This window comes from Phoenix dactylifera, chromosome 7, assembly GCF_051530095.1.
Source record: "Phoenix dactylifera cultivar Ajwa chromosome 7, Ajwa_hap1_PhDact_Kaust_v1.1, whole genome shotgun sequence".
Taxonomy (NCBI): domain Eukaryota; kingdom Viridiplantae; phylum Streptophyta; class Magnoliopsida; order Arecales; family Arecaceae; genus Phoenix; species Phoenix dactylifera.
In genome coordinates, this window is record NC_143196.1 from 20,258,367 (window position 1) to 20,330,455 (window position 72,089).

At 43.1% G+C, this 72,089-nt stretch overlaps 1 long non-coding RNA gene across 1 annotated transcript; it reads left to right on the top strand.

Moving 5' to 3' along the window:
- Positions 1-30,722: 30,722 nt before the first annotated feature.
- LOC120108077 (uncharacterized) lies at positions 30,723-50,812 on the top strand. The gene is made up of 2 exons (XR_005509588.3): positions 30,723-30,824; positions 48,949-50,812. It is a non-coding gene; the product is annotated as an uncharacterized LOC120108077 (long non-coding RNA).
- Positions 50,813-72,089: the final 21,277 nt, after the last annotated feature.

Sequence of the window (72,089 nt, forward strand, 5' to 3'; positions counted from 1 at the left end):
AGTTCTACCAAATTAAACTTGATTCTTGATAGCCAAAAAGCTGTATATGATAAGGCCGGTTTAGGGTATAGAACAAATAGGAAACAAAAACTCTTAAAGAATATTTTTGTAAAAGCTAAAAGGGAAAATATTACTTGTTATTGTTGTAATAAGATAGGACATAGAGCATATGAATGTAATTTTAGAAAGTCTAGTCAAAACAGATCAAGTAATAATCAAAAGATAAAATTCAAGAAAGTTTGGGTTCCAAAAGGAACATGGAGTACTAACCCTAAAGGACCCAACTTAGCTTGGGTACCTAAAGGTTCTTCTTGATCTTAATTGCAGGTGTGTCTTGCAGCTGATAAAATGGAAAAATGATGGTATCTAGATAGTGGCTGTTCAAGACACATGACCGGTGACGAAGATCAATTTGTCACCTTAGAACCAAAGAAAGGTGGAGTAGTGACCTATGGAGACAATGGTAAAGGGTATATCATTGGAAAGGGTAAAATTTTCATTGCTCCATCTATTTTTATAGAAAATGTTTTATTAGTTAAGGGTTTGAAACATAACCTTCTTAGCATAAGTCAATTTTGTGATAAAGGATTTAAAGTTACATTTGAAGCATCTGTATGCATAATCACAAATCCTAAAGATAATAGCATTGTACTTGTAGGACAAAGGCAAAGAAATATTTACTTAGTAGATCTTCATGAGTTAGGCAAGAAAAATGGTTTATGCTTAATTACTAATGAAGAAAAGAAAATTGAAACTAGTTGGCTTTGGCATCGAAGATTAGGACATGCTAGTATGGAATTAATATCAAAACTAGTTAAGAAGGAATTAATAAAGGATGTGCCAAATTTGATTTTTGAAAAGGACAAAATATGTGGACCATGTTCATTGGGAAAACAAACTAAGTCATCTTTCAAATCGAAAAACGTAGTATCAACAACTAGACCATTTGAACTCATACACATGGATTTATTTGGACCTACTAGAACTACAAGTCTAGGAGGAAAGAAATATGGACTAGTTATTGTTGATGATTTTTCAAGGTATACATGGGTTTCATTTTTGGCACATAAGAATGAAGCATTTTCAGAATTTTTGAAACTATATAATAAAATCATAAATGAAAAGAAACTCACCTTAGTAGCCATTCGAAGTGATCATGGTACTGAATTTGAAAATCAACACTTCGAGAAATTTTGCACTAAAAATGGAATATCACATCAATTTTCAGCACCTAGAACGCCTCAACAAAATGGGATTGTTGAAAGAAAAAATAGGACATTGGCAGAAATGGCACGCACAATGTTGTGCGAGTCAAATCTTCCAAAGTACTTTTGGGCTGAAGCTATAAACACCTCTTGCCATATTCTAAATCGAGTTTTAATACGACCTATAACTAAGAAAACTCCTTATGAACTTTGGAAGAATAAGAAACCAACTGCAAAATATTTTAAAGTGTTTGGATGTAGATGTTTTATCTTAAATAATGGCAAGGAGGACTTAAGTAAATTTGATGCCAAGTCAGATGAAGGTATCTTCTTAGGATACTCCACATCTAGCAAGGCATACAGAGTATTCAACAAAAAAACCTTAGTAGTAGAAGAGTCAGTCAATATTATATTTGATGAGTCTGATAGTGAGTCTGCTAGGAAAGAAAATACTATTGATGATGATACAGGAATTATCGACTTTGAAAAGTTGAAAATTGATGACGTGCCAAATCAAGATAAGGGAGATGATTGCGTGCCACCACAACCCCAAGACGTGCCAAAAGAATGGAGGTATGCACATGGACATCCTAAAGATTTAATCATTGGTGATCCATCTCAAGGGGTAAGAACTCGATCATCTCTTAGAAATTTAAATGATTATCTTGCTTTTGTTTCACAATTAGAACCTAAAACTTATGAAGAGGCTGAAAAAGATACTAACTGGATAAATGCCATGCAAGAGGAATTAAATCAATTTAAAAGAAGTAATGTATGGACATTAACTGAAAGACCAAAGCATAATTCAGTAATTGGAACAAAATGGGTATTTAAAAATAAATTAGATGAAAATGGATTAGTTATAAGGAATAAGGCTAGACTTGTAGCTAAGGGATACAATCAAGAAGAAGGAATAGATTTTGATGAGACATTTGCTCCTGTAGCTAGATTAGAGGCTATTAGATTGCTTCTGGCATTTGCACGTTTCATGGATTTTAAATTATATCAAATGGATGTGAAGAGTGCATTCTTAAATGGTATTATTGAGGAGGAAGTATATGTAGAACAACCTCCAGGATTTGAAAATCATGAATTGCCAAATCATGTGTTTAAACTACATAAGGCATTATATGGATTAAAGCAAGCACCTAGGGCTTGGTATAATCGACTAAGTAAATTTCTGCTTGAAAATGATTTTTGTAGAGGAAATGTAGATAAAACTTTATTCATCAAAAGAAAGGACAAAAATCTATTAGTGGTGCAAATATATGTAGATGACATAATCTTTGGTGCCACTAATGATACTCTATGCAAAGAATTCGCTGATTTAATGCATGGAGAATTTGAGATGAGTTTGATGGGAGAACTAAGCTTCTTTCTAGGATTACAAATCAAACAAACCAAAGAAGGCATTTTCATTCATCAAACTAAGTATACAAAGGAAATACTGAAGAAGTTTGGGAATGAAAATCATAAGGGAATTGGCACTCCAATGAATCCTACTAGTAAGCTAGACAAAGATGAAAAAGGGAAAAGTGTTGATATTAAGCTCTATAGAGGACTAATTGGATCCTTGCTCTATCTTACTGCTAGTAGACCCGACATTGTATTTAGTGTAGGGATATGTGCTAGATACCAATCGGATCCTAAGGAGTCACATTTAAGTGCTGTTAAGAGAATCCTTAGATACTTAAGAGGAACTACCACCATTGGATTATGGTACTCGAGAGACTCCTGTCTAGATTTGCTTGCATATTCAGATGCTGACTTTGCTGGATGCAAGTTAGATAGGAAGAGCACAAGTGGCACATGTCAATTCTTAGGAAATAACTTAGTATCATGGTTTAGTAAGAAGCAGAACTCAGTGGCACTGTCCACAGCTGAAGCTGAATACATAGCTGCTGGTAGTTGTTGTGCTCAAGTATTATGGCTCAAGCAACAACTAGAGGACTATGGAGTCAAACTAGATAATATTCCTATTAAGTGTGATAATACTAGTGCTATCAATCTCACTAAAAATTCAGTTCAGCACTCTAAAGCCAAACACATAGAAATAAGGTACCATTTTATTAGGGATCATGTGCAAAATGGAAATGTATGTATTGAGCATATATGCACGGAAAAACAATTGGCCGACATATTTACCAAACCATTGAGTGAAGATAGATTCTGTATGCTCAGGAGGGAATTAGGCATATGTGATCCTTTTTATTAAAGAAATATAAAAGGGAGATAGTAGTCTTATGATACATTCCTCTAATTTCAAAAATCCCATGAAACATGAGTCAAATTTGTTATCTATAGATTTCTTACTCATGTATCATTGTTCCATAAAGAGTTTATAAGGATTGGAAGCAAGAAAAACTTTTTAGAAGCAAAAAGGAAGAGAAAAGAAAATTTTTGCACTTGGGTCGACCCAACCCAGAACATGGGTCGACCCAACGTTGAGTCGACCCAAGAAAAATCTTGAGTCGACCCAACGTCGGGACCCCACTGTTAAAAGGGGGCCCGAGAGCACATCTAGGGCACTGTTTGCCCTTTGTCTTCTTCCGAAAAGACTAGCCCCCACTCTCCAATCTCCACTAAACTCCTCCAAACAGTAGATTTCCTAAGGATCTTGGAGAAATGGGACCCAAACGAGCCGTAGCCAAGAGATCCGGAAGAGTGACCCGGGTCCAACAAGAGGAAAGGCACCCTACCGAGCCTTCTCCCGTGTCTCCAAGACGTGAGGCACGTGCAGAGGTCCCTCCTCCTCCTTCCCCCTCAGTGATCCTTGCAAGATTTGCGGGAAGGCCGGTTACTACCGGGAGAAGGATCCATTCGGAGTTTTTCAATCAAGAAGGGTTTCGGATTTGGGAATGGATCCAAAGACAAGGTTGGGAGTATCTTTGCTCCCTAGATGTGGTCATCTACCCCGGGTTGGTACAAGAGTTCTATGCCTTCCTCAAGACTGGTATGGGAGGGCTTGTGTCGGAAGTTCGAGGGGTTCGGATCCGTGTATCCGAGGAGAGCTTGAGTGAGTTACTACACCTACCCTGCATAGGAGCCACTCCGGAGAGGCCAGAAGACAAAATGAGAGCTCTGCAATTGATCATGGAAAACGAGAACTTCGATTTTTCTCAGAAGGTAATAGCTAGTTCTCTTTCCGCTGAGATGAGGTTATTGCTCAATATGATAAATAGGATTTTATTTCCGAAGACCGGGAGATTTGATCTCATCTCAGAGCGAGATCTAGCAGTTATGGAGTGTATGATTCGGGGGACTCCTCTAAATCTTCCGGCTATGATATTAAGGCAGATGAGGAAGGTGATGTGCAGCAACAGGGTATCACTACCTTATGGTATGATACTTACATTGATCTTCCGTCAGCATGGTTTACCTCTTGAGGAGGAGGCATCCAAGAGTCTGCATCACACGGACACGTACACTGCACGGACACTCATACGCATGGGATATGCGAAAGTGAACGGGCAGTGGATTCACACCGGTGCTGGCATTCAGGGTGAGGCACCAGAGGGAGAGGCACCAGAGGATGAGGATGAGGAGCCTATGGATCATCCTACTGTACCCTCAGAGGCTGGACCATCGTCATCCGCTCCTCCGACAGATACGGATGACTTCTGGAGCAGGATGACAGAGCTCATGACAGCTCAGGTGAGGACTATTACTGACGGGCTCACGAGCCGATTGGATGCCCGGTTGGATGTCATGTCTGCTGAGATCAGTGATCTGAGGCAGCAGATAGGAGCACTCCGGAGAGAGAGAGAGAGACACATGGACCGTCTGTGCCACAGGCTGCTGAGTCAGAAATATCGGCACAGAGTCATCCCGCTCGTCGTGCTCCACGCCAGACACAGTCTCACCAGGCTCGACCTCCCCTCGCCACGTATGCTAGGAGGATGAGGACTAAATCCCAGCCATTAGATTCCCCCTAGGCTGATCTTAGCGTCTATGTTTAGAGCCTAGGCTAGATATCTAGTTCTCACATGTATCTTGCTTTTCTCCTATGTATCTTGTTTTTATCTTATGTATCTTTAAATCTTGATTAAGGAACATTGTATCTGTCTTTGTTTTTGACATGAATGTATGAAAATGTTCCTATTTTGATCAATGAAGTTTAAAGTTTATTATTTATTGCATCTTTTCCCATATATATATTTTTGATGATAACAAAAAGGGGGAGAAGAAAAGAAAGAGTATTTAAGAAAAGAAAGAGTATTAAGAAAAGAAAGAGTATTCAATTTAAGTAAAGAAAGAGTATTTTATTTAAGAAGTAAAGAAAGAGTATTAATTTTGGGAGAAGTAAAGAAATATAACAAAAAGGGGAGAAATAAAGATAAAAGTTATGTAAAGAAAAGAGAAATAAATGGACAAACAAATTGAAAATCATATAAGAAAGCTTATACATCTAAGGGGGAGCAATTTGTAACAATGAAATTGACTAAATCAAAAATTTCCATCAAAGTTCAGAATTTGGCACATATAAATTCAGAATTTGGCACGCACCTCTCGCACCCCGATACATAACCTGAAACTCAGAGTTTATCTCCAATTTTTGAAGTTTCATTGCTAATGAATTATAAATGAAAGGGGGAGCAATTCAAAAAGTCAAATTGGCAACATTTGAATGATATAGGGGGAGATTTCACAAGTATATATGAAAAGCTGAAATTCGCAATTTAATCCCTTTTATAAACTGATTTTAAAGACAAGTATCAATAGACTTATACTCTTTATTTTGTAATCATCAAAAAGGGGGAGATTGAGGATGATAGTGTTATTTTGATGATTAACAAGCAATTATCTAGAGTATGCTATAAGTTAAATTGATACTTCATTTATAAGTTCATTACTCTCAGTATATTTGGTTAATTGAAAATAGATACATGACCTTGTTCATTTGAATGAATCTAACCTTGAGAATGCAGCAAAGTGTGGATTGAGTCGACCCAAAGGTTGATTGGGTCAACCCCGGCACATCAAGAAATCATTTGGCACACTCCTGCAAAAATGGCACAAATGAACAGTGAGTTGGGTCGACCCAAGGTAAGCATGAGTCGACCCAACTTTGAAGAACCTCAAAAACACAACTGAAGAATGCTCTCTGGATTTACTGAGAGGGTCGACCCAAACAGTGGTTGAGTCGACCCAAGCTTGAGTCGACCCAAACCCTGAGAGGGTCGATCCAAAGGCAAGACAGAAAGACAGACAGAAATTGGTTCTCTGGAATTACTGAGAGGGTCGACCCAAGAAGAAGTTGAGTCGACCCAAGTGGACTTTGAGTCGACCCAAAGAATGGTTGGGTCGACCCATGGGAAGGAAGGCTGAAATTGAAGTTTCTGTGGTTTCTGAGAGGGTCGACCCAAGGAATGTTTGAGTCGACCCAAGGCAAAGTTGGGTCGACCCAAGGACAGGTTGAGCCGACCCAAACACGGGCTGAACAGTAACGGCTAGTTCTGCAACTGTACTTTTTGTCCTTCCCAAGGTGAGTAACGGCTAGTTTTTCAAATCTAACCATTGGGACTTGTCCTAAGAAGGTGGGAAGCTATTTAAAGGGGCACTATTCATCAGAGAGAACAACTTTTGAGTTGAATATCAAAGAGTACCCAAGAATACAAAAGTGCCCTAATCTTCTTCATCAAGAGCTTCATTCAAGAATCAAAGAAAGGGATTGAGTAGATTCAAAGAGGCATCAAGAGCTCCATCCCCTTTAAAGAGTGAAGCATCCTTGACAAAGAAGAGCAAAGCGACTTCAAAGCGATAAATACTTTCTAACTCTTCCTTGTAGCTTATATTGTTTCATATGCTCATTTAGGAGTTTGAATCCTTCCTTTTGTTAATTAAACACTTTGTAAAGGTTCGTTGGTGAGCCCGCAAAACCAACAAAGGTTTTTGGTGAACCCGGAAAACCAAAGTGTAAAGGTTAGTTGGTGAGCCCGCAAAACCAACAAAGGTTTTTGGTGAACCCGGAAAACCAAAGTATATAGGTTCGTTGGTGAGCCCGTAAAACCAACAAAGGTTTTTGGTGAACCCGGAAAACCAAAGTGTATAGGTTCGTTGGTGAGCCCGTAAAACCAACAAAGGTTTTTGGATTGTGAGCCCGGAAAACAATCCAACTGTAATCCGCGAGATTATAGTGAATTCCCAAGGGGACGCTTGGGGAGTGGACGTAGGTGCTAAGGAGAGCACCGAACCACTATATATTGTTGTGTTTGTGTTGTGCTTGTGTTTTCATTTACTCTTGCATCATCTTCTACTCTTGCGTTAGTTTAACTCACTCAAATAGCTTAAGAAAGCATCCACCGCACTTAATTAAGAAAACGTTTAAAGCATCAAAATTTAGAAGAAACCAATTCACCCCCCCCCCCCTCTTGGCTTGTCACCTTGGGCAACAGCAAACGACAGGCGCGTGGCCAACGAGCGGAATTTCCCGAGGCTCAGTCCTCGGATGCCAGGCTAACCCGATGATCATCCCGGGAGCAGACTAGCCTGAAGCCCCAACCGGTCGCCTCGGCTTGCGCCAGCCTTGGCCGACCAACGAGCGGAATTCCCCGAGGCTCGGCCCTCGGATGCCAGGCTAACCCGATGATCATCCCGGGAGCAGACTAGCCTGAAGCCCCGACCGGTCGCCTCGGCTGGCGCCAGCCTTGGCCGACCAACGAGCGGAATTCTCCGAGGCTCGGCCCTCGGATGCCAGGCTAACCCGATGATCATCCCGGGAGCAGACTAGCCTGAAGCCCCGACCGGTCGCCTCGGCTTGCGCCAGCCTTGGCCGACCAACGAGCGGAATTCCCCGAGGCTCGGCCCTCGGATGCCAGGCTAACCCGATGATCATTCCGGGAGCAGACTAGCCTGAAGCCCCGACCGGTCGCCTCGGCTTGCGCCAGCCTTGGCCGACCAACGAGCGGAATTCCCCGAGGCTCCGCCCTCGGATGCCAGGCTAACCCGATGATCATCCCGGGAGCAGACTAGCCTGAAGCCCCGACCGGTCGCCTCGGCTTGCGCCAGCCTTGGCCGACCAACGAGCGGAATTCCCCGAGGCTCGGCCCTCGGATGCCAGGCTAACCCGATGATCATCCCGGGAGCAGACTAGCCTGAAGCCCCGACCGGTCGCCTCGGCTTGCGCCAGCCTTGGCCGACCAACGAGCGGAATTCCCCGAGGCTCAGTCCTCGGATGCCAGGCTAACCCGATGATCATCCCGGGAGCAGACTAGCCTGAAGCCCCGACCGGTCGCCTCGGCTTGCGCCAGCCTTGGCCGACCAACGAGCGGAATTTTTCGAGGCTCAGTCCTCGGATGCCAGACTAACCCGATGATCATCCCGGGAGCAGACTAGCCTGAAGCCCCGACCGGTCGCCTCGGCTTGCGCCAGCCTTGGCCGACCAATGAGCGGAATTCCCCGAGGCTCGGCCCTCGGATGCCAGGCTAACCCGATGATCATCCCGGGAGCAGACTAGCCTGAAGCCCCGACCGGTCGCCTCGGCTTGCGCCAGCCTTGGCCAACCAACGAGCGGAATTCCCCGAAGCTCGGCCCTCGGATGCCAGGCTAACCCGATGATCATCCCGGGAGCAGACTAGCCTGAAGCCCCGACCGGTCGCCTCGGCTTGCGCCAGCCTTGGCCGACCAACGAGCGGAATTTTCCAAGGCTCAGTCCTCAGATGCCTGGCCTAGCGCCGGAATAATTTTCTGAGGCCTAACCCTCGGATGCCTGGCCTAGCGCCGGAAGAATTTCCTGAGGCCTAACCCTCGGATGCCTGGCCTAGCGCCGAAAGAATTTCCTAAGGCCAAACCCTCGGATGCCTGGCCTAGCGCCGGAAGAATTTTCTGAGGCCTAACCCTCGGATGCCTGGCCTAGCGCCGGATGAATTTTCTGAGGCCTAACCCTCGGATGCCTGGCCTAGCGCCGGAGGAACTTCAAGAGTCAGGAGTCGGCGAGGCGCTACCGAGAGTTAAAAAGAGGAAGGATGTCCGCCGAAATCCGCAGACCGCCAGATCAGCGACAACTGCCATACGCCATAAAGAAGGCGGGAAGCTCGGAGCGCGCGCGCCTTTCCGAGGGATGGCGGCAATCTCGAAGCATCACTCCCTTCATCCGTTCCCCTCCTGGTTCCAGGCTCGGGAGTGGGGGGCTACTGTTACGGGGGAACTTAGCCACCATGCCCCACGTGACCGGCACGCGCGCCCAGGAAGACTACGGCTGCCCCTTGATCCAGCAATCCGACCTCAGGTCGGATATCTTCGGCTCCACAGCCCGACCCCGAGTCGGCTGCCCCTTGATCCAGCAATCCGACCTCGGGTCGGATATCTTCGGCTCCGCAGCCCGACCCCGAGTCGGCTGCCCCTTGATCCAGCAATCCGACCTCGGGTCGGATATATTCGGCTCCACAGCCCGACCCCGAGTCGGCTGCCCCTTGATCCAGCAATCCGACCCCGAGTCGGCAATCTCTCGACAACAACAGACTGTTCCTCTGAGGCACGCCGCGGCCCCCTGCTCCACTACTCCCTGCAACGGCCGTATCCGGCGCTGCCCCACGATTCCCTGTAACAGCCGTACAAAGCGGAGCTCCACTATGCCCTGCCATGGCCGTACCCAGCGCTGCCCCACGACGCCCTATAACGGCCATGTCAGTGGCAGCCCCATCGTGCCACACAATGACGAATCCCCGGAAAAACCCCCCAGCCTGATATATATGAGGCTGGGGGGGAAGGGGGAGGGTAAGATATATCTTCCAGAGTATCATCTCACCTGCTACCTTCTCCTTCTCCTTCTCCTTCGATCTCCTCTGACTTGATCGTCGGAGGGCCCCCACTACCCCAGTGGTGGTGCGAGGCTTGCTTGCAGGTTTCACGGCGGAGGGCGGAGCGCAACCAAAGCAACTCAAAGGGAACCCCGTTCACACCGCTGTGCCAATCGTTCTCGGTTTGGACCACCAGCAACATATATGAGAACTAGATACCTATCCTAGGCTCTAAACAGAAATACTAATATCAGCCTAGGGAGTATCTAATGGCTGGGATCTAGTCCTCATCCTCCTAGTGTACGTGGCAAGGGGAGGTCGAGCCTGATGAGACTGAGTCTGGCGTGGAGCACGATGAGCTGGATGACTCTGTGCCGAAATCTTTAACTCAGCTGCCTGTGGCACAGATGGTCGATGAACCTCTCTCTCTCTCCGTAGAGCTCCTATCTGCTCTCTCAGATCACTGATCTCAGCAGTCATAACATCGAGTCTGCTCGTCAGCCTATCAGAGAAAATCCTCGTCTGAGCTGATATAAGCTCAGTCATCCTACTCCAATACTCATCTATGTCTCCCGCAGGAACAGATGACGAAGGTCCAGCCTCTGAAGGTGCAGTAGGATGATCCATATGCTCCTCATCCTCAGGGATAGAGTCTCCAATATCTGGTGCATCACCCTCTGGTGCATCACCCTGAATCCCTGCTCCTGTATGAACCCACTGCCCGTTCACTTTCTCATAGCCCATGCGTATAAGTGATCGTGCAGTGTATGTATCAGTATGAAGTAGCTGCCTGGAGATCTCCCCCTCGACAGATATGTCGTGCTGTCGGAAGATCAAGGTGAGTATCATACCATAAGGCAGAGATACTCTGGAGTTGCAGATCACCTTCCTCATCTGTCTCAGGATCATGGCCGGGAGATTCAGGGGAATACCCTGAATAATATGCTCCATCACTACTAGATCTCGCTCTGTGATGAGATCGAATCTCCCGCTCTTCGGAAGTAAAATCCTATTTATGATACTGAGCAATAACCTCATTTCAGCAGAAAGAGAGCTAGCTATTACCTTCTCGGAAAAGTCGAAGTTTTCATTTTCCATTGTCAACTGTAGGGCTCTCATCTTATTTTCAAGCTTTTCTGGAGTGGCTCCTTCACATGGAAGATGAAGGAGCTCACTCAAACTCTCCTCGGAAACTCGAACCCTAACTCCTCGAACTTCCGAAATAAGTCCTCCCATTCTAGTTTTGAGGAAGGCATAGAACTCCCAAACTAATCCGGGGTAGATCATCACATCTAGGGGGCAAAGATACTCCCAACCTTGCCTTTGGATCCATTCCCTCAAACGGAACCCTTCTTGATCAAAGAACTCGGAATGGATCCTTCTCCCCATTGTAACTGGTCTCCCCGCAAATCTTGCAAGTATTACTGAGAGGGAAGGAGGAGGAGGTGGCTCTGCACGTGCCTCACGTTGTGGAGACACTGTAGATGGCTCCGTAGCATGTCTTTCCTCACGTTGGATCCGTGAGACTCTTCCGGATCTCTTGGCTACAGCACTTTTGGGTCCCATTTCTCCAAGATCTTAAAGTAATCTACTGTTTGGAGATGATTGGAGGAGTTTGGAGAGTGAAGAATAGGGTTTTCAGAAGAGGACAAGGGCAAACAGTGCCCTAAAAGAGCTCTCGGGTCCCCCTTTTAACAGTGGGGTCCCGACGTTGGGTCGACTCAAGAATTTTCTTGGGTCGACTCAACGTTGGGTCGACCCTATTCTGGGTTGGATCGACCCAAGTTCAGAAAATTTTTTTTATTCCTTTTTGCTTCTAAAAATTTTCTTGCTTCCAATCCTTATAAATTCTTTCTGGGACAATGATACATGAGTAGGGAATCTATCCTAAAAAAATCTTTTTTTGATCTTCTTTCTTGACAAGTTTGACTCATGTTTCATGAGTTTTTAGAAATGGGAGGAATGTATCATGAGATAGCTTGCTCCCTTTTATATCTCTTCAATAAAAAGGTGTTGGGAACCCGCCCATGCCGCTGATATTTCAAAAAATTTTCAGATGGCAGCGGAATCGGCATGCACGGGTTCGACGTTCATCGCATGAACGTTGTTTCGAGACCTTTCGTAATTAGGTAAGAATTAAGACTTTTAAAACTATTAGGAAGATCAGATCTTCACCTTGCGCGGGTAGATGATCACCGCAAATCTGAATTCGTGGTTTTGGAAGAGGGTTCGCTTGAAGCCGTTCAAACGTCCGGCCTCTACGGGTATCCACACGAAGCAGGATCCGATCCAAGCTCTCTATCTCACCGGGGTGCTAGCTCCCTTGCAGAGATAGCTTTGATGGCTGATGTCCTCCCTCTCAATCAACTCTTGATTGTGCTTGGAAGGAGGAAGAAGAAGGATGAAGAAGAGGATGAAGATGAGCCCCTACGCAGCCTTCTGCTGTTCCTTGCGTTGGATGAAGGAAGGGAAGGGAAAGGAAGCCGCCAACTCTTGGCTTTTCTTCTCCCTTTGCTTGCGGCTGAACCAAGAGGAGGAGAGGGGGCTTCCACGACTTGAAGAGGAGGAAAAAAGATTCCACTAGGGCGCCGGCCCTAGTCCTCCTTTAATAAGGATGAAGGGCTCCTACAAGTTAGGAGCCCTTGACAACTTTCCAAGAGGGGGCGCCGGCCCCCTCTCTCTTCATGTCGCACCTAATCAAGTGGAGAGGGGCTGATGCCCCTCTTACTTGGTTAGCCTAATCCTCTTCCAAAGAGGATTAGGTCCCTCTTTCATGGTTTAATCCTAATCTAATTAGGATTGGCCAAATTGGGTTCAATCTGTGCTAGTCCTAATCCAATTAGGACTTGAATGAACCATGACTCAATTGAACTCTTCAATCCTAATCCAATTAGGAGTCATGTTGATTCATTAGATTAATAATTAATTTAGACTTAAGGAATCTTAATCCAATTAGGATTTGTTTAATTTTAGTCCTAATCCAATTAGGACTCTATTTGAATCCGAAGTCCTAATCCAATTAGGATTTCTAGGAATCCTACTCCAAGTAGGAATCCAATTTTAATTCAAAATTCCTAATCTCATTAGGATTGTAGGAATCCTATTCCAAGTAGGAATCCCAGTCCTACTCCAACTAGGATTTCCAATCCTAATCCAATTAGGACTCTAGGAATCCTACCCGAAGTAGGACTCTTGTTTCAAGTCCAATTAATTAATCCCCTTTGTTCCTTCTTCAACTTCTTATCAATCAAATTGATTACTCGTGATTCATAATCACTTTTCAACCATCGGATCGGTCAATACTTCTAGTGTGTGTGACCCCATAGGTTCTATTCTGACTGGTAGTGAGATATATTGTGATCTCTATCACTATATCATTGAAAACTCCTTTCAATGGGTTGGAACGATTCCAACTCAACTCATTAGGGTCTATCGATCATCAAGATAATCTCTATGAGTCCCACCATCCACCAGTGACACCTAGCAGCATGTAGTGGCTACCCAGCAGAATGGAATGATGAACCTCTAGGTGCAGTTAACATGTGATACAATCCTACTATCGTGGATCCCTACAGGACGGAGGTCATGGACAACTCGTCAAACCCCATTGTCTGTCATATGTCAAGATTTATTCGACTTGAGTTCGATAGTGGAAAACTCTTTCTCCACTTTATATTACTGCCCTGGCCAAGGTCTTAGAACTCAGTCTAACAAATCACATAGGATCACTCCTCTTCTATCAAGGTCGATAGATTCCTTGTAGGTGCATACCCTACTCCTACAGTGAACCTACTACAGCCAATCTATACTGCATGGACCCATATGGCTAGAGACCATGTATGTGTGCAGTCAAACTACAATAACCTCACTGTGAGTAGCCGAAGCACCGCAGGTCAAAGGACCAGTCACACTACTGCAACATCAAGCAAGTCACTGACGAGTGGATAGACATCCAAGTGACTTCTTGTCTTGGTCACGCTCAGTACCCTTGTTCTCTAACAAGCACCTGCACTATCACTTCAGTGTCCCTACACTGTGGACTCAAGTCTCGTCCATCCAGAAGGAAAGTGATCTGTGCACTGATCGGATCGATCACCGTCCTCGTGATGATCCATTGATCAGGAGCATTTAGAAATTAATCACCAATGATACATGGCTCAAATTCTCAACTCTTGAGAATATGTATCATCATCTTATTAATTCCTTGGACGATTCATAGACACATAAATAATATGAATGAAAAGATGCCTTTTATTTATTCAATAATAAACAGTCAAGTACAAAATTATGTCCCTAGAATCAACAATGTGTCAGCCAAATTGGCTTCTAGGGCATACATCTAACAATCTCCCACTTGCACTAAAGCCAATTGGTCATATATCTTAGGCCCATCTTCTCAAGGTGGGCTTCAGTCTTTTGCTGACTCAGCTGCTTAGTGAACGGGTCTGCCACGTTATCCGCGGAGTCTACTCTCTGCACCTCTACATCATAGTCGCGTATGAAATGGAAGCGCCGCTTTATGTGCTTGGACTTCTGATGAGACCATGGCTCCATAGCTAGTGCTATGGTGCCAATGTTATCGCAGTAAAGTGTTATGGCATCTAATGATATTATACCTAACTCTGCAATTAACTTTTAATCAGAAGGTTTCCACTGCACCCTTAGATACGGCTTAACATTCAGCTTCTAAGGTAGAATCTATAATGATCGGTTGTTTGGAACTCTTCCAATTTACTGAACCACAATTGCACATATTCTGATGTAGACTTTCTATCATCAATATGTGTGCATCCTTCTACCTTCAACTCTGATCTTCTCCCAAAGACCAAGAACATGTCCTTAGTTCTTCTCAAGTACTTAAGACTGTTCTTCACAGCTATCCAGTGCTTCTTGCCTGGATCCGACTGATATCTGCTTGTGACACTCACAGCAAGAGCTATATCAGGTTGTGCACACAGCATGGCATACATGAGGCTTCCTATTGCAGATGCATAGGGAATCTTGCTCATGTGTTGAATCTCTTCAGATGTGTTGGGGCGCATCTTCTTGGAGAGATGAATTCCATGTCTTAGGGGTAAAAGACCCCTCTTGGAGTTTTCCATGCTGAACCTCTTCAGCACCTCCTCTATGTACATCTTCTGTGAAAGGCCAAGCATCCTTTTAGATCTATCTCTATAGACCTTTATTCTCAAAATATAGGATGCTTCCCCAAGGTCTTTCATGAAGAATTCTTTTTGACAACCAGACCTTGACCGAGGTTAGCATGGGAATATCATTCCCAATCAGGAGAATGTCATCTACGTACAGTACGAGAAAAACGACAGCACTCCCACTAACCTTTTTGAAAACACACGGTTCCTCTTCGTTTTTGATGAAATCAAACGTTTTGATTGCGTCATCGAAACGAGTGTTCCAACTCCGAGATGTTTGCTTTAGTCCATAGATGGACCTTTGCAGCTTGCAGACCTTGTGATCTCCATCGCTGGAAGTGAAACCCAAAGGCTGTTCCATATAGATATCTTTATCAAGATATCCATTCAGGAAAGCAGTTTTCACATCCATCTGCCAGATTTCATAATCATGAAATGCTGCAATAGCAAGCAATGTTCGGATGGATTTTAGCATGGCTACAGGTAAAAAGGTCTCCTGATAGTCAATGCCTTCGCGCTGACTATACCCTTTCGCCACAAGCCTTGCCTTATAGGTCTCTACCTCTCCATCCGAACCTATCTTCCTCTTGTAGATCCATTTGCATCCAATAGGTACAATACCTTCTGGTGGATCTACTAAGGTCCAGACTTGGTTGGAATGCATGGAGTCTAACTCTGACTTCATAGCTTCTAGTCATTTCTCGGAATCGATATCAGATATCGCCTCGTCGTAGGTTTTGGGATCTTGTGTATGATCCCTATCTCCCACTAGGAACATTTCCTCGGTATCCTCTTCTAGTATACCTAAGTATCTATCGGGAGGATGGGAGACCCTACTAGATCTACGAGGTGGTTGAGGGACATCGTGTACTGGCTCTTTATGAATGGGTTCTATAGGATCCATGACTCGTTGCTTTTCAGAGACTTTCTCTTCAAGCTCAATTTTCCTCCCACTGCCTCTATCAAGGATAAACTGATTTTCCAAGAAGATGACATGACGGCTCACAAACACATTGTGATCCTCTGAGATGTAGAAATTGTATCCTAATGACTCTTTAGGATATCCTATAAAACGAGCACTTATGGTCCTAGCCTCTAACTTGTCCGCCTGTAGTCTCTTGACGTGGGCCGGACATCCCCAAATCTTGAGATGACCCAGACTTGGTTTCTTACCATGCCATATCTCATACGGTGTGGTAGGAACGGATTTATAGGGAACTCTATTCAATAAATAAATCACTGTGAGTAAGGCATCTCCCCAAAGGAACATAGGTAAATCAGTGAAGCTCATCATGGACCTGACCATGTCCAACAGGGTCCGATTCCTCCTCTCTGACACCCCGTTGAGTTGAGGTGTACCCGGAGGTGTCCATTGTGAGACTATGCCGTTTTCTTTGAGATAGTCCCGGAATTCTCTACTAAGGTATTCTCCTCCTCGATCTGATCGAAGAGCCTTAAGAGGTTTTCCAGTTTGTTTTTCTACTTCATTCTTGAACTCTTTGAACTTTTCAAAAGAGTCAGACTTGTGTCTCATAAGATACACATACCCATACCATGAATAATCATCGGTAAAGGTAATGAAGTAAGAATAACGTCCCCTGGCTAGCACATCGAATGGGCCACATACATCTGTATGTATTAGGGTAAGTATTTCAGTGGTCCTCTCCCCATGTCCTACAAAGGGCAGTCTAGCCATTTTTTCTTGAAGACAGGACTCGCAAACTGGATATGACTCGGAAGTCAATGAGCCGAGAAGCCCATCTTTATCCATTTTGTTCATCCTATCCTCTCCAATATGGCCAAGTCTGAGGTGCCACAAATATCTTTGGTTTATCTCATCTCTGGATCTTTTGGATCCTTTGGCACTCACATCTTGCTCGGTAACATTCATAGATACATCCATATGTAAATGATAGAGACTGTCAATCATGAAACCACGTGCGACTATTTTATTTCTCAAATAAATAGAACAGCAGTCTTTGTCAAATGTAAAAACATGACCTTCCTGTGCTAGACATGAAACAGAAATCAAATTTCTGCTAGCAACAGGTACATAATAGCAGTCTCTAAGTATTAAACTAAATCCAGACGGTAGTCGCAGATGGTAGGTGCCCACAGCCACAGCAGCAACTTTTGCCCCGTTGCCAACCCGAAGGGTTACCGCACCTTCCGCCAGCCTTCTACTTTCCTTTAGACCCTGCATGGTAGTGCACAGATGAGCACTAGAACCAGAATCTATAACCCAACTAGAAGTAGAAGAAACCGCTAGATTAGTTTCAATTATGAGCAAGTCTATACCTTCTGAAGGTGTGTCACCTTTCTTGTTCTTCAGGCTCTCGAGGTATGAAGGACAGTTCCTCTTCCAGTGGCCTTCGACATTGCAGTGGAAACATTTTCCTTTGTCGTTAGCCTTTTTCTTTTGAACTTCCTTCTTTGGCTTCTTGTCTTTCTTCTGCTTCTTAGCAGGCTTCTTTTTCTTCCAAGCAGACTTTCTCTTGGAACCAAAAGTCAACTCAGCAGCAAGGACATTGCCCCTTGAACCTTTCAAGGCTCCCTCAGCAGTTACCAACATGTTGATTAGTTCAGTCTTAGTGCATTCAATCTTATTCATGTAGTAGTTTACTATAAACTGACCAAATGAATCAGAAAGTGACTGTAGGATCAAATCCACTTGTAATTCCTTGTGCATGTCCATACCGAGCTTCTCAAGCTCCTCTAGGTCCTTGATCATGGTCAGACCGTGATCATGGACAGACTGCCCCTCGCGCATCTTTGTTTTAAAAAGCCTCTTGGACACTTCAAAACGAGCTGTGCGACTCTGCTCACCATACAACTCTTGCAGGTGTGCCAGTATGTCCCTAGCAGTCTTCATATTTTCATGCTGGCATTGGAGTTCATTTGACATGGATGCCATCATATAGCATTTTACCCTAATGTCATCATCCAACCACTTTTTATGCATCTCACGCTGAACATCAGTAGGACGTGTTGGTAGTGTAGGGATATCTGAATCGAGTATGTAGCCTATTTTCTCACAGTCCAAAACAATTTTGAGATTTCTAAGCCAGTCTTTGTAATTGGTTCCGGTCAGTCGGTTGGTCTCAAGAATACGGGTCAAAGGATTTGAAGCTGACATTGTATCTGCAGAGAGTAAAGATTCTAGTTAGACTTTTGTACTTGATCCTAATCTGTTCTAAGGTCTTTTAGAACAAATGTAACTCCCACTATTTTCTCGAATCCCTCACACTCCCCTGGTAAGGAAACGGAAATCCCACACGACTAGAGTTTCTAGTGGGTACTGCGGTCCCACCAATTTACATGCCACCTCACCTAACAGTTATTGGTGACACATAGATGGATGAGTGTACAACTCTTGTACAATGCTTCTCAAGCATGTTGCAGTGCAACTTGGTCTCTAAGCCATGAAGACCTCACCTAACAGTTATTGGTCCCATTTCTTAGTTAAGTCAGACCCACCGTATAACCATAGAAATAAAGTCGTCATTGGGTCCTCACCTAACAGTTATTGGTGCCCAACCCCACCTTTACCCTACAACATCTCATGTCTATAGAGAGGTCCAGCCCCCCGATGCAACTTGACCACTGTGTCCAGCCGAGACAAATCAACATCAGAAAGGCCTTAGCAGCTCTACTACAGTGGAAGACCTATTGACTTAATATTGGTTAATCAGGTCTTAGTGTTTGCAACTTGAGCCCTTCATAAGAGGTAATCGAACAATTGGCCAGGTAAGCAGGTGGGAGGCTCCCCTTACTCAGAGAGTAAGGTCCTAATTAAGTAACCACCTTTCATGCTTTCCTAGACACCAATTAGATCAATTAATCTAATATGACTTGCTCATGTTGGTTCACTCTCGACTTGATTGAGGAGGTTTTGATTTAGGTCTCAATTGGGTTTGCTACATCACATGTAAACCTATCTACCCGACTCGCATTCACATCTCATGCAAACGGTACATCACAGGCAGTTATAATCGCAGCATCAAATAAAGTTAAACTTTAAATAGGTGATGATCATGGATTCTAATTAGGTCGTATTACAAGCACATGCACATCAATCGATCAAGTGGTCTTCAACTCTTGAATTGGTTCTAAGCCTCCTTGATTCGATCCTTGATCAACTCTTGATCCCATCGCCATCAACCGCTTAGATCACCTTTCATCTCATGCCTTTGCTTCAGCTTGATCGTTGATGTACATCACATCACAGAAATACAACCAGATGTAAAATAAAAATAAAAATAAATTACATCACCTTTTAGGAGGCACGCAGGCCTCTCAAAACATTAAATAAGATGCATGCAAGCATCTGAAAAATTACATGACATTGCAGATCACATCGCAGGTCATTACATTTGATACCAAAAGGGTTGGAATCCTATGATCATCACCGTATGCAACAATTATAATTTTCAGATCTGAAAACTAACTGATTATATCATGACATAGGTCGCTGATCATGCTAATCATGATTCTAAACTTTGTAATCCCATTAACAATGCAATTAGAATTATCTTTTTATCACATAAAAATCAGCATGCAAAAATCAGCACCCTTGAAAAATCTGCATGCAGAATTTTTCAGCATGCATGATCATTCAATTTTCAGATCTAATAAGCCTTTAGATATTTAATTCTTACTTTAATCTACGAAGCCTAGGCTCTGATACCACTGTTGGGAACCCGCCCATGCCGCTGATATTTCAAAAAATTTTCAGATGGCAGCGGAATCGGCATGCACGGGTTCGACGTTCATCGCATGAACGTTGTTTCGAGACCTTTCGTAATTAGGTAAGAATTAAGACTTTTAAAACTATTAGGAAGATCAGATCTTCACCTTGCGCGGGTAGATGATCACCGCAAATCTGAATTCGTGGTTTTGGAAGAGGGTTCGCTTGAAGCCGTTCAAACGTCCGGCCTCTACGGGTATCCACACGAAGCAGGATCCGATCCAAGCTCTCTATCTCACCGGGGTGCTAGCTCCCTTGCAGAGATAGCTTTGATGGCTGATGTCCTCCCTCTCAATCAACTCTTGATTGTGCTTAGAAGGAGGAAGAAGAAGGATGAAGAAGAGGATGAAGATGAGCCCCTACGCAGCCTTCTGCTGTTCCTTGCGTTGGATGAAGGAAGGGAAGGGAAAGGAAGCCGCCAACTCTTGGCTTTTCTTCTCCCTTTGCTTGCGGCTGAACCAAGAGGAGGAGAGGGGGCTTCCACGACTTGAAGAGGAGGAAAAAAGATTCCACTAGGGCGCCGGCCCTAGTCCTCCTTTAATAAGGATGAAGGGCTCCTACAAGTTAGGAGCCCTTGACAACTTTCCAAGAGGGGGCGCCGGCCCCCTCTCTCTTCATGTCGCACCTAATCAAGTGGAGAGGGGCTGATGCCCCTCTTACTTGGTTAGCCTAATCCTCTTCCAAAGAGGATTAGGTCCCTCTTTCATGGTTTAATCCTAATCTAATTAGGATTGGCCAAATTGGGTTCAATCTGTGCTAGTCCTAATCCAATTAGGACTTGAATGAACCATGACTCAATTGAACTCTTCAATCCTAATCCAATTAGGAGTCATGTTGATTCATTAGATTAATAATTAATTTAGACTTAAGGAATCCTAATCCAATTAGGATTTGTTTAATTTTAGTCCTAATCCAATTAGGACTCTATTTGAATCCGAAGTCCTAATCCAATTAGGATTTCTAGGAATCCTACTCCAAGTAGGAATCCAATTTTAATTCAAAATTCCTAATCTCATTAGGATTGTAAGAATCCTATTCCAAGTAGGAATCCCAGTCCTACTCCAACTAGGATTTCCAGTCCTAATCCAATTAGGACTCTAGGAATCCTACCCGAAGTAGGACTCTTGTTTCAAGTCCAATTAATTAATCCCCTTTGTTCCTTCTTCAACTTCTTATCAATCAAATTGATTACTCGTGATTCATAATCACTTTTCAACCATCGGATCGGTCAATACTTCTAGTGTGTGTGACCCCATAGGTTCTATTCTGACTGGTAGTGAGATATATTGTGATCTCTATCACTATATCATTGAAAACTCCTTTCAATGGGTTGGAACGATTCTAACTCAACTCATTAGGGTCTATCGATCATCAAGATAATCCCTATGAGTCCCACCATCCACCAGTGACACCTAGCAGCATGTAGTGGCTACCCAGCAGAATGGAATGATGAACCTCTAGGTGCAGTTAACATGTGATACAATCCTACTATCGTGGATCCCTACAGGACGGAGGTCATGGACAACTCGTCAAACCCCATTGTCTGTCATATGTCAAGATTTATTCGACTTGAGTTCGATAGTGGAAAACTCTTTCTCCACTTTATATTACTGCCCTGGCCAAGGTCTTAGAACTCAGTCTAACAAATCACATAGGATCACTCCTCTTCTATCAAGGTCGATAGATTCCTTGTAGGTGCATACCCTACTCCTACAGTGAACCTACTGCAGCCAATCTATACTGCATGGACCCATATGGCTAGAGACCATGTATGTGTGCAGTCAAACTACAATAACCTCACTGTGAGTAGCCGAAGCACCGCAGGTCAAAGGACCAGTCACACTACTGCAACATCAAGCAAGTCACTGACGAGTGGATAGACATCCAAGTGACTTCTTGTCTTGGTCACGCTCAGTACCCTTGTTCTCTAACAAGCACCTGCACTATCACTTCAGTGTCCCTACACTGTGGACTCAAGTCTCGTCCATCCAGAAGGAAAGTGATCTGTGCACTGATCGGATCGATCACCGTCCTCGTGATGATCCATTGATCAGGAGCATTTAGAAATTAATCACCAATGATACATGGCTCAAATTCTCAACTCTTGAGAATATGTATCATCATCTTATTAATTCCTTGGACGATTCATAGACACATAAATAATATGAATGAAAAGATGCCTTTTATTTATTCAATAATAAACAGTCAAGTACAAAATTATGTCCCTAGAATCAACAATGTGTCAGCCAAATTGGCTTCTAGGGCATACATCTAACAAAAGGATCACATATGCCTAATTCCCTCCTTAGCGTGCAGAATCTATCTTCACTCAAGGGTTTTGTGAATATGTCGGCTAATTATTTTTCAGTGCATATATGCTCAATACATATGTTTCCATTTTGCACATGATCCCTAATAAAATGATATCGTATTTCTATGTGTTTGGCTTTAGAATGCTGAACCGGATTTTTAGTAAGATTGATGGCACTAGTATTATCACACTTAATAGGAATATTATCTAGCTTAACTCCATAGTCCTCAAGTTGTTGCTTAAGCCATAGTACTTGAGCACAACAACTACCAGCAGCTATATATTCAGCTTCAGCTGTTGAAAGTGCCACAGAATTCTGCTTTTTGCTAAACCATGATACTAAGTTGTTTCCTAAGAATTGACATGTACCACTAGTGCTCTTCCTATCTAATTTGCATCCAGCAAAATCAGCATCTGAGTATGCAAGCAAATCTAGACAGGAGTCTCTTGAGTACCATAATCCTATATTCGTAGTTCCTCTTAAATATCTAAGGATTCTTTTAACAGCACTTAAATGTGACTCCTTAGGATCTGATTGGTATCTAGCACATATTCCTACACTAAATACAATGTCTGGTCTACTAGCAGTAAGGTAGAGCAAGGATCCAATTAGTCCTCTATAAAGCTTAATATCAATACTCTTCCCTTTTTCATCTTTGTCTAGCTTACTAGTAGGATTCATTGGAGTACCTACTCCCTTATGATTTTCATTCCCAAACTTCTTTAGTATTTCCTTTGTATACTTAGTTTGATGAATGAAAATGCCTACTTTAGTTTGTTTAATTTGTAATCCTAGAAAGAAACTTAGTTCTCCTATCAAACTCATTTCGAATTCTCCATGCATTAAATCAGCAAATTCTTTGCAAAGAGTATCATTTGTGGCACTAAAGATTATGTCATCTACATATATTTGTACCACTAATAGATTTTTGTCCTTTCTTTTGAGAAATAGTGTTTTATCTAAATTTCCTCTACTAAAGTCATTATTAAGCAGAAATTTGCTTAATCAATCATACCAAGCCCTAGGTGCTTGCTTTAATCCATATAATGCCTTATGTAGTTTAAACACATGATTTGGCAATTCATGATTCTCAAAATCAGGAGGTTGCTCTACATATACTTCTTCCTCAATAAAACCATTTAAGAATGCACTCTTTACATCCATTTGATATAATTTGAAATTCATGAAATATGCAAATGCTAGAAGTAGTCTAATAGCCTCTAATCTAGCTACAGGAGCAAATGTTTCATCAAAATCTATTCCTTCTTCTTGATTGTATCCCTTAGCTACAAGTCTAGCTTTATTTCTTATAACTAACCCATTTTCATCTAATTTATTTCTAAAGATCCATTTTGTTCCAATTACTGAATTATGCTTTAGTCTTTCAGTTAATGTCTATACATTACTTCTTTTGAATTGATTTAATTCTTCTTGCATGGCATTTATCCAATTAGTATCTTTTTCAGCTTCTTCATAAGTCTTAGGTTCTAATTGTGAAACAAAAGCAAGATAATCATTTAAATTTCTAAGAGATGATCGAGTTCTTATCCCTTGAGATGGATCACCAATGATTAAGTCTTTAGGGTGTCCATATGCATACCTCCATTCCTTTGGCAAGTTTTGAGATTGTGGTGGCACGCAATCATCTCCCTTATCTTGAATTGGCACGTCATCAATATTCAACTTTTCAAAGTCGATAATTCCTGTATCATCATCAAGAATATTTTCTTTCCTAACAGACTCACTATCAGACTCATCAAATATGATATTAACTGACTCTTTCACTACAAGTGTTCTTTTATTAAATACTCTGTATGCCCTGCTAGATGTGGAGTATCCTAAGAAGATACCTTCATCTGACTTAGCATCAAATTTACTTAGATCCTTCTTGCCATTGTTTAAGATGAAACATCTACATCCAAATACTCTAAGATATTTAGCAGTTGGTTTCTTATTCTTCCAAAGTTCATAAGGAGTTTTCTTGGTTATTGGTCGTATTAAAACCCGATTTAGAATATGGCAAGCAGTGTTTATAGCTTCAGCCCAAAAGTACTTTGGAAGATTTGACTCACACAACATCGTGCGTGCCATTTCTGCCAATGTCCTGTTTTTCCTTTCAATAACCCCATTTTGTTGAAGCGTTCTAGGTGCTGAGAATTGATGTGAAATACCATTTTTATTACAAAATTCTTCAAAGTGTTGATTTTCAAATTCAGTACTATGATCACTTCGAATTGCTACTAAGGTGAGCTTCTTTTTATTTATGGTATTACTATATAGTTTCAAGAATTCTGAAAATGCTTCATTCTTATGTGCCAAAAATGAAACCCATGTATATCTTGAGAAATCATCTACAATTACTAGTCCATATTTCTTCCCTCCTAGACTCGCAGTTCTAGTGGGTCCAAATAAATCCATGTGTATGAGTTCAAAAGGCCTAGTTGTTGATACTATATTCTTTGATTTGAAAGATGATTTAGTTTGTTTTCCTAATGAGCATGGTCCACAGATTTTGTCATTTTCAAAAATCAGTTTTGGCACATCTTTTATTAATTCCTTCTTGACTAGTTTTGATATTAATTCCATACTAGCATGTCCTAGTCTACGATGCCAAAGCCAACTTGTTTCATTTTTCTTTTCTTCATTAGTAATTAAGCATAATCCATTTTTCTTGCCTAAATCATGAAGATCTACCAAGTAAATATTTCTTTGCCTTTGTCCTACAAGTACAATGCTATTATCTTTAGGATTTGTGATTATGCATACTGATGCTTCAAATGTGACTTTAAACCCTTTATCACAAAATTGACTTATGCTAAGCAGGTTATGTTTCAAACCCTTAACTAATAAGACATTTTCTATAAAAATGGATGGAGTAATAAAAATTTTACCCTTTCCAATGATATGCCCTTTACCATTGTCTCCATAGGTTACTACTCCACCCTTCTTTGATTCCAAGGTGACAAATTAGTTTACGTCACCGGTCATGTGTCTTGAACAGCCGCTATCTAGATACCATCATTTTTCCACTTTATCAGCTGTAAGACACCCCTGCAATCAAGATCAAGAAAGAGCTTTAGGTACCCAAACTATGTTGGGTCCTTTAGGGTTAGTACTTGATGTTCCTTTTGGAACCCAAACTTTCTTGAATTTAATCTTATGATTATTACTTAATTTGTTTTGACTGGACTTTCTAGTTACATTCATATGCTTTATGTCCTAATTTATTGCAGCAATGACAAGTAATATTTTTATTTTTAGCTTTTACAAAAATGTTCTTTAAGAATTTTTGTTTCCTATTTGTTTTATATCCTAATCAAGCCTTATCATATACAGCTTTTTGACTATCAAGAATCATATTTAATTTGGTAGAACTAAGTGTAAACTTATCTACTAAGAATTTATATTTTTCAGCATCTTCTTTTAACTTGATATTTTCAGCAATTAGATTCTTGGTTTCATTTGTAAGTTTCCTACTTAATGTTTCATAGTTATGAGATAGTTTTAACTTATCTTTGATAAGAAATTGATTTTCTTCTTTTAGAACTTTATTTTTATTGATAAGTTTCTTATGTTCTTCCATGAGTTCTAAGAATGCATCATGTAATTCATCAACAGTAAAATCACATTCAAGTTCAGAATCTACCTCATCGTCATTGGCCATATGATACATTTGGGCCGTCTCTTGATAATCTTCCTCTTCCGAACTTGACTCCTCACTTTCACTCCATTCAGCCATGAAGTTCTTCTTTTTCAGTTTTCTTGCCATCCATTTCAAATTTGGGCAATCTATCTTATAATGCCCGGGTTTGTTACACTCATAGCAAATAGGAGTTTCTTTTTCCTTTTCTTTGTCCTTACCCTTTTCTTTGCTTGAGCTACCTTTGAGAAAGGGTTTCTTTTTATATAATATGTTCTTACCTCTCATAAATTTTCTGAATTTTCTTCCAAGCATAGCCATCCCTTCTTCATCAAATTCATCATCATCATCTGAATATTCCGATTCAGTTTGTTGTTTAGGGGTGGTAGTCTTTAGGGCAATGGGCTTTCTTCTCTTGACCTCATCTTCCGAATTTTGCCTCATTGTCAACTCATGGGTCATGAGTGATCCTAGAAGTTTCTCTAATTGCAGTGTGTTGAGGTTCTTAGCTTCCTAAATTGTGGTTACCTTGGCCTTCTAAATTCTTGATAGAGACCTGAGAATTTTTCGCACCAATTCAGAGTTAGTGTAAGACTTTCCTAAACTCTTAAGCCCATTTATAATTTCAGTAAAACGAGTAAACATATCAGTTATGGACTCAGTAGATTCCATTTTAAACAATTCATACTTGTGAACTAATATGTTTATTTTTGACTCCTTAACTTGATTGGTCCCTTCATGAGTGACCTCAAGTTTGTCCCAAATTTCTTTAGCAGAGATGCAAGTAGATATTCTATTAAATTCACTTATATCTAATGAGCAATAAAGTACATTTATAGCTTTTGCATTTAACTGTGCCAATCTTCTATCACTTTCATTCCAATCCATTTCTGGTTTGGGTATGATAGTGCCCTCTATATTAAGTGTGGGTGTGTGAGGCCCTCTAGTAATGATGTACCATAATTCATAGTCTAAAGCTTGAATGAATATCCTCATCCAAGCTTTCCAATATGTGTAGTTTGTGCCATTAAATAGAGGTGGTCTATTTGTGGATTGCCCCTCACTCATAGAACATCCCACTTGGGTTGTCATGATCTTTAACTCTTGATTGTGAGATCAATGAGTACTATTGGAGCATCTTGCTCTGATACCACTTGTTGCCCAAGGTGACAAGCCAAGAGGGGGGGGGTGAATTGGTTTCTTTTGATTTTAACTATCTTACTTGTGTTAAATGATGAGTTAGTGAACTTAAACAAATCACAATGCAAACAACAAGAAGTATAGTGGTTCGGTGCTCTCCTTAGCACCTACGTCCACTCCCCAAGCGACCCCTTGGGAATTCACTATAATCCCGCGGATTACAGTTGGATTGTTTTCCGGGCTCACAATCCAAAAACCTTTACACTTTGGTTTTTCGGATTCACCAAAAATCTATGTTGGTTTTACGGGCTCACCAACGAACCTATGTTGGTTTTACGGGCTCACCAACGAACCTTTACAATTGATTTTCCGGGTTCACCAATCAACCTATTCCGTTGGTTTTGCGGGCTAACCAACCAACCTTTACAAGTAGTTTAATAAACAAAGGAAGAAGATTTAAACTCCTAGATGAGCAAATATAACAATATAATCTACAAAGAAGAGTTTAGAGAATAGTTATCGCTTGATATGACTTCTCTCTTCTTTGTCAAGGATGCTTCACTCTTCACGGGTGGATGGAGCTCTTAATGACTCTTTGAATCTGCTCAACCACTTTCTTTTGACTCTTGAATGAAGCACTTGGATGAAGAAGATTAGGGCACTTTGTCTTTCTTGTGTACTCTTTGATATTCTTGCAAAAGGATGTTCTTTCTAATGAATAGTGCCACTTTAAATAGTTTTCTTCATCCATTGGACAAGCCCCAATGGTTAGAATTCAAAAACTAGCCGTTACTGTTGGAAGGACAAAAAGTACTTCTGCAGAACTAGCCGTTATGCTTCCGCCCGTGTTTGGGTCGGCTCAACCTGTCCTTGGGTCGACCCAACTTTCACTTGGGTCGACTCAAACTTTCCTTGGGTCGACCCTCTCAGAACCACAGAAACTTGCATTTAGCCTTCCTTCACTTGGGTCGACCCAACATTTCTTTGGGTCGACTCAAGGTTCAGTTGGGTCGACTCAACTTCTTCTTGGGTCGACCCTCTCAGGGTTTCCAGAGAATCTTTTTTGTCATCTGTTCTGTCTTGCCTTTGGGTCGACCCACTCAGGGTTTGGGTCGACTCAAGCTTGGGTCGACTCAACTTTATCTTGGGTCGACCTTCTCAGTATTTCCAGAGAACCATTTTCTGAGTTGTTGAGAAGCTTGATGTTTGGGTCGACTCATGCTTTCCTTGGGTCGACCCAACTTACTGTTCATCTGTGCCATTTTTGCAGAAGTGTGCCAAATGCTTTCTTGATGTGCCGGGGTCGACCCAATCAACCTTGGGGTCGACTCAATCCACACTTTGCTGCAACTCAAGGTTAGATTCATCCATATAAACAATGAAATGCATCTTTATATAATTATACGAATATACTGAGAGTAACAGACTTACAAATAAAGTATCGAATTAACTTATAACATACTCTCGATTATTGCTTGTTAATCATCAAAATAACACTATGATCCTCACAAATTAAATTCACATCATCTCATCCTTCCGAGTCCCTAGCCGTGAGCTTCTACCACGAAATCCATCCCATGTCCACAGATCAAGCTTCCCGGTTTCAAAACAAAGCCATTTCCCAACTCTTCCGACATTCCCCTCACGCCCGTGTTCATCTTCCACGTCATCCTTTTCCTCCCCTGTTTAGCTTCAAAACAGAGTCCCATGATCCACGGAATGAACCCAAATCCCAGCATTCCATCATCCGCGGATCCTCTTCTCCCTCCGCATACCCATCAGCTCCATCCAGCCACTTGCATCCTTATCCCTTCTTCGGAACAAATCCCAGCATCCCCTGTTCCCAATCGGACGACCATCCCAAACCACTTCTCCCAGCCGAATCCAAAAAAATAGAATCTCCCACGTATTCCTCTTCTTCCGCTAGATCCCAGTCAAGATAAGCCTTCCAGATTTCCTATCATCCTTATCCCAAAGCCGTCAACCAAATCCCAGATTGCTTCCCAGCATCCGCGATTCATGGAAAACTCCCAGCTCATCTTATCTTCATCACAGATCAAGCCAGCCTTCGTCCCATTTGCGATCAGCCTCCATAGGTCCCACGGTTGGCCATCCGCGTTTGATCCCAGCGGCATCATCCACTCCTCCCAGCCAAAACCAAACCTCCACGTCCAAAGAACAGAGCCGTTGGCCTGTTCCCAGCTGAATAAAAATCTCAAACCAAATCATTCCCAGATTTCCCCTGCATCCGCGATTCATCTTCATCCCGTGAGCATCCCAAACAACTTGGTCCCAAGCTCATCCACTGCGTTCACATCGCGTTCCATCCGTTCCCAACCTCAAATCTCAACGTCCGAGATCTTCTCAGTTTGCACCTTCATCCCCTGCTTCGGAATAAAGCAATCTCAGCCATAATCCCACGAACCAAATCCAAACACAACCCAAGCTTTCTTCCGTTCATAGGATCAGCTTCCAGATAAGCTTCAAATCCCAGCCATTCCAACTCCCTTGTTCAGCCTCCATCCTTATCCCATCGTCCAAGGATTCTCAAACTTCCCAAAGATTTTTCGTGACCCACCTTCATCCCATTATGATCTATCATCCCCTGCTTCAGCAGCCACGATAGACTCAAATGATACCCACCACGTCCAAGGATCAAGGAGCAGACTCATCTGCCTTATCCCGTAGCTGTTCATCCTTATCTGCACTCGGAACAGGGGAGGAGAGAGGGCTGGTGAAGGCTATAAAAGGAGGAGGAGACGGATCCCATGGCAGCTCTTCTCAGGTTGAGTTCCCACAAGAATAAAAGGAGAGAGATTATTTTGGGTAATATGGGAAGAACTTCCCACGGAAAGAAAAAAATGAAATGGAATGAGGGGAGATTAGCCGGAGCTTCTTCCATCATCACGACGTATTCTTCTCTTCTTTCCCGCCGCCACCTCCCTCGGAAGAAGTCAGTCATGCCATCTTCATTCTGCTGTGCTGCTATTATCCACTTCTACATGGAGGGCTGATCTCTTCACTAGGGCAGGATGAAGCCCTAACAAGGACCACAACGGTTATTGTATCATTTTATTTCTATTCTTGGAATTGTATGAACATCTTTGATCTTAATGAATATTTCTTTTATCCCATATTTAAATTCTGTGATTTCAAGTATGGTGTTTATACAGTTGTTCTTCATGATCACTAAGTAAAAATAAGATAGTTCATTCTTAAGAAAGATGCAGTGTGCTGCCACCTTAGATTAGGGTAGACATTTCATGCTAACTGAAGATGGACTATGCCTAAATTACTTTGGTGAAATTTTATTCAAATGCTTATTAGGCTTGTAGCCAATTTGCATAAAAATCCAAGAATGAAAAAAAATAATTAATCATTGTTGCTATGTTCGTGGTGAATTTCTTGCCCTAGGTTCTTTTATTCATATCATTTTTAAGTACATTTTTCTTAAATTATTTAGTTCAATAGTCTTCCAAAACTTTCTTTTTAAATATTTTTTTTAAAAAAACAACTGTATCCCAATTCCTATGGATCGATACCCGTAATCACTATCCTACCGGATACGTGCTATTGCGTGGTCTTTAAAGTTGACTATCAATTTTTGGCGCCGTTGCCGGGGATTGCTAGCATAGTTGTTTTTCTTTTCATAAATTAAACTTTCAATATATATATATATATATATATCTAAAATAAAATAAAAATATTTTCTATTTTTTTTACTTTACTTATCTCCTTTTTCTCTCTTACTAATTTTTGGTTTTTCTTTTGGTATTATTTGATCAGGAATCGAAGAGCAAGTCTGGGACGATCAAAAAGGAAACTGCTGGAAAAGGAATGCTGTAGAGGTTTGCCTAAAAAAATAAAAAAATTGCTGGAAAAATTTCTTTTGGTAACCTTTAAACCTTTCTTATTTAAACTGATTTCCAATTAGATTGAAATTTTGTGGTGATTGTTTGATTTTAATTTCAGCAAAAGTGTGAATGCATGCTTGATACACATACAGCAATTAATCCGCACATAGTAAGGGCAATCACACCAACAAGATAAGAACTGGATTTCATCACCAGATTCTTGCCTAAATTAGGTGAATCAATTCTCACATAGCTATCACTTCAATTAAAATCAATTAGACATTGGCCCCTAGGGACATTCGAGCTCAATAGAACGAAGATCACCGAAAGTTTTACCAATTTCGCTCTGTGGCTCAGTTGATGTCTAGGCAAGCTTTGTCCCTTAAGGGAGACAGTTCATCTGTTCGAGGCAAGTGGTTTTTAAGTGGGACCTTTGCGAACGCATCGTGACCCCCCCACTTACCTGGGAGCTTACCTAGTCAACTCAATTCATTAGACCGGATTGGAGGCTTAGGTGCCCTCTTCAAACCAGTTAGGAGCTGTCTAGTGATTTTAGGGCAAATACAAGGATTTGATATGTTTTTCTTTTATTGCATGCTTGACTGATCAAGTATTAGCTTATGCAAGGGAGTCGTTCTAGAGTGCGTGACCTATTGCCTTTTGACCCTGAAATAGAACGGACCCTTAGGAATTTCGAGCTGAGATCAGAACATTAGAATCATCCCCACCTCCTGAGATGGCTGAATAACAACCCAAACTTCTGAGAGAGTACTTTACTCCCACCATTTACACTTCTCCATCTTACATTCGATTACCTGAGGTAGCAGCTGTACAATATGAAATAAAGTCTAGTGTGATCCAAATACTCCCATCTTTTTATGGGCTCACCAACGAAGATCCATATAAACACCTAGATGAATTCCTTGAGATTTGCACCACTGTCAAGATTCAGAACTTCACTGATGATGCTCTAAAACTTAGATTATTCCCCTTCTCCCTTAAAGATAGAGCCAAGCAATGGCTGAATTCTTTAGAAGCCAATTCGATTCGTTCCTAGGATCAAATGCAACAAGAATTTCTTAAAAAATACTTTTCCATAGGAAGAACGAACCAGTTGAGACGTGCCATCACAAGCTTCTTCCAAACTGAGGGAGAAGACTTTCATGAAACCTGGAGAGATTTCGGGACCTAATCCGTAAATGCTCACATCATCAAATACCTAAATGGCAGCTAGTGCAATGTTTCTATGACAGATTGACTGAACGAAACCGTCAGATGATCGATGCTACATGCAGGGGGACTTTCATGCTTAAAACTGAACATGAAGCATGGAAATTATTTAAAAATCTCAATGAAAACTTCCTCCACCATGCTTCCTGTTCTCGTCAAGCACCCCCAAGTTCTCAAAGAAAAGAGACCATTTGTGAAATAAGGCATTCTATGGACCTGTCTTAGCAAGGTAGATGCATTGTCCCATAAGATTGACCAACTGATGATAGGAGGACATATCGTTAGCTCTTCCCAAGCACAAGTGTGTGCTATCTGTTCTAACCCATCGCATCTTATTCATGAGTGCCCTTCAGCACCCCAATTTTCCGAACTCGTGCAAGAACACATCAATGCTGCTCAAACACAGCCCACACCGGGTAATGACCCATTTTCCAATATATATAATCCAGGATAGCGGAATCATCCAAATTTTTCTTGGAAGTAGCAAGCTTCGAATACTGCCCAACCCTATTCCCAAAATTTTCAACCGTTCCAGAATGTTCATCCAAACCGTCCTCCTACTCACTATTCACAATTTCAACATGTCCCTCCTCCAGCACCCCAAAGAGATATGGCTTTTGAGCAAAAAGTTTTAACTGCCCTTCAAGGACTCGAAGCTAATACACAATTGTTGCACTCCTATACCCAGTCTATTGCCAAATTAGAAACCCAGCTAGGGCAGCTAGCGAGTGCACTAAATAAGAGAGAGGAAGGCAAGCTTCCGAGCCAACTAGTGAATAACCCGAGGGGACAATACATGGCTCAAGAGACTCATCCAAATGATGTTCACCATGAACAAGCTAATGCCATGACTACCATAAGAAGTGGACGTATAGTGGACAATAAGGTTGGAGAACAAGAACATAAGAAAAATGAAGACAGGAGTGTGACTGTGCCTAAAGAGAACCCAAACTCGTCTTTGTCGCCATCTAGTTCATTACCGACCACACCTTTTACATTGAAGGCCCCTTTCCCTCAATGTCTGAAAGCACCTTCTCCCTTTGGCATGAAAGAAACTTCCTTGGAAGAAATAATGGAGGTCTTTAAACAAGTCAAAATCAACCTTCCTCTCCTTGATGCCATAAAACAAGTTCCATCCTATGCCAAATTTCTCAAAGACCTTTGTACCCAGAAACGAAAATTTAGGACACATATGACTAAAAAGGTCTTTCTAACTGAACAAGTGAGCTCCATCCTCCAGCACAAAACCCCTCCAAAGTTCAAAGATCCTGGTGCACCTACCATCTCTTGTGTGGTAGGAGACAATTCTATTGATCGAGCACTATTAGATTTAGGGGCAAGTGTTAACCTTCTTCCTTATTCAGTCTACGAGAAGTTCGAATTAGGTGAATTGAAGCCTACTTTGGTGTTCCTGCAATTGGCTGATCGATCTGTTAAAATACCACGAGGAACAATTGAAGACGTCTTAGTCAAAGTAGACAAATTTTATTTTTCAGTCGACTTCATTGTCCTTGATATGGAACCTGTGCTGAATCTTAAGAAACAGATCCGTATGATTCTTGGTCGTCCCTTCTTAGCTACAGCCAATGCATGTATTAACTGTAGAACTGGGATGATGGATATATCTTTTGGGAACGTGAAAGTCAAACTAAATGTATTCCATGCCTCTGATCAACCCGCAAGGAAAGATGAGTGCTTCCTAGTAGACAAAATGGATGATCTTGTAGAAAAAGCCCTTTCCTATATTCTGGCAGATAATCCTTTGGAAGCATGCTTAGCCCATTTCGATATTGATAATTTTGATCTAGACAAGGCCATAGAAGAAGTCAATGTCCTGCTCGACATCCGTCTTCCACAAATTCTCATCCTTGGCGAATCCGATATGAACCTCTTCCTACCCTTTCTAGTGCGCCACAGTGCCCCTCCATCGAGTCCCCTCCCAAACTTGAGTTAAAGCCACTTCCGATAACGCTTAAGTATGTTTTTCTAGGACCAGAAGACACCCTAGCTATAATCATCGCGGCTGACCTATCCGACAAATAGGAAAGTCAACTTTTGAGCGTGCTAGGAGAACACAAACATGCAATTGGATGGTCCATAACCAATCTGAAGAAGATTGACCCATCCATTTGTATGCATCGAATTCACCTAGAAGAAGATGCAAAACCGACCCGTGAAATGCATAAGAGACTCAATCCTAACATGAAAGAGGTGGTCAAGAAAGAAGCAGCGAAGTTGCTTGATGCTGGAATCATTTACCCTATCTCTGATAGCAATTGGGTGAGTCCGACTCAAGTAGTACCAAAGAAGTCGGCATTACTGTGGTTGAAAATGCAGAAGGAGAGTTGATGCCCACACGCACGACCACTAGCTGGCGTGTTTGCATTGACTATAGAAAGCTAAACTCCATGACTAGGAAAGACCATTTTTTCTTGCCCTTTATTGACCAAATATTAGAAAGGCTAGCCGGTCAAGGTTTCTACTGTTTCTTAGATGGTTATTCTGGATATAACCAAGTAGTTGTGTATCTCGATGATCAAGAGAAAACCACTTTCACTTGTCCATTTGGGACATTTGCGTATAGGAGAATGCCATTTGGATTATGTAATGCACCCGCGATATTTTAACGATGTATGATGGCAATTTTTTCTGACATGGTAGAGAAATTTCTGAAAGTATTCATGGATAATTTTTCAATTTTTGGCCCTTCATTCGATGATTGTCTCAATAATTTAGCTCTGGTTCTAAAAAGATGTAAGGATACCAATCTAGTGCTAAGTTGGAAAAAGAACCATTTCATGGTTCAAGAGGGTATAGTCTTGGGACACATTGTATCCAAAAGGGGTATTGAGGTAGATAAAGCAAAAGTTGATCTTATTTCTAATCTTCCTCCACCCAAATCTATGAAACAAATCCATTCTTTTCTTGGCCATGCTGGTTTTTACCGTCGCTTCATTAAAGACTTCAGCAAAATCTCTAGGCCCTTGTGCAATCTCCTTACCAAGGATACACCCTTTGTCTTTGATGAAGCATGTAAAGAGGCCTTTGAAAAACTCCGATCTAAGTTATCTACAGCACCTGTCATACAACCTCCCAGTTGGATCCTTCCATTTGAACTTATGTGTGATGCTTCTGACTATGCCATTGGGGCGGTTTTAGGGCAACGACTAGATAAGTTACCTCACGTCATCTACTATGCTAGTAAGACACTCTCAGATGCACAATTGAATTACACCACTACTGAGAAAGAATTACTAGCTGTAGTATTTGCTCTGGACAAGTTTCGGTCCTATCTCTTAGGGTCCAAGGTTATTGTGTTCACTGATCATTCTGCTCTCCGGTACCTCCTTTCAAAGAAGGACACCAAGCCTCGCCTAATTCGATGGATTCTGTTGTTACAGAAATTGAATCTAGAAATTCGTGATAAGAAAGGTACCACAAATATTGTAGCAGACCATTTGTCTAGAATACTTCTCGAGCCTCCTCATAACATTTCACCACTTCATGATTCCTTTTCAGATGAACAATTATTTGAGGTACAACAAGTGAAAACATCTTGATTTGCCAACATAGTGAACTATCTCACCGTAGGACAAATTTTCGATCATTGGTCTAAACAGGACAAGGATCAATTCTTTTCGCAAGTTAAGTTCTACTTTTGGGATGACCCCGATCTATTTAAGTATTGCCCTGATCAAGTAATCCGTCGATGTGTGCCTGAATGTGAATTTCAGAGTATTCCTGATTTTTGTCATACCCAAGCCTGCGGGAGACATTTTGGGGGTAGAAAAACTGCAGCTAAAGTCTTACAAAGTGAATTTTATTGGCCCTCATTGTTCAAAGATGCTCACAATTTTTGTCAGACTTGTGAGCGATGCTAGCGAATAGGTACAATCATCCGTAGAGATATGATGCCACTTAACCTGATTTTAATTATAGAAATCTTTGATGTCTGGGGTATTGACTTCATGGGTCCTTTCCCGCGCTCTTTTGGTTTTGAATACATTCTTGTCGGGATTAACTATGTGAGGATGATAGTGTTATTTTGATGATTAACAAGCAATTATCTAGAGTATGTTGTAAGTTAAATCAATACTTCATTTATAAGTCCATTACTCTCAGTATATTTGTATGAATTGACATAGATATATTTCATTGTTCATTTGAATGAATCTAACATTGAGATGCAGCAAAGAGTGGATTAAGTCAACCCAAAGATTGATTGGGTCGACCCCGGCACATCAAGAAGTCATTTGGCACACTTCTGCAAAATTGGCACAGATGAACAGTGAGTTGGGTCGACCCAAGGAAAGCATGAGTCGACCCAAACACCAAGATTCTTGAAACAAAACAGAAAAATGGCTCTCTGGATTTACTGAGAGGGTCGACCCAAACAGTGGTTGAGTCGACCCAAGCTTGAGTCGACCCAAACCCTGAGAGGGTCGACCCAAAGGCAAAACAGAAAAAGAAGTCAGGAAATGGTTCTCTGGAATTACTGAGAGAGTCGACCCAAGAAGAAGTTGAGTCGACCCAAGTGAACTTTGAGTCGACCCAAAGAATGGTTGGGTCGACCCAAGGGAAGGAAGGCTGAATTTCAAGTTTCTATGTTTTCTGAGAGGGTCGACCCAAGGAATGTTTGAGTCGACCCAAGTGAAAGTTGGGTCGACCCAAGCACAGGTTGAGCCGACCCAAACACGGGCTGAAGCATAACGGCTAGTTCTGCAGATGTACTTTTTGTCCTTCCCAAGGTCAGTAACGGCTAGTTTTTCAAATCTAACCATTGGGGCTTGTCCAAAGGATGTGGGAAGCTATTTAAAGGGGCACTATTCATCAGATAGAAGAACTTTTGAAAGAGATATCAAAGAGTACACAAGAAAACAAAAGTGCCCTAATCTTCTTCATTCAAGTGCTTCATTCAAGAATCAAAGAAAGGGGTTGAGCAGATTCAAAGAGTCATCAAGAGCTCCATCCTCCCTTGAAGAGTGAAGCATCCTTGACAAAGAAGAGCAAAGCCACTTCAAAGCGATAAATACTTTCTAACTCTTCTTTGTAGTTAATATTGTTTCATTTGCTCATTTAGGAGTTTGAATCTTTTTTTTTGTTTGTCAAACTATTTGTAAAGGTTGGTTGGTGAGCCCGGAAAACCAACGAAGTAGGTTGATTGGTGAACCCGGAAAACCAATTGTAAAGGTTCGTTGGTGAGCCCGTAAAACCAACAAAGGTTTTGGGTGAACCCGAAAAACCAAATTGTAAAGGTTCGTTGGTGAGCCCGTAAAACCAACAAAGGTTTTTGGATTGTGAGCTCGGAAAACAATCCAACTGTAATCCGCGAGATTATAGTGAATTCCCAAGGGGTCGCTTGGGGAGTGGACGTAGGTGCTAAGGAGAGCACCGAACCACTATACTTTGTGTTGTTTGTGTTGTGAATTGCCTTAGCTTACTAACCATCTATTTGACTTGAGTAAGATAGTTTAAATTTAAAAGAAACCAATTCATCTCCCCCTCTTGGCTTGTCACCTTGGGCAACAAGTGGTATCAGAGCAAGGTGCTCTAATAGTACTCATTGATCTCACAATCAAGAGTTAAAGATCATGACAACCCAAGTGGGATGTTCTATGAGTGAGGGGCAATCCACAAATAGACCACCTCTATTTAAGGGCACAAACTACACATATTGGAAAGCTAGAATGAGGATATTCATTCAAGCTTCAGACTATGAACTATGGCAAATCATCACTAGAGGACCTCACACACCCACACTTAACATAGAGGGCACTATCATACCCAAACCAGAAATGGATTGGAATGAAAGTGATAGAAGATTAGCACAGTTAAATGCAAAAGCTATAAATGTACTTTACTGCTCATTAGATGTAAATGAGTTTAATAGAATATCTACTTGCACTACTGCCAAAGAAATTTGGGACAGACTTGAGGTCACACATGAAGGGACCAATCAAGTTAAGGAGTCAAAGATAAACATATTAGTACACAAGTATGAATTGTTTAAAATGGAATCTACTGAGTCCATAACTGAAATGTTTACTCGTTTTACTGACATTATAAATGGGCTTAAGAGTTTAGGAAAATCTTACTCTAACTATGATTTGGTGCGAAAAATTCTCAGGTCTCTACCAAGAAATTGGGAGGCCAAGGTAACCGCTATTCAAGAAGCAAAGGACCTCAACATACTACAGTTAGAGGAGCTTCTAGGATCACTCATGATCCATGAGTTGACAATGAGGCAAAATTCAGAAGATGAGGTCAAGAGAAGAAAGCCCATTGCTCTAAAGACTACCACTCCTAAACAACTAACTGAATCGGAAGATTCGGATGATGATGAAGAAATCGATGAAGAAGGGATGGCTGTGCTTCGGAGAAGATTCAGAAAATTTATGAGAGGTAAGAATAGGTTCCATAAAAAGAAACCCTTCCTTAAAGGTAACTCAAGCAAAGAAAAGGGTAAGGACAAAGAAAAGGAAAAAAGAAACTCCCATTTGCTATGAGTGTAACAAACCCGGGCATTATAAGATAGATTGCCCAGATTTGAAGTGGATGGCAAGAAAGTTGAAAAAGAAAAATTTCATGGCTGAATGGAGTGAAAGTGAGGAATCAAGCTCAGAGGAGGAAGATCATCAAGAGATGGCCCAAATGTGTTATATGGCCAATGACGATGAGGTAGATTCTGAACTTGACTGTGATTTTACTGTTGATGAATTACATGATGCATTCTTAGAACTCATGGAAGAACATAAGAAACTAATTAATAGAAATAAAGTTCTAAAAGAAGAAAATCAATCTCTTATCAAAGATAAGTTAAAGCTGTCACATAACTGTGAAACATTAAATAGAAAACTTGCAAATGAAACCAAGAATCTAATTGCTGAAAATATCAAGCTAAAAGAAGATGCTGAAGAATATAAATCATTGGTAGATAAATTTACTCTTAGTTCTACCAAATTAAATTTGATTCTTGATAGCCAAAAAGCTGTATATGATAAGGCCGGTTTAGGATATAGAACGAATAGGAAACAAAAATTCTTAAAGAACATTTTTGTAAAAGCTAAAAGTGAAAATATTACTTGCTATTGCTGCAATAAGTTAGGACATAGAGCATATGAATGTAACTTTAGAAAGTCCAGTCAAAACAAGTTAAGTTATAATCAAAAGATTAAATTCAAGAAAGTTTGGGTTCCAAAAGGAACATGGAGAGAACCCTAAAGGACCCAACTTAGTTTGGGTACCTAAAGTTTCTTCTTGATCTTGATTGCAGGTGTGTCTTGCAGCTGATAAAGTGGAAAAACGATGGTATCTAGATAGCGGCTGTTCAAGACACATGACCGGTGACGAAGATCAATTTGTCACCTTGGAATCAAAGAAGGGTGGAGTAGTAACTTATGGAGATAATGGTAAAGGGCATATCATTGAAAAGGGTAAAATTTTCATTGCTCCATCTATTTTTGTAGAAAATGTCTTATTAGTTAAGGGTTTGAAACATAACCTTCTTAGCATAAGTCAATTTTGTGATAAAGGGTTTAAAGTTACATTTGAAGCATCTGTATGCATAATCACTAATCCTAAAGATAATAGCATTGTACTTGTAGGACAAAGGCAAAGAAATATTTACTTAGTAGATCTTCATGAGTTAGGCAAGAAAAATGGTTTATGCTTAATTACTAATGAAGAAAAGAAAAATGAAACTAGTTGGCTTTGGCATCGAAGATTAGGACATGCTAGTATGGAATTAATATCAAAACTAGTTAAGAAAGAATTAATAAAAGATGTGCCAAAACTGATCTTTGAAAAGGACAAAATATGTGGACCATGTTCATTGGGAAAACAAACTAAATCATCTTTCAAATCGAAGAATGTAGTATCAACAACTAGACCATTTGAACTCATACACATGGACTTATTTGGACCTACTAGAACTACAAGTCTAGGAGGGAAGAAATATGGACTAGTTATTGTTGATGATTTCTCAAGGTATACATGGGTTTCATTTTTGGCACATAAGAATGAAGCATTTTCAGAATTTTTGAAACTATATAATAATATCATAAATGAAAAGAAACTCACCTTAGTAGCAATTCGAAGTGATCATGGTACGGAATTTGAAAATCAACACTTTGAAAAATTTTGCACTAAAAATGGAATATCACATCAATTTTCAGCACCCAGAACGCTTCAACAAAATGGGGTTGTTGAAAGAAAAAATAGGACATTGGCAGAAATGGCACGCACAATGTTGTGTGAGTCAAATCTTCCAAAGTACTTTTGGGCTGAAGCTATAAACACTTCTTGCCATATTCTAAATCGAGTTTTAATACGACCTATAACCAAGAAAACTCCTTATGAACTCTGGAAGAATAAGAAACCAACTGCTAAATATCTTAAAGTGTTTGGATGTAGATGTTTTATCTTAAACAATGGCAAGGAGGATCTAAGTAAATTTGATGCCAAGTCAGATGAAGATATCTTGTTAGGATACTCCACATCTAGCAGGGCATACAGAGTATTCAATAAAAGAACCTTAGTAGTGGAAGAGTCAGTCAATATTATATTTGATGAGTCTGATAGTGAGTCTGCTAGGAAAGAAAATATTGTTGATGATGATACAGGAATTATCGACTTTGAAAAGTTGAATATTGATGACGTGCCAAATCAAGATAAGGGAGATGATTGCGTGCCACCACAACCCCAAAACTTGCCAAAAGAATGGAGGTATGCACATGGACATCCTAAAGACTTAATCATTGGTGATCCATCTCAAGGGGTAAGAACTCGATCATCTCTTAGGAATTTAAATGATTAGCTTGCTTTCGTTTCACAATTAGAACCTAAGAATTATGAAGAAGCTGAAAAAGATAATAACTGGATAAATGCCATGCAAGAAGAATTAAATCAATTCAAAAGAAGTAATGTATGGACATTAACTGAAAGACCAAAGCATAATTCAGTAATTGGAACAAAATGGATATTTAGAAATAAATTAGATGAAAATGGATTAGTTATAAGAAATAAGGCTAGACTTGTAGCTAAGGGATACAATCAAGAAGAAGGAATAGATTTTGATGAAACATTTGCTCCTGTAGCTAGATTAGAGGCTATTAGATTACTTCTAGCATTTGCATGTTTTATGGATTTCAAATTATATCAAATGGATGTGAAGAGTGCATTCTTAAATGGTTTTATTGAGGAGGAAGTATATGTAGAACAACCTCCAGGTTTTGAGAATCATGAATTTCCAAATCATGTGTTTAAACTACATAAGGCATTATATGGATTAAAGCAAGCACCTAGGGCTTGGTATGATCGATTAAGCAAATTTCTGCTTAATAATGACTTTAGTAGAGGAAATGTAGATAAAACTCTATTTCTCAAAAGAAAGGACAAAAATCTATTAGTGGTACAAATATATGTAGATGACATAATCTTTGGTGCCACAAATGATACTCTTTGCAAAGAATTTGCTGATTTAATGCATGGAGAATTTGAAATGAGTTTGATGGGAGAACTAAGCTTCTTTCTAGGATTACAAATCAAACAAACTAAAGAAGGCATTTTCATTCATCAAACTAAGTATACAAAGGAAATACTAAAGAAGTTTGGGAATGAAAATCATAAGGGAGTTGGCACTCCAATGAACCCTACTAGTAAGCTAGACAAAGATGAAAAAGGGAAGAGTATTGATATTAAGCTCTATAGAGGAATAATTGGATCCTTGCTCTACCTTACTGCTAGTAGACCCGACATCGTATTTAGTGTAGGAATATGTGCTAGATACCAATCCGATCCTAAGGAGTCACATTTAAGTGCTGTTAAGAGAATCCTTAGATATTTAAGAGGAACTACCAATATAGGTTTATGGTACTCAAGAGACTCATGTCTAGATTTGTTTGCATATTCAGATGCTGATTTTGCCGGATGCAAATTAGATAGGAAGAGCACAAGTGGCACATGTCAATTCTTAGGAAACAACTTAGTATCATGGTTCAGCAAAAAGCAGAATTCAGTGGCACTGTCCACAGCTGAAGCTGAATACATAGCTGCTGGTAGTTGTTGTGCTCAAGTATTATGGCTTAAGCAACAATTAGAGGACTATGGAGTTAAACTAGATAATATTCCTATTAAGTGTGATAATACTAGTGCCATCAATCTTACTAAAAATCCAGTTCAGCACTCTAAAGCCAAACACATAGAAATAAGGTACCATTTTATTAGGGATCATGTGCAAAATGGAAATATATGTATTGAGCATATATGCACTGAAAAATAATTAGCCGACATATTTACGAAACCATTGAGTGAAGATAGATTCTGCATGCTAAGGAGGGAATTAGGCATATGTGATCCTTTTTATTGAAGAAATATAAAAGGGAGCTAGTAGTCTCATGATACATTCCTCTAATTTCTAAAATCCCATGAAACATGAGTCAAACTTGTTATCTATAGATTCCTTACTCATGTATCATTGTCCCAGAAAGAAGTTATAAGGATTGGAAGCAAAGAAAATTTTTAGAAGCAAAAAGGAAGAGAAAAAGAAAAATTCTGCACTTGGGTCGACCCAACCCAGAATAGGGTCGACCCAACGTTGAGTCGACCCAAGAAAAATCTTGAGTCGACCCAACGTCGGGACCCCACTGTTAAAAGGGGACCCGAGAGCATATCTAGGGCACTGTTTACCCTTTGTCCTCTTCCGAAAATCCTTTTTCCCACTCTCAAATCTTCTCCAATCATCTCCAAACAGTAGATTTCCTTGAGATCCTAGAGAAATGGGACCCAAAAGAGCCGTAGCCAAGAGATCCGGAAGAGTCACACGGATTCAACGGGAGGAAAGGCAACCTACGGAGCCATCTCCCGTGTCTCCACGACGTGAGGCACATGCGGAGGCCCCTCCTCCTCCTTCCCCCTCAGTGATACTTGCAAGATTTGCGGGAAGGCCGGTTACAACGGGAAGAAGGATCCATTTCGAGTTCTTTGATCAAGAAGGGTTTCGGTTGAGGGAATGGATCCAAAGGCAAGGTTGGGAGTATCTTTGCTCCCTAGATGTGGTAATCTACCCCGGATTGGTTCAGGAGTTCTATGCCTTCCTCAAAACTGGTATGAGAGGGCTTGTTTCGGAAGTTCGAGGGGTTCGAGTTCGAGTTTCCGAGAAGAGCTTGAGTGAGCTACTTCATCTACCCTGCATAGGAGCCACTCCGGAAAAGCTAGAAAACAAAATGAGAGCTCTAAAGTTGATCATGGAAAATGAGAACTTCGACTTTTCCACGAAGGTAATAGCTAGTTCTCTTTCCGCTGAAATGAGATTACTGCTCAGTATAATAAATAGGATTTTATTTCCAAAGACCGGGAGACTCGATCTCATCACAGAGCGAGATCTAGCAGTGATGGAGTGTATGATTCAGGGGATTCCCCTAAATCTTCCGGCCATGATACTGAGACAGATGAGGAAGGTGATGTGCAGCAACAGGGTATCACTACCTTATGGTATGATACTCACCTTGATTTTTCGACAGCACGGTTTAGCTCTCGAGGAGGAGGCATCCAAGAGTCTGCATCATACTGACACATACACTGCACGGACACTTATACGCATGGGATATGAGAAAGTGAACGGGCAGTGGATTCACACTAGAGCAGGCATTCAAGGTGAGGCACCAGAGGGAGATGCACCAGAGGATGAGGATGAGGAGCATATGGATCATCCTCCTGCACCTTCAGAGGCTGGACCATCATCATCCATTCCTCCGAGAGATACGGATGAGTTCTGGAGCAGGATGACTGAGCTCATGTCAGCTCAGGCGAGGACTATCACTGACGGGCTGACGAGCCGATTGGACGCCCGGTTGGATGTCATGTCTGCTGATATCAGTGATCTGAGGCAGCAGATAGGAGCACTCCGGAGAGAGAGAGACCCATGGACCATCTGTGCCACAGGCTGCTGAGTCAGAGATTTCGGCACAGAGTCATCCAGCTCGTCGTGCTCCACGCTAGACACAGTCTCACCAGGCACGACCTCCCCTCGCCACATACACTAGGAGGATGAGGACTAGATCCCAGCCGTTAGAGTCTCCCTAGGCTGATCTTAGCATTTATGTTTAGAGCCTAGGCCAGATATCTAGTTCTCATGTGTATTTTGCTTTTATCATGTATCTTTAAACTTTGATTGAGGAACATTGTATTTGTTTTTATTTTGGGGATGACTGTATTAAAATGTTCCTATTTTGATCAATGAAGTTTGAAGTTTGCTATTTATTGCATCTTTCCCATGTATCTTTTTGATGATAACAAAAAGGGGGAGAAGTAAAGTAAGAGTATTTATTTTAGGAGAAGTAAAGATCTTAGGGGAGAGAAGTAAAGATTTTGTAGATTAGATAAAGTAACAAAATGGGGAGAAGTAAAGATATCTTTAGAGTAAGTAAAGAAAGATTGATAAGAGTAAAAGTAAAGAAAGAGGAATAGTAGAGAAAGGAGAAGTAAAAAAAGTTAAAGAAAGGAGAAGTAAAGAAAGAAAGAGAAATAACTTGTAAAACAAATTGAAAATCATATAAGAAAGCATATACATCTAAGGGGGAGCAATTTGCAACAATGAAAATGATCAAGTCAAAAATTTATATCAAATTTCAGAATTTGGCACGCACCTCTCGCACCCCGATACATAACCTGAAACTCATATTTTTTCTCAAATTTTTGAAGTTTCATCGCTAATGAATTATAAATGAAAGGGGGAGCAATTCAAAAAGTCAAATTGGCAACATTTAAATGATATAGGGGGAGATTTCACTCTTATATATGAAAAGCTGAAATTCAGCAAGTTAAGCCCTTTCAAAAACTGATTTCAAAGACAAATAACAATAGGTTCATACTCTTTATTTTGTAATCATCAAAAAGGGGGAGATTGAGGATGATAGTGTTATTTTGATGATTAACAAGCAATTATCTAGAGTATGTTATAAGTTAAATCAATACTTCATTTATAAGTCCATTACTCTCAGTATATTTGTATGAATTGACATAGATATATTTCATTGTTCATTTGAATGAATCTAACATTGAGATGCAGCAAAGAGTGGATTAAGTCGACCCAAAGATTGATTGGGTCGACCCCGGCACATCAAGAAGTCATTTGGCACACTTCTGCAAAATTGGCACAGATGAACAGTGAGTTGGGTCGACCCAAAGAAAGCATGAGTCGACCCAAACACCAAGATTCTTGAAACAAAACAGAAAAATGGCTCTCTGGATTTACTGAGAGGGTCGACCCAAACAGTGGTTGAGTCGACCCAAGCTTGAGTCGACCCAAACCCTGAGAGGGTCGACCCAAAGGCAAAACAGAAAAAGAAGTCAGGAAATAGTTCTCTGGAATTACTGAGAGAGTCGACCCAAGAAGAAGTTGAGTCGACCCAAGTGAACTTTGAGTCGACCCAAAGAATGGTTGGGTCGACCCAAGGGAAGGAAGACTGAATTTCAAGTTTCTGTGTTTTCTGAGAGGGTCGACCCAAGGAATGTTTGAGTCGACCCAAGTGAAAGTTGGGTCGACCCAAGTGAAAGTTGGGTCGACCCAAGGACAGGTTGAGCCGACCCAAACACGGGCTGAAGCATAACGGCTAATTCTGCAGATGTACTTTTTGTCCTTCCCAAGGTCAGTAACGGCTAGTTTTTCAAATCTAACCATTGGGGCTTGTCCAAAGGATGTGGGAAGCTATTTAAAGGGGCACTATTCATCAGATAGAAGAACTTTTGAAAGAGATATCAAAGAGTACACAAGAAAACAAAAGTGCCCTAATCTTCTTCATTCAAGTGCTTCATTCAAGAATCAAAGAAAGGGGTTGAGCAAATTCAAAGAGTCATCAAGAGCTCCATCCTCCCTTGAAGAGTGAAGCATCCTTGACAAAGAAGAGCAAAGCCACTTCAAAGCGATAAATACTTTCTAACTCTTCTTTGTAGTTAATATTGTTTCATTTGCTCATTTAGGAGTTTGAATCTTTCTTTTTGTTTGTCAAACTATTTGTAAAGGTTGGTTGGTGAGCCCGGAAAACCAACGAAGTAGGTTGATTGGTGAACCCGAAAAACAAATTGTAAAGGTTTGTTGGTGAGCCCGTAAAACCAACAAAGATTTTTGGTGAACCCGGAAAACCAAATTGTAAAGGTTCGTTGGTGAGCCCGTAAAACCAACAAAGGTTTTTGGATTGTGAGCCCGGAAAACAATCCAACTGTAATCCGCGAGATTATAGTGAATTTCCAAGGGGTCGCTTGGGGAGTGAACGTAGGTGCTAAGGAGAGCACCGAACCACTATACTTTGTGTTGTTTGTGTTGTGAATTGCCTTAGCTTACTAACCATCTATTTGACTTGAGTAAGATAGTTTAAATTTAAAAGAAACCAATTCACCCCCCCCCCCCCTCTTGGCTTGTCACCTTGGGCAACACTATGTCTCCAAATGGGTAGAAGCAGTTGCCACTAGGACTAATGACCACAAGGTTGTGGTTAAGTTTTTACAAACCAATATATTTAGTCGCTTTGGCACACCCCGAGCTATCATTAGTGATGGGGGATCACATTTCTGCAATCGATTTTTTGAAGCATTGGTTCGCAAGTATTCAATCACCCACAAAGTTGCCACCCCGTACCATAACCAAACAAGTGGACAAGTTGAAGTTTCCAATAGGAAGATAAAACACATCTTAGAAAAAACAATACGCCCCAATAGGAAAGATTGGTCTCAGAGGTTAAACGATTCTCTCTGGGCCTACCGTACTGCCTATAAGACTCCTATTGGCATGTCTTCCTACCGACTGATTTTTGGTAAAACTTACCACTTACCGGTAGAACTTGAGCATAGAGCTTTTTGGGCCATTAAAAAGTTTAACTTTGATATGGCAGTAGCTGGTTCTAACCGAAAACTTCAACTGAACGAGCTTGAAGAGTTACGCAATGAGGCGTATGAAAATGCCAAAATATACAAAGCAAGGACTAAGGCTTTTCATGACAAATACATTAACCGTAAGTCTTTCGAGCCTAATCAAAAGGTTTGGCTATTCAATTCTAAATTGTATCTCTTCCCTGGTAAACTTCGCTCTAGGTGGGATGGTCCATTTTTAGTTAGGAAGGTTTTTCCTCATGGTGCGATAGAAATTCAGAACATCAGTGATGGTCGTATTCTGAACGTCAATGGTCAAAGATTGAAACCTTACATAGAATGTGTTGCAGATGAACAGTTGATTGAATCTCTTGATTTGATGGATCCTATTTATCGGGATAATTAAGGATGTACTGCGTCTGGCTGAAGACGTTAAACTTAGCGCTTGTTGGAAGGCAACCCAATTTTCGTAGGTCATTTTTGCATTTTTTTTCTTATTACATTTTTCAATGTCTTACCAGGATCCCTTATATTACTGATGCAACTACGGTAAAATGCTTTTATCCTCCATATGCATCATATTTTCGTCCAAAATAAAATAAAATAAAATAAAATAAAATAAATATAATATTAAAAAAATATTGAGGACAATGTCTGATCTAGGTTGGGGGGTATAGGATTCGAATTTTTGAAGAAATTTTTTGTATTTTTGAATAAGTTTTTCATTAAAAAAAACCTAATTTCTATGCTTTAGTACTGAAATGATAAACACACAAAGTATATAAAATCTAAAAAGTCCAATGACTAGTCAGGAGTAAGTCAATTTGAGTTCTTTTTATTAAAAGTTCTTTTAGCGAGTTGTAAGATAATTTTTTTACTTTAGAATTTCACAACACACATGGCCTGCACTTCTAAGGGTTAGGTTCAACATTATATTGTTAAGTCTGGTAGCAACCTTGAGTCCTGATGAATCATACCTATCTAATTCACTATTATCTCATATTTATGAAAAAAAAAAAGAGGTGAATTTAGTCAGGTACATCGAAAAGGGCTATCTATTGTCAAAGGTTAGCGGGCTTGTATGAGGAATCCGAGTATAGGTCCGTAGGGGAGTCTTGATGCCCAACATCTTATGCCATATGGTGTGGGAGTTGTTGACTGAATGCTCACTATACGGAGAAATCACCACAAGAGTAAAAGTGCATAATTTATTTATAAATACAAAATCAAAGTATATATATATATATATATATAAAAGAGAAAATAATATTGACCTTGGAAAAGATAATAGTGTGAAAGCCGTCGTTGTAAAAATTCGAGTAAACTGGAATATTACAGATAAAGCCCATGAGGTATTAAAGTAAACATCCACAACTCTCGAAATTCTACAAGATAGGATGATTTTGAATCAATGATTAGGTCTTACCTGACTAATTCTTGGAAACTACTAGTTTTAGCAGTATTTTGGAGGATCTAAAGCCTTAGCTTGTGTATGGTCCAGATATCACCAAGCACCCAAGTATAAATACGCCTTACAACTCTCTAATAGAAACTTAATGACTTCAACTTAAGTTGCATACTGATCTAGGATTTGGGCTGACTTAGTAATTAAAACTTTGTGTGCTTTTGTAATTCTTGGCACTTATGCATTTGAAATTAGATTTTATAAAATAAATTCTTTCGACAGTAGTTTGTGGGTAGCTGCGCCGGAAACCCTCACGAGACAAAACTTGTCCACTAGGGCCGCCTAGGGGTTTAAAGCCTTATTGCATACGGTAAATGCAATCGCGATTCCTGCGAAAGTGAGTTAGCTTTTATTTTGCTCGAGGACTAGCAAAATGTAGGTTGGGGGGTATGATAATTGCTAAATAATGCATAAATTAATATCTTACTCATAACACTTATCATTATTTTTATGCACATATTTTAAATTTAAACATAAGAAAATGTGTTCCCCTTCATCATGGCATTATTAAAAATAATTCGAGTTTGCCAGATTTTATTGGTCGAGTCTAATGTGTGTAGGTCAAGTCGAACTAATTGGGATGATGTCTGAACTAATGTGTGCAGGTCGCATTTGCAGCTGAACCCGTATCCACATCACCCTTTAAGTTTGATCCCAGCCATCCCATGTTGATCTCCCAATATCCCAGCTCACTGATCCGTTTCATTATCCCACATTACAACATCTTTCCGGATTATCTCCTAGCCGACCCAAATTCATCTCTTCTGAATTCCAAGTCCCCTTAAATCCAGTGTCTTCCCTCTTCCGAACCAACCCAGCCAAATTAAATTCACATCATCTCATCCTTCCGAGTCCCTAGCCGTGAGCTTCTACCACGAAATCCATCCCGTGTCCATATATCAAGCTTCCCAGTTTCAAAACAAAGCCATTTTCCAACTCTTCCGACATTCCCCTCACGCCCGTGTTCATCTTCCACGTCATCCTTTACCTCCCCTCTTTTAGCTTCAAAACAGAGTCCCATGATCCATGGAATGAACCCAAATCCCAGCATTCCATCATCCGCGGATCCTCTTCTCCCTCCGCATACCCATCAGCTCCATCCAGCCGCTTGCATCCTTATCCCTTCTTTGGAACAAATCCCAGCATCCCCTGTTCCCAATCGGATGAACATCCCAAACCACTTCTCCCAGTCGAATCCAAAAAAATAGAATCTCCCACGTATTCCTCTTCTTCTGCTAGATCCCAGTCAAGATAAGCCTTCCAGATTTCCTATCATCCTTATCCCAAAGCCGTCAACCAAATCCCAAATTGCTTCCCAGCGTCCGCGATTCATGGAAAACTCCCAGCTCATCTTATCTTCATCACGGATCAAGCCAGCCTTCGTCCCATTCGCGATCAGCCTCCATAGATCCCATGGTTGGCCATCCGTGTTTGATCCCAGCGGCATCATCCACTCCTCCCAGCCAAAACCAAACCTCCACGTCCAAAGAACAGAGCCGTTGGCCTGTTCCAAGCTGAATAAAAACCTCAAACCAAATCATTCCTAGATTTCCCCTACATCCGCGATTCATCTTCATCCCGTGAGCATCCCAAACAACTTGGTCCCAAGCTCATCCACTGCGTTCACATCGCGTTCACAATGCGTTCCATCCATTCCCAACCTCAAATCTCAGTGTCCGAGATCTTCTCAGCTTGCACCTTCATCCCCTGCATCGGAATAAAGCAATCTCAGCCATAATCCCATGAACCAAATCCAAATACAACCCAAGCTTTCTTCCGTTCATAGGATCAGCTTCCAGATAAGCTTCAAATCCCAGCCGTTCCAACTCCCCTGTTCAGCCTCCATCCTTATCCCATCGTCCAAGGATTCTCAAACTTCCCAAAGATTTTTCGTGACCCACCTTCATCCCATTGTGATCTATCATCCCCTGCTTCAGCAGCCACGATAGACTCAAATCTTCATCCGCATGATACCCACCGCGTCCAAGGATCAAGGAGCAGACTCATCTGCCTTATCCCGTAGCTGTTCATCCTTATCTGCACTCGGAACAGGGGAGGAGAGAGGGCTGGTGAAGGCTATAAAAGGAGGAGGAGACGGATCCCATGGCAGCTCTTCTCAGGTTGAGTTCCCACAAGAATAAAAGGAGAGAGATTATTTTGGGTATTATGGGAAGAACTTCCCACGGAAAGAAAAAAAATGAAATGTTATGGGGGAGATTAGCCGGAGCTTCTTCCATGATCACGACGTATTCTTCTCTTCTTTCCCGCCGCCACCTCCCTCGAAAGAAGTCAGTCATGCTGTCTTCATCCTGCTGTGCTGCTATCGTCCACTTCTACATGAAGGGCTGATCTCTTCACTAGGGCAGGATGAAGCCCTAACAAGGACCACAACGGTTATTGTATCATTTTATTTCTGCTCTTGGAATTGTATGAACATCTTTGATCTTAATGAATATTTATTTTATCCCATATTTAAATTCTGTGATTTTAAGTATGGTGTTTATACAGTTGTTCTTCATGATCACTAAGCAAAAATAAGATAGTTCATGCTTAAAGAAGATGCAGTGTGCTGCCACCTTAGATTAGGATAGACATTTCATACTAACTGAAGATGGACTATGCCTAAATTACTTTGGTGAAATTTTATTCGAATGCTTATTAGAATTGTAGCCAATTTGTATAAAAATTCAAGAATGAAATAAAATATAATTAATCATTGTTGCTATGTTAGTGGTGAATTCCTTACCCTAGGTTCTTTTATTCATATTATTTTTAATTACATTTTTCTTAATTTATTTAGTTCAATAGTCTTCCAAAACTTTCTTTTTAAATATTTTTTTTAAAAAAATAACTGTACACCAATTTCTGTGGATCGATACCCGTAATCACTATCCTACCAAATACGTGCTATTGCGTGGTCTTTAAAGTCCTGCAAAGATTGAGGAAGAAAGCTATGTCTACCTATGCATTGCACCTGTCCCCAGCAACTAGCTGCAAGGGAACACTGGATGATCACATGTTCTGAGTCTTCTAACACTTAAGTCACAAAGGTCACAACTAAGACATCCTTCATTAATGATACCCTTGCGATGCAGTAAGTTTTTTACAAGGCAACCAGTCCCATTACAAATTTACAACTCCACCAGAAGGTTTTCACACTCATTGGTATATTCAATTCCAAATCCATCTGAAATTATATGGAGTTTCAGCCGGTACATAAGGCTTATCAATCCATGCACGTCTTTAATGGTAACTTGATTAAGCCTACTAGTTCCCCAACTATGCTGATTAGACCAGTTTCCTTGCACAAGGAAATGCAACAAATCTGGGTCATCAACTTAGCTGAAAAAATAGAGGCAAGTTCCCATTCCATGAATGGTCAGGGCTCGAGAGATTTTGCATATGAATTTCTGAGTTGCACTCTCTAACATCCTATTGAGTAGGCCATATCAGAAGGGGAGCAGTGGATAGCCAAGGATCGTTAAGTTCATTTATACTCGAGCCCGTCCCCATGGTCCATATAAAATGAGGCTGAACTAAGGGGCCGCACTCGCTAATTCTCCTTCAAATAGGGAGCACCTTCGTAGTTTCTGATAATTGTCCCAAGTGCCCATAAATGATACTTAGCATAAACCTATTTGGCCCATAAAGAATCAGGGTTGAGAATGGCTTAGGCTGCAAGCTTACAGAGGAAGGCTTTAGATAGTGGTTAGATTAACCATGCCAAGTCCCCTGGGGTTTTTGGTATGCACATATGATCCCAGGAGATTAGACCCTCTTTAATTAGAAGAGTTTCCCGACAAGAAAGCCCAAAATTTCTTTTCCAAATTAGCAAGAAATGCCAAAGGCAACCAAAGACATGCAATATAACGGAATCGATGACAGCACAGACTGACAAGGGTTGCTCTTCTTGCAAGAGATAAAGCCTTCCACTTCCAATTCCCAATCCTAACTATCACCTTTTCCTGGAGAAAATTGACATTCAAAGTGACTAGTTGCATACCTGATAATGGAACTCCAAAGTAATCCCAAATGCCCTTTCGTTTGGTCATATGAAAGAGTCTCTTGATTTGAGATTTAAGTGCACTCAGGGAGGTAGGACTAAAGATAATATGGGATTTATCCAAATTAATAGTCTATCGAAAGAGATATCAATAAACTTCTATGAATGAACATAAGCATATATTGTCCTTGATAGTTGCCCTTATAATCAGTAGGCAATCATCTACAAAGAAAACATATGAGATAGAAAGCATTTCCCGAACTGGCTGATATGCCCTAAGCATTTGGTCTTGAACAAAAAAATATAAGAACCTTGGAAAAGACATTAGAAAATATTATGAACAAGTATGGATATAATGGATGGCCGTGTTTAAGGCCTCGGGTTGGAGAAAACCAAGAAGTAGGCACCCCATTTATCAATAAAGCAAAAGTGGGCTTAAGCATGCATGCCTTCATTAGCTGAATAAATTTGGGATGAAACCCAAATTGCGTGAACACCTTAAATAAAAAAAGGTGAATGGACTCGATCTTAGGCTTTTCCATATCAAATTTTAACATCATCAGGCTCCGTGAGGATGATGCCCAAATTAATGAGTGCATCAACTCCTGGCTAAGAAGAATCCGGTCAGTTATGTTTCGACCTTGAATGAAGGTTCCTTGCTCCAAGGAAATGATGTTAGATAGTATAGGCTTTAATCTATGGACCAACATGTTGGTCACAATTTTATATATGGTATTACGCAAGCTTATTGGTCTAAAGTCCTAAGCTCCTTCAGGGTTGCTCTTCTTGGGTATTAAGATGATGAATGTTCTTTTCTAGGCATTAATCATGTTAGTAACTCTAAAACAAGAATTGAATAGACCGGATGACCTCTTTTCTAATAATGTCCCAGAAGTCATGAAAGAAAAAGTTTGGCAAACCATCGGGCTTTGGCACCTTATCAGAATGCTTGCTCCGAAGAGCTTTGACAATTTGTTCTTCTTCTACATCCTTGATCAATGCTACCTTCTGGACAATAGTGATCTTTGGCATAACTACATGTAAATCAAGTTCCAATTGCACTAATTCTTTAAACCATCTTTACTGAAAATGAACTAGCAGTATTTTAATAATCTGAGTTGGTCCTCTACTATCTCCCCTTGGCTTGAGTCTCGTGATTCTATTCTACCTTCTTTTGATACTTGTTGATTTATGAAAGAATTTAGTATTAGCATCTCCATCATATTGTTCTGGCCTCTAGAATATTTCCTGCATTTGAATGTTTTGATGATAAGCTCTTGGAAGGAACATGAGGTGCATGTGTTGCCATTCAGTAAGACCTCCTATTGAGCTTCCATTGTCTATAACACATGTATCTGCTCATACAACTACTGCCCCTTTTCAAATGAATTATCTAGACTTCTCTTTCAATGCTTAATGGCTTGCTTTGTGTTCTGAAAGAGCCCTGTCAACTTGACTCCTAGTGAATGATGACCCTCATAATGCCAAGCTCATTTAATAATTCCCTGAATGCCTTTGTACAATAGCCAAAACTTTTCAAATCTAAAAGTTATCAGCCTTTAGGTGTTTCCCAAATTATAGATAGCAGTATAGGGTAGTGCGCAAGGTATATCTAGTTAGATGATTGAGATAAGATTCAGGAAAGAGATTAAAAGCAATTTGAAAGGAATTGTTTGATTGGAGATGTGATTTTAAGAAAAGTTCCAAAGATTAGAATATTTTCGATATACAAACAAAGGACCATACAATCAACATCGATAATTTTGAAATAGATACACTTGTCATAATCATTGATGGTGAAACCAAAAAATAGGATGGTTTTATCAAACTTTTTATTGCATTACGTACATGCTTGTTTTAGATCGTATAAGGACTTAATAAATTTAGAAACTTTATTTTTTTGCCTTTTACAATGAATCTTTCAGGCTATTCCATGTAGGTCTATTTATCTTGATCTTCATTTGGGAAGACATTCATCTATTTGATGAATGATCAACTTATAGATGGAAGTAATGTCAAGAAGTGTTCTAATAATTGTAATTCTAGCTAGCCTATAGAAGAGTGAGTATCAAAAAATCTAAACTCTTTTTTTGGTTATGCCCTTTAGCTACTAATCTAGTCTTATATTTTTCTATTGATCCTTCTTATCTAAGCTTTCCATGGAATATCCACTTACAACCTAATGGTTTACTAGTTGAAGGAGGATCAATAAGGATCTAAGTCTGGTTTTGGATTATTGAGTTGAACTCAAAGTTCATGGCTTTCTTCTAGAAAAGGGCATCATGTAAAGATATTGTCTGTACATAAATGGAAAGTTCGCCTTCAACTAGGAGGGTAAATAATCCTTCAACAAGGTTCTTTTTCTTCCTTGTCCTTGTGCTTCTTCTAGGTTTAGAAGGTCTATAATTAAGGTTAGACCTCTTCCTCTTTCTTGAGTCACAAGGTACCTCTTATACAACAAGGCTAAAGTTAGGAGATTCTGATTGAAATTGATTTGGGACTTGGTTTCCCAAAGAAAAGATATTTTCAAAATAAGTAGCATCTTTAGCCTCAATGATAGTATTATTAAAGATGTCACTTATCTCTAAATCTTTTACTAAGAGTCTATTGGTGCGACTATCTAAGGAATATTCTATAAAGATTGTATTTATGATTTTAGAACCATTTTTTTTTCTTAGTTTCAAGTATACCTATCTTAGATAGGCAACCCCACACTTTGATGTAATCTAACCTAAGAGTTTTGGCCTTCTAGATTTTAAAAGGTGTCTTAATTCTATCCTTAAAAGGTTTTCTATTTAGGACATAATATGCTGCTAAAAAGCTTCCTACCACAAGGTCTTTGGTGCACCTAAACTGAATAACATAGAGTTAATTATATCCATTAGGGTATGGTTTTTCCATTCTGCTACACCATTAGACTATGGGAAGTAAGGAAGAGTAATCTCATGAATGATCCCATATTCTTAATAAAATAGGACCATTTTATTCGAGGTATATTCTCCTCCATGATCAGACCAAGCTCTTTTAAAGATTTTTCAGTTCGTGTTTCAGCTTCAGCCTTAAAGATTTTAAACCTATCTAAGATTTTATACTAAGATTGGATCAAATATGTGTAACAATACCAGAAGAAATCATTAATGAATATTACAAAGTAATGATTTTCCTGCAAGTTGGAAATTTGGTAGAATCACACATCATGATGAACAAGACCAAGAAGGTTAGAACTTCTATAAACTGATTTGAAAGATTTTTGGGTACTTTTGTGTTAAACACAAACTTGGATTTGAGGAATCAAGTTTAAGTTAGTCGTGTGACGGATTCGATCAAAGTTCACATGACCAAGCCTACCATGCCAAACATTAGAGGATTCAAGATTTGGAACAAAAAGAATAATCTTCATTGAAATCTTTAGGAATTATACTTAATTTGAATAGACCTTTAGATACAAAACCTTTTCTAATAATTTCGTTATTATGGTGATTATAGGCTTATTAGATCCTAGTATAATTTTATATCCTTTAGATACAAGAAGAGATCTATTGACTAGGTTCCTCCTTATGTTGGGAATGTACAACACTTTGTGAAGGATTAGGATTTTCCAAATGTCATCTTCAAGTCCACTTGTGTTACACCTCCACTTGATTCCTAATACTTGTGCTGCAGAAATGTTCCCATGTGTTACACCTCCACTTGATTCCTGAATGGTAGAGAACTAGGAGAGATTAAAACAAACATGCACATTAGCTTTAGAATCAAACCACCAATAATAAGAAGAATGAACAAGAAATATCAAAGGGTTTTGATTTCTAAACGCGAATGAACGTCGGGCACCATCTTCACCAATGTTCACTTGAGGTTTAGGTACTCCCTTCTTCTGCGGTTCAATCTTCCTATAGCAGTCACCTTCGCCATATGAATGGTATGCCCGCACATGAAGCAAAAGGTCTTCTTCTTTTCTGGCTTCTAATTGGGATGGTTTTGGTTTCTACGAGGTTTGGAGGAAGAAACTTGGTTTGATGGATTTTAGGGCTTTCTCTTTTTGAAGAATTTTCTAGGGGTTTGAAATGGGTCTGATTGGATTCAATCAAATTTATCTTGGGTCCAAAATCAGATTTGAACTTGTACTTAAGTCAATGCTCTTCTTCGATTTTAATAAGGTTTGTGATCTCTGATAGGGTTAAATCACCTTTCTTATGACTTAACTCACGAGAAAAGCTTGAACAAAATGAAGGGAGAGAATCAACTAGGACTTGAACTTCATAGCTTTTAGTGAACTCGCAACCAGTCAACTCAGCCTTTCTAAGAAGAACTTGGAATTCATGGGTTTGGATACTAATGGATTTGGATTCTATTATGGCATAATTACAGAACTTAGATACAGTGAACCGATCAAGATTGGCATCATCCATTCCGTACTCTACTTTAAGGTTAAGGGCATCCCATAGTTTCTTAGCTGATTTGGTGGGAAGGTACACATCATACAAAGGATCGGAAAGGGTACTAAAGATCATATGGCTGAAATAGAAATCAATCTCTTCAAAAGTTTCTATATGGGGGCTAGACTATTCAAAATCTTAAGGATTAGGAGAAAATTGAGATGTTGATCTGGAGGATGGTCTAGGATTAAAAAATTCTATAGTAAAGATCAACCCTAGTGTGGTGAGCTAATATTTGACTTAGCTTTGCGACCTTTTAAAAATGATCTACTAAATTTCTCAAGTTCACTATGATCATAAAAGAAGCTATTTATGAAGTTTTGGTTAATTATTTTTTTGTGCAAACATTTCAAGAGGTTCAGTATTATTTATTTGAATAGTTAATTAATGGTTTCCAATAATATAATGCTAGGTTTTGAAATAAATACAATAAAGAGCAATAATAGCAGTCAAATTTAATAATTTCATAGTGACAACAAAAATAGCTTTTATTTTTGCACAGTTTCAAAATAGCAAGAATTTTTACACAGTTTTTAAAGCTACAATAAACTTCTGCACAGATTTTAAACCTTTAATAAGTTTCTGCACGGATTTTAAAGCTATAGAGAAATCTATTTTGCATGGTTTTCAAAGCAGCAAGAATTTCTGCATAATTTTTAAAGCTACAGTAAATTTTTGGATAGATTTTAAAGCTGTAATAAGTTTCTGCATAAATTTTAAAGCTAAAAATAAAAATCTGTTTTGCACCTTTTCAAAGCAATATAAATTTCTTAAAAGACTATTTTTTGCAAAGAAATTAAATTTAATGCAAATTTAATTCTTTTAAGACTAATTTTTGTAAAGAAATCAAATTTCTCATTCTTATGCAATCAAGGCAAATTGACAACAATTTCTTGCATAGAGATGGGAGTGGATGTGGGACGCACTCGTGCCTCATGACACAACCAAGCCAAGCCAAGCAATATATATATGCACCATCACCAACCCACCTTCCTCAAAGCTCGATTTGGGCTTCATAGGATTTTCTTTGTTAAGCAAGAGGGCTTGCTTTTACATATCCTATGTGAGATTAAAAAGAAAGATATTTTAAATCTTTTGAACAAACTAAAATTTAGGAGATAAAGTTGGTTTAATTTTTCAATTTTTATCTTTTCAAATTAAAACTCCAACACTAACTTCCTGGAAAAAAAAAGTAGCTTAGTTACCATTCCAAAAGATGTGATGGCTTGTAATACCGTAGATTGTTGAAATACTTCTATTTTCCATAGTCACCCACTTTGAATTCAAGCGAGCAAACCCTCTAAAGTTATCCTGTTTAACTCAATTGCCAGATACTGAATTACATAAAACAAATTCTTTCTAGATTAAGTTTTATCTGATTGAATAAGTGCTTGTTGGATTCAAGTGGTGCTTGAACCTTTGCAATGAAGTCAATGTTGAGCATGGCTTCACTTGTAGCAATGAGGACACCTTCAATGGCTAGATAGAGATAACATTGTTTATTTGTAATCTGTGGACTTTTCTTGATTAAGTCATGTAAAATAGTAAAACTCATGGACAATTGAAACGTTCATCAATACTACGAAAACAAAGAATAATTCAGGGAGTTGCATAGTTTGACATGGACCTTCATTATATTATAAACACCTCAAATAGAAACCGCCATGTAAAGTTATGTAGGGTGTAACCATGGAGCCCCTGCTTACTAATCATTATATCTAAATGTTAAAATAACTCTATCAATCCTTTTCCACAGTTATAAACACAACCCACTATAATCTCTATTTTTTGATGCCTCATCATGGGAAAGTTCGTTAACTTTTCTATTCAACTTACCCATATTTTTATGCTTCTCTAGATAGATAAATTATTTTTCCATGGGTAGCATTTATCCATAAAATAGAAAAAAATTACCTACTTAAAACGTGGGTAAGTCAATTTCCATCAGCGAATAAAATAACATTTTTATTTTATTCCTAAAATACCCCAAACTCTAATATTATATTATATTATATTATATTATAATAATATAAAATATCATATATAATATGTAATATTATATATATTATATTATATCTGTTGTGGCATAGAATGACCAAGGTGATGTGGCACAATAAGATTCATCCAGCTCACTACCTAGGGACACCCTTAAAATCTCTTAGGCATTTTGGTCAAGACTTTCGAGCCGACCAAGAGTGTTGGGATGAACATATTAGAAGCATCCGACTTGCAAAGCCGAGATATCGTAGCTCAACCAGATGACTAGTCAGTTGGTGATCGACCTAAGCTGAGTGTTGCTCGCTCACAACAAAGGCAGTCCGACCCTTTCACCTAGATGTGCATCAAGTTCCAGCAATTTCACGACATGCCAAGTAGTTACTTCACGTCCCTAGGTTATTGCACTATAGCAACAGATTATTACAGCACAACCCAAAGTTTATTGGTACATGATTTACTAAAAATGCAGGATTCCAGCTATAAATAAATCTAGAGGCCCTCTTTACAAAGGTAGTGCCAAAAAATGCATAAATCGCCTTAGTTGAGACTTTATCTCTCTACTTCTCTTTCTCCTTCATTTTCATGAAAAATTTATGACTTAAGCATCAGAGGATTCAGCCAGAGCCAATCCAATAAGCTCTCTAACCTCTTGTCTGTTATCTCGTAGGTACAAGAAGGCAATCCGTGTTGGCGTCCCAAGATTGGCGATAACAAATTGGTGCCATCTATAAAAAATTGAAGGAAGAAAAGTCATTAAGCTCAGAGGCCCAAGATCTCCATCCCTTCGACTGGGTGCGGATACTATCGAGAAGGTACAAGAAGGCAAGAGCTCTCTAACCTCTTGCCTGTTATCTCGTAGGTACAAGAAGGCAATCCGTGTCAGCATCCCAAGATTGGCGATAACAAATTGGTGCCATCTATAGAAAATTGAAGGAAGAAAAGTTATTAAACTCAAAGGCCCAAGATCTCCACCCCTTCGACAGGGTGCAAATACTACCGATGCTAGGCAGCTTGGCTTGCTAGCTTAGCAAGTATAAGCTCGATGATGGTACTAGACCTGCAACGGTATCAACCCTAAAGGATGAATTTTGATGATTACAAAACACTTGAGATGATGTTGTGTACTAATGACATTGGCTTAATTGTGAAGTCTTATAAGTCAAGAAAAATCAGAAGAATTGAAGCACTGCAAAATCTTAAGTTCTTCGCAAATATCTCATTGGACATGTTCTAAAAGGAAATGATCTTAATCTAGTCCATGAAGATCAGAGATGAAGTCTAAAGTTTTCTGTTTGAAAGACTTGAGTCAACCCCTAAACAAAAAAGGACAAGTTTAAGTTGATTCTGATATGTTTTATTCAAGGAATACAGTCAATGAGTCGATCCCCATAAAACATGAGTCGATCCTTGTATAGTTCAAAGGAAACAGAAAGCTTTCACCGCCTTAGACAAAGTCTGAAGAGTCGATCCTTGTTCAAAATGAGTCGACCCCTGAAATTGAAGAGTCGACCCTTGCGTTTGAAGAGTCGACCCCTGCTCAGTCTCAGCGCCGGCCGAAAAACCAAAGCGTGAGCCAACCCTTGTGTTTAAAGAGGCAACTCCTAATGAAGATGAGTCGACCCTTAAAGATAAAGAGTCGACCCTTTGCAAATATCACAGCATAAGCCTTCTCGACATTTTGAAGTGCCGATCCAGAATGAACATGAGTCGACCCTTGAGTTACATGAGTTGACCCTTGTACTGCTGGAACCACAACGGGAAGCTTTGAACGACTTTTGTCTTCTTCTGTAATGGAAAAAGATTCTCATCAGAATGGAAAGAAAGAATTTCAAATCCTGCCGAAGAATTTGTCTATAAATACGAGAGAACCTCAGAATGAAAACAACAAAAAAAAAAAAGATTCTATAGAAAACCAAAAGGTTTCCACTGAGAAAAAGAGAAGAAAAGCTTAACAGTTCATCATCCTCGTGGGTATTGAATCAAAACTTTCTTCTGTAAGAAAATCAGTCGAAGCTTCTCACTGCAACATGAAGAGCTGATGTTCGGACATTGGAACATCCTTCCACAGCCAACTTCTTCATCGGCTTTAGCTTTTATTTTCATTGATTCACTCTTTATATTCTGAAGCTTTAAGTTTACTGGTTACAGTATTTTTTTAGTTGGATTAATTGTTGCTGTAACAGTTTCATTGATTTGAAACTTGTAAAGACTCTTCCAAGCCTCGATTGGAAGTTGCTGAATCGGAAACATTCAACAAGGTTTAGAGTTTTTGGTTGGTTTGTCTAAAAACCAACTGGGTTGTTTGTGAGCCCGGAAAAACAAACGGTGTAAAGTTTTTGGTTGGTTTATCTGAAAACCAACTGGGTTGTTTGTGATCCCGGAAAATAAAAGGTTTTCGGTTGGTTGCCTGGGAAAACCGACTGGATTTTGATTGTAAGCCCGGAAAACAATCAGGCTGTAATCTGCTGGGTTATAGTGAAATCTCAAGCTAGGCTTGAGGAGTGGAGGTAGGTGCTGGGAGTGCACCGAACCACTATAAACCTTGGTGTTTGTGATTGTGGTTCTTCTCTTCGTTTCCTCTGTATTTTTCTGACTGCTTTCCTAACTTTATTCACTATCGTATTTGTGCAATCTTATTTCCACTGCTGAATCTATAAGATAACAATAACCCATACTCTCTATACGTTTTATCTTTAATTATTTTTTAAAGAGACCCAATTCATCCCCCCTCTTGGGCTGCACCTCTGGGCAACAAACGTTGGTTCTCCCTGCCTTCAATAGGCTAACTAGATGATCTCCATCTTGAAAGTCATGCAAGAGGCCAAAAATAAAGTTGTTCCCACTCCCCTTTCCGAGCCAGCTCCGGTCTCGGCGAACTCTCTCCACATCAGCTGGGAAAAGCCTCTAGGTAGGAGGCAAAACTCGATCGTAGAATATAGGAGATAGAAAATCATATCAGAGCTTTGCAGCAGTGGAGAGTTGAAGTTGGAGATGATATTGAGACAAGGAATGAACCTCTCTTCACCAAAGAGATTATGGAGGAGCCCTTGCTAAAGAAGTTCAAAGTACTCTGTTACGGGGGAACTTAGCCACCATGCCCCACGTGACCGGCACGCGCGCCCGGGAAGACTACGGCTGCCCCTTGATCCAGCAATCCGACCTCGGGTCGGATATCTTCGGCTCCGCAGCCCGACCCCGAGTCGGCTGCCCCTTGATCCAGCAATCCGACCTCGGGTCGGATATCTTCGGCTCCGCAGCCCGACCCCGAGTCGGCTGCCCCTTGATCCAGCAATCCGACCCCGAGTCAGCAATCTCTGACAACAACAGACTGTTCCCTTGAGGCACGCCGCGGCCCCCTGCTCCACTACTCCCTGCAACGGCCGTATCCGACGCTGTTTCACGATCCCCTGTAACAGCCGTACAAAGCGGAACTCCACTACGCCCTGCCATAGCCATACCCAGCGCTGCCCCACGACGCCCTGTAACGGCCATGTCAGTGGCAACCCCATCGCGCCACACGATGACCAATCCCCAAAAGAACCCCCCAGCCTGGTATATATGCGGCTGGGGGGGAAGGGGGAGGGTAAGCAAGATTTTCCAGAGTATCATCTTACCTGCTACCTCTTCTTCTCCTTCGATCTTCCCTAACTTGATCGTCGGAGGGCCCCCACTACCCCGGTGGTGGTGCGAGGCTTGCTTGCAGGTTTCCCGGCGGAAGGTGGAGCGCAACCGAAGCAATTCCAAGGGAACCCCGTTCACACCGCTGTGCCAATCGTTCTCGGTTTGAACCCCCAGCAACAGTTGGCGCTAGAAGGAGGGGCCCGGATCTCAGAGCGATCGTAATGGCACGGCGAGGTGGTCGTGGAGCTTCCAATGCTTCCGGTCGCGGGGCCTCTCACGCCTCTGGCCGGAAGGCCGCTGCATCTCCAACACACTCTCAGCAACACTCCACCTCCCCACCGCCCGTTCAGACGGTCGAAGCCGCCCAGTTCGACCAACTAACCCAGCAGGTTCGCACCCTCGCGGAGGCGGTGCAGAATCTGCAGGGTGCGATTTCCCGGGCGCCGCAGCGGGCTCAGGAGCCGCCGCGGCCTGAACATTCGCCTGTCCTCCTTAACCCGCGCTCCTTCCTCTCCCATGGGGATGAGCGCCGGCGCGAGGAGGATTCTCGAGCACGCTCCATTCTGCCGGGACCTTCCCACCGGAGCCGCGCGGGGTCCGAGAGGCGGGCCCGGGCGCGTTCCCAGACCCCCCAATCCTCGAGGAACCCGCGCTCCAGTCGGTCCCCCTCTCGCCGCTCCTTGTCTCCCACCCACCGGTCGCGCTCCCTGGACCGGCGGGTGGACGATCTCCACCGACAACTCCAGGTCCTGAAGGGCCATTCCAAAGATCCCTTCGCCGACTTAGAGATCTCCTCCCAGCCGGCGCTTGCCTCGAGGATCCTGCGGACCCCGAATCCGCCGGGGTTCAAAATGCCGGCGATCGAGCCCTATGACGGGGCGGCGGACCCGCGGGATCACATCGAGAGTTTCAGGACCCTTATGCTCCTCCACGGAGCATCAGATCCCCTTCTCTGCAAGGCTTTCCCGGCAACCCTCCGTGGCCCGGCGAGGGCATGGTTCGCCGGGCTGGAGGCTGACTCAATCCGGTCCTTCGACCAGTTCACTCGCCTCTTCGTCACTCATTTCGCCGTCAGTAGCCGGCGGCGACTGGTCTCCGACTCCCTCTTTGATGTCCGGCAAAACGAGGGAGAAAGCCTGCGGGATTATCTTACCCACTTCAACAGGGCTACGCTGGAGGTCCGGAGCCTGAGTCAGGAGGTAGCTCTTTCAGCCCTGAAGCGTGGCTTCCGGAAGGGCAGACTCACCTTCTTCCTGGACAAACGCCTGCCGCGGAGCTTCCCAGAGCTGTTGTCCCGGGCGAACCAGTATGCGGACGCCGAGGAGGCGGCCGCCCACCGGAGCAAGGAGGCCGCCGAGATCCCTCCAAAGCTTGGGAAGAAAAGGCAGAAAGAGGCACGCCAGAGGAGGAGCCCGACGCCCCAGCGTCGGCGCAGAAGCCCGTCGCCGGCGAAGAACCACGGCGCCCCACGCCCTCGTTCTCCGCCCCGACGTTTCAACCGGTACACCCCTCTCCTGACTTCTCGGGCCAAGATCCTTATGGAGAACAAGGGGCAGGAGGACCTCCCGGCCCCGAGACAGATGCGGAAGATCCCTGGGAAGAGGCCCTCCCGGGCGTACTGTGAGTACCACCGAGACCACGGCCACGACACGGAAGACTGCTTCCAGCTTCGGGACGAGATCGAGGCTCTCATCCGCCGGGGGCGTCTCGGTCGATATGTGAGCGACTGACGTCCCCCCGCAGACCCGCGTCCGGCCGACCCGGCTCTTCCGGGGCCTCGGGAGCAGAATCGACCCGTTGCGGGCGTGATCCACACTATCACTGGGGGCTGCCCCCGACCCGTGAGGAACGCAGGGGGCTCGACGGAGGCGTCGGGGGCGGCCGTCGCAAAGAGGCAGAGGGTCGGCAACGTAATCACTTTTTGTGATGAGGATGTAAAGGGGGTTCAGACCCCCCACGATGACGCCATGGTAATCTCCCTCACCATGGCAAACTATGATGTATGGCGTGTTCTTGTGGATAGTGGAAGCTCAGCTGATATCTTATTTTACGAGGCCTTCCAAAAGCTGGGCTTGTCCAGACAATTGTTGCACAAAATGTCCACCCCCTCGTAGGATTCACCGTGACGCTGTCCCGGTGGAAGGTGTCGTTGAGCTGCCTGTGACTGCGGGCGTCGCACCCGCAGAGGCCACGGTGCGACTCGGGTTCTTGGTCGTCCGTGTTCCCTCGGCTTACAACGCTATCCTCGGACGACCCGGGCTGAACGCCCTTCGTGCGGTGGTCTCCACGTACCACTTGCTCATGCGGTTCCCCACGACGGTCGGGATCGGGGAGGTCCGAGGTGACCAACCGACCGCACGGCAATGTTTCTTAGCAACCCTCAAAGGAAAGAAGCCCGCAGAAGCCCTAAGCGTCGAGTCCCTTGATGCTAGAGATGAGGTGGCCTTGCGGCAGGGGGAGCCGGCCGAGGGTGTGGTCGAAGTTCCCCTCGAGGAAGGCCGCCGGGGTCGGGCGGTCCGGGTCGGCGCCAATCTCGACCCGGGAGCTCGGGCCCGGTTGGTGGAATTCCTCCGAGCCAATGCCGATGTATTTGCCTGGTCGGCGGCCGATGTACCTGGGATCGACCCGGAGGTCATCTCTCACGCCCTCAACGTCGACCCGACCCACCGGCCAGTGAAGCAGAAGAAGAGACACTGTGCCCCGGATCGGATCCGGGTGATCGACCAGGAGGTAGACAAACTCTTGGAGGCAGGATTCATAAGGGAGGTGAGTTACCCCGAGTGGCTGGCAAATGTCGTACTTGTCCGGAAGGCGAGCGGGAAGTGGAGGATGTGCGTCGACTATACCGACCTGAACAAGGCGTGCCCCAAGGATAGCTTTCCGCTTCCGCGGATAGACCAACTGGTCGACGCGACTTCCGGACATCAGCTGCTGTCTTTCATGGACGCCTTCTCCGGTTACAACCAGATAATGATGGCCCCACAGGACGAGGAGAAAACTGCCTTTATAACAGACCGGGGGCTGTACTGCTACAAGGTAATGCCCTTCGGTCTGAAGAATGCTGGCGCCACTTACCAGCGCCTCGTCAACAAAATCTTCAAAGAGCAAATCGGCCGGAATATGGAGGTGTACGTGGACGATATGCTGGTGAAGAGCCGCCAGGCAGACCAGCACATCATGGATCTGGAGGAGACTTTCACCACCTTGCGGAAGTTTCGCATGAAGCAGAACCCAGCGAAGTGCGCCTTTGGCGCTTCGGCCGGGAGGTTCCTCGGTTTCATTGTCAACCAGCGGGGTATCGAAGCCAACCCGGACAAAATCAAGGCCATCCAAGGTATGTCCCCTCCGACCAAAGTGAAGGAGGTTCAGGAGCTCGCTGGAAGGGTCGCCGCGCTCGGACGATTTGTGGCAAAATCGGCTGAACGCTGCCAACCATTCTTCAAGGTGTTAAAATGCCCGAAAGACTTCCTCTGGACGGCCGAATGTCAAGCAGCATTCGACCAGCTCAAGGAATACCTGGCGTCTCCTCCCCTGCTGTCCAAGCCGCAAGAAGGGGAGATGCTCTACCTCTATCTGGCGGTCTCCCCAACCGCGGTCAGTGCGGTGCTGGTTCGGGAAGAGGCAAAGCTCCAGAAGCCCGTGTACTACATCAGCCGGGTCCTACGGGATGCCGAGGTGCGGTATACGAAGGCTGAAAAGATCGCCTTCGCGCTGCTGACCGCGACCAGGAGGCTCCGCCCCTATTTCCAGGCCCATTCTGTCACCCTCTTAACTGATCAACCACTATGACAGATCCTCAGCAACCCCGAGAATGCGGGACGGCTGGTGAAGTGGGCAATAGAACTCGGTGAGTTCGACATCCGCTACCAGCCTCGGCCCGCCATCAAGGCCCAGGTGCTCGCGGACTTCCTCGCTGAGTGCACGGTGCAGGTGGCGGAACCTAGACCGCCGGAAATGCCCAGCCTCGACCTCCCGACCTGGACGCTTCACATCGATGGGTCGTCGAACCCCGAGGGTGGAGGGGCCGGGCTGGTCCTTACCAGTCCTGATGGAGTGATAGCCGAGTATGCCTTGAGGTTTGGATTTCCAGTGACCAACAACGAGGCGGAGTACGAGGCCCTAGTCGCGGGACTCAAACTCGCCGGGGAGCTCGGCATCCGGCGTTTGAAGGTCTTCACCGACTCCCAGCTGGTGGTCGGACAGGTCCGTGGGGAGTTCGAGGCCCGGAACCCGACCATGCAGAACTACGTCCGGAAGGTACAAGCACTCATTCCCGACCTCGGCAGCGTCGACCTCCAGCAGGTCCCCAGAAGCGAAAATACCAGGGCCGACAGGTTGTCCCGCTTGGTGGGCGCAGAGGCGCACAACCTGTCGAGGGCAATCTACCTGGAGACCCTGGATGCCCCGAGCATCGGCGAGGCTGGGGCGGTGATGGCGATTGATCCGGAGCCGTCTTGGATGGACCCGCTCGTCGCCTACCTCGCCGAAGGGATCCTCCCTGAAGACAAAGATCAAGCTCGGCGACTTGTCAGGAAGTCCGCCCACTACGTACTCTATGAAGGGAGACTGTATCGGACCTCGTTCACCGCCCCCCTCTTAAGGTGCCTCCGCCCCTTGGAGGCGGCCTACGTCCTCGGCGAAGTCCACGAGGGCGTCTGCGGATCGCACTCGGGGGCTAGGTCCTTGGCGCACAAGATCATGAGGCAAGGCTATTATTGGCCTACCTTGTTGGAGGACTCAAAGGATCACGTACGGAAATGCGACGCCTGCCAGCGCCACGCCAACGTCCAGAGAGTCCCTTCTGTCCCCTTGGCACCAATCACCGCACCCTGGCCCTTCTCACAGTGGGGAATGGATATCCTCGGACCGTTTCCCGTCGCTTCCGCCCAGCGGAAATTCTTGATTGTTGCAATCGACTACTTCACCAAGTGGGTGGAGGCGGAGCCGCTGGCCACTATCACGGAGGCGCAAGTCCGGAAGTTCGTAAAGAAAAACATCATTGTCCGATTTGGGGTACCCCGGGTCCTCATCTCAGATAATGGTCGACAGTTCGACAACAAGCATTTCCGTGACTTCTGCGAGGAGTTCGGAATCGAGCATCGGTTCACATCTGTGTCGCATCCCCAAACCAACGGTGAGGCCGAAGTGACAAATCGGACAATCCTCCAAGGAATTAAGGCGCGAATCGGTCGAACGAGGCAAGCTTGGGTCGAAGAACTCGAGAACGTCCTTTGGGCGTATCGGACCACGCATCGGACCCCTACCGGGGAGACGCCTTTCGGCCTAACCTATGGCACGGAAGCGGTCGTCCCCGTGGAGCTCGGACTCCCCTCGCCCCGAGTGGCCGCGCACCGACCCGAGGCCAATTCGGAGCAGCTCCGAGGGAACCTGGACCTCTTGGAAGAAGCGAGGGAAATGGCGCAGGTCCGGATGGCGATGTATCAGCGGAGGGTGGCCCGGTATTATAACTCCAAGGTCCGACCAAAACTTTTCAGAATCGGAGATCTGGTGCTAAGGCGGGCCAAAGCATCTCAGCCCGCGGAAGGTGGGAAGCTGGCGCCAAATTGGGAAGGCCCGTATTGGGTTCGCTGGGTAAACCGACCTGGCTCCTACCAGTTGGAGGCACTAGATGGTCGAAAAATTCTAAGGAGCTAGAATTCCGCTAACCTGCGGGTATATTACCAGTAGAAAGACAAAGCCAGAAAGACAGCTCAAAAAATATATAGTTCTTTTCATTTCAATAATTCCTGGTTACAATGGCGTGTTTGTGTGATTACAAAGAATTCCCAGAGGGAGATTGGGGAGTAAAGAAACTAAGGAAAAGGTGGGGACTCCGTGGAGCTGAAGATCTGGGATCCCGAACCCTCCGCCCGAAGCAGCTGCAATCCCACTGGCCGTGGGTGCTTCCCCCCGGAGGCGCCATCGACGCCTCACGCAAAAGACGAAGAGCCGGCGCGGACGAAGAAGAAGTTCACACTGCTTCTAGAGGAACGCCACCTCCAAGGGATATTCCGGTCCTCCCCAGGAGAAGGGGAGGAAAGGAATATAAGGGAGAAGAGCGCGAGGAGGCGTGATCCCGGATGAAACGCCTAGAGCGGAGTTCCACCGGGGAGAATCCTCCCGTTGATCCCAGATGAAACGGCTAGTTGGTGGAAGTCGCGAGGGGCGCGCCTCCCGTTCCTCCGGCTGGGATTTCCCAGCCACGCGCCGGAGAGGAGGTCCACGATCCATGGCAACCTGAACAGCTCCGGCTTGGCAGGCTCCACCGCACCTGCGCTTATATTTATAGCCAAACTGTGGCCCCCCGGTCGTTCCGATGCGGGTGGCTCCAATAAATGCGGGCACATCGAATCCGGAGCCGTTCCGGCTCTCGAGGTTTGTCCCCCCACGATCTCCTAGGCATCATTCTCCTTAATTGCATTCTTCGTACAGGACACTCCGGACGGCGGGTATCCCGCGGCCCACGTATCTCCGCACGCGCCCAGGCCGCATCCGCCTCGAAGAACGCGCGTATCGCGGCCGCTTAACTGGCACTCCTCGCAAGCAGCAACTGGCCGGTCCGATTTCCCAGGTAACGCCTCAATTAGCATTTAATGGCCTTCTAGTGTTCCCCAGGCGACGCTTCGAGAGGGGGAGAAACACGATCGCAGCTGGCCACGGAGAAACCCCGTCGAGCGGCAAGTGACAGGCGCGTGGCCAACGAGCGGAATTCTCCGAGGCTCGGCCCTCGGATGCCAGGCTAACCCGATGATCATCCCGGGAGCAGACTAGCCTGAAGCCCCGACCGGTCGCCTCGGCTTGCGCCAGCCTTGGCCGACCAACGAGCGGAATTCCCCGAGGCTCGGCCCTCGGATGCCAGGCTAACCCGATGATCATCCCGGGAGCAGACTAGCCTGAAGCCCCGACCGGTCGCCTCGGCTTGCGCCAGCCTTGGCCGACTAACGAGCGGAATTTTCCGAGGCTCGGCCCTCGGATGCCAGGCTAACCCGATGATCATCCCGGGAGGAGACTAGCCTGAAGCCCCGACCAGTCGCCTCGGCTTGCGCCAGTCTTGGCCGACCAACGAGCGGAATTCTCCGAGGCTCGGCCCTCGGATGCCAGGCTAACCCGATGATCATCCCGGGAGCAGACTAGCCTGAAGCCCCGACCGGTCGCCTCGGCTTGCGCCAGCCTTGGCCGACCAACGAGCGGAATTCCCCGAGGCTCGGCCCTCGGATGCCAGGCTAAACCGATGATCATCCCGGGAGCAGACTAGCCTGAAGCCCCGACCGGTCGCCTCGGCTTGCGCCAGCCTTGGCCGACCAACGAGCGGAATTCCCCGAGGCTCGGCCCTCGGATGCCAGGCTAACCCGATGATCATCCCGGGAGCAGACTAGCCTGAAGCCCCGACCGGTCGCCTCGGCTTGCGCCAGCCTTGGCCGACCAGCGGAAGAATTTCCTGAGGCCTAACCCTCGGATGCCTGGCCTAGCGCCGGAAGAATTTCCTGAGGCCCAACCCTCGGATGCCTGGCCTAGCGCCGGAAGAATTTCCTGAGGCCTAACCCTCGGATGCCTGGCCTAGCGCCGGAAGAATTTCCTGAGGCCTAACCCCCGGATGCCTGGCCTAGCGCCGGGAGAATTTCCTGAGGCCTAACCCTCGGATGCCTGGCCTAGCGCCGGAAGAATTTCCTAAGGCCTAACCCTCGGATGCCTGGCCTAGCGCCGGAAGAACTTCAAGAGTCAGGAGTCAGCGAGACGCTACCAAGAGTTAAGAAGAGGAAGGACGAAAGTGAAATGAGGAAACACTCTGTTTGCATTAACTTTCGTTGCATCAGGGCCGAGACCCATACAACATGGCAAAACGCCAACATACAAAGAAAAGAACAAAGAAAAGTACAGAGAGTCAGTTTGGAGGAACCCCTGAGTCGGGAATGGCGAGCACGTCCACGAAGGGTGGGGAGACAGCTGGAGAATCGGCAGGCAATGGCATCGGAGGGGAGTCGAGGAGGGAGACCCCACTCAGGTCAATTCCGGGGTATTTAGCGGACACCCTTGCCAGGCCTTCATCGAAGCCTAAGGCAAAGGAGTCGGACCCCGCGTCCGACATGTCACGGATGAACTCAGCGGACTGACGATAGGCCTGTACCGCCTGACGCCCGATCTCCGCGCTCTTCTCGGCCAGCGCAGCCTCCGCTCGCTCCGTAATCTGAGCTTTCGCTTCCATGACCTTCGCCACAATCCGGTCGTCCGCCTCGGAGGAGACCCTCAGCAGATCGGCCCGAGCCTCCATGTGCCTCGCCTCGGCAGCGACGCGAGCAGCCTCAGCCTCCTCCAGGCGCGAATGAAGCTCCTGGTTGCTCGCACGAGTCCCCTCCAAGGCCGACTCCAATTCGGCCAGCTTGGCTTCAAGAGATCGGGTTCGGTTGCGGGCGTTGTCGGCCGACTGCTGGGCCTTCTCCCACCTCTCCCGGAAGTCAGCAGCCTTCCGGGACTGCTTTTCGGCCCGCTCCTCCGCCTTCCTGATCTCGCTTTCGAGACCCGAGGCAACCTTGAGTTGCTCCTGAGCATCCAACAGTTGCCTCTCGAGGACGGCGAAGCCGAGTGCCCGCTCTTCGGCCACCTGGAGCCTCGTTTCGAGGTCCCTGGTCGTCCTCCCCGCTGCAGCCTGGCCTCCCTCCTCTACAGCTTTCAGTCGGCTCTCGGTCCTCGCCAGAAGCCTCGCCTGTTCCTCGTGGCTCTCCTCCAGGCGGATCATGTACTGGGCGAGCTAAGAGATAGGAAAAATGAGAGCGTCAGACGGGGATCAACAGAGCCTATAAACGACGAAAGCGACCAAAAGAACACTCACCGACATGAGACAGACACAGCTGGCAGCTCCGACTTCAGGGATGCTCATCTGCCGGACCTGCCTACGGTCCCTCTCCAGCAGCACCGTCTCGACGAGGTTTCGGGCGCCGGCGAAAGTGAAGGCCGACCCCGACTTCGCCCCGGAGCCGGACGGTGGTTCTGCAGCCTTACCCTTACCCATCGCTTGGGAGAGAGTCATGCCAACCGTGCGCGGGGCAGGGGCCGCGCCAGAGATCGACAGGGTCCCGCTCGGCCGGGGCCTCTGCGCTCTCCCCCTTCTCGTATCATCCGAAGCCGACCGAGTCGAAGATCGGGCTGGGGACCGACTGCGTCCGACCCGGCCACCCCGGGCACGCTCGGATGACACCTCCGGAAAAACGATAGTCTCATCACCGGAGGGCTGATACGGCGTCAACTGTCGGTCCGAGCCCGCGGCGTCCCCCTGATCGATGGGCCCGGACCCGTCTGTCGGCGTCGGAGTCGCCTGCTGGCGGGGCTTCTTCGCCGGTGGGACCCCGCTCGGAGGAGTCCGTTTCTTCCTCCGGACCGCTTCCAGTAGGGACGCCCTACTAACAGCCATTGCCTTGTCCGACTGCATGACGTCGTCGATTTCTGCAAAAAGGACGAGATGGTTAGAAACTAAAAAACCGATGGAAAGAAGAAAAGAAAGAGGAGAAAAGAGCTAAAAAAGAAGAAGTGGTGGCGGGCTCACGGTCGGCGAGGACCGAGCTCAGACCGACGTTCACCAAGGCATCCTCAAAAATAAGGCTAGCCACCGGGGGGAGCCGGCCCTCGGCAACCAACCCCCTCAAGACGGCGACGCCATCGGACTCCTCCCTCGACAACCTCGATAGGCCGATCG